The sequence below is a fragment of the Populus alba genome, chromosome 17, assembly GCF_005239225.2.
Source record: "Populus alba chromosome 17, ASM523922v2, whole genome shotgun sequence".
NCBI lineage: Eukaryota > Viridiplantae > Streptophyta > Magnoliopsida > Malpighiales > Salicaceae > Populus > Populus alba.
In genome coordinates this window covers 955,708-1,027,796 of record NC_133300.1, presented here as the reverse complement: position 1 = coordinate 1,027,796, position 72,089 = coordinate 955,708, and the positions used below count along the sequence as shown (strand labels likewise).

General features: G+C 36.4%; 3 protein-coding genes and 1 pseudogene across 4 annotated transcripts; 2 read left to right on the top strand and 2 right to left on the bottom strand.

Annotated features, from left to right (window-relative positions):
* Positions 1-18,912: 18,912 nt before the first annotated feature.
* On the bottom strand, positions 18,913-21,222 carry LOC118060470 (disease resistance protein RPV1-like). Its single transcript, XM_035073691.2, has 3 exons — positions 20,910-21,222; positions 19,345-20,416; positions 18,913-19,241 (listed from the first exon to the last, which is right to left on the bottom strand). The coding sequence occupies exons 1-3, from the start codon at positions 21,188-21,190 to the stop codon at positions 18,921-18,923; spliced, it is 1,674 nt and encodes a 557-aa protein (XP_034929582.1). The 5' UTR covers positions 21,191-21,222; the 3' UTR covers positions 18,913-18,920.
* A 19,668-nt stretch (positions 21,223-40,890) lies between these two features.
* LOC140954912 (uncharacterized) lies at positions 40,891-46,729 on the top strand. Of its 2 annotated transcripts, none has more exons than XM_073406015.1 (4): positions 40,891-41,665; positions 41,745-42,513; positions 42,731-42,801; positions 46,453-46,729. In XM_073406015.1, the coding sequence occupies exons 1-3, from the start codon at positions 41,639-41,641 to the stop codon at positions 42,745-42,747; spliced, it is 813 nt and encodes a 270-aa protein (XP_073262116.1). In that variant the 5' UTR covers positions 40,891-41,638; the 3' UTR covers positions 42,748-42,801; positions 46,453-46,729. The 2 variants fall into 2 exon arrangements, with proteins under 2 accessions (XP_073262116.1, XP_073262117.1); XM_073406016.1 differs by having other exon boundaries at positions 40,892-41,665; positions 46,463-46,729.
* On the top strand, positions 43,192-45,950 carry LOC118060473 (monofunctional riboflavin biosynthesis protein RIBA 3, chloroplastic). Its single transcript, XM_035073692.1, has 6 exons — positions 43,192-43,484; positions 43,567-43,619; positions 44,397-44,581; positions 44,682-44,987; positions 45,231-45,452; positions 45,600-45,950. Exons 4-6 carry the CDS (start codon positions 44,739-44,741, stop codon positions 45,948-45,950), a joined length of 822 nt encoding a protein of 273 aa, XP_034929583.1. The 5' UTR covers positions 43,192-43,484; positions 43,567-43,619; positions 44,397-44,581; positions 44,682-44,738.
* A 3,581-nt stretch (positions 46,730-50,310) lies between the features above and the next one.
* Positions 50,311-70,728, bottom strand: LOC118060412 (mannose/glucose-specific lectin-like; annotated as a pseudogene).
* Between the last annotated feature and the right edge of the window lie 1,361 nt (positions 70,729-72,089).

Below are 72,089 nucleotides of genomic sequence, written 5' to 3'. Positions count from 1 at the left end.
CTTGGTGTCCGGTTAAGAACACCTTCTTGATTTTAAAGGGTGAAATTGGGATTTCAATTTGGGAAATATGCAACATCACTAGCTTATCTAGTTTGAGAGAGTACTATGAAGAGGCTGTCCCCAGTTTTAAAGAGTTCTTGTATGTTGAAGGCGAGTCTTCATTGCTTAGGACTTACCTTTATTTATTCTGAGCTTTTGCTTTGATCGCACGAGAAATAAAGAATTCTGATAGAGTCTATCATGTGGCCTAATTTTTTGTTTGATTATGAATCATTCATGTCGAATCCTTATTTGTCACTAGAGTACAAATGTATTGCAAAGCCAAAATGTGATGCACGTGGGAAGCAAAAAGAGTCTCATGATATAAAAAGACATTTTGAAGATATCTCTTATCATACAAGGCACCTAAAAGGATCTACACGAATAGAAGATCCATTCACTCTCTTACACTTTGATTGGGCACCTGAAGATTGCAAGGAGTTAAAACTTGTTGCCTACTTGAGTCTTTGGCTTTGTTGATTTCTACTTCCTCAGAATGAGGATTTCATTCATGTTGGCATAATAAAGGCTGCTTCAAATATGGCGAGAGGTGTCACTTATAGTTTGGCTCCTCCTATTCTGGAATCCATATATAGAGGTCTATCTTAGACTATTAATTCGTCTAATGGCAATACAAAACTTGGGATTGTACAAACTTTATTTCTTAAGCATTTTCTCTATGTTTGGGCTGGATTACACTTTCCTCTTGGGATATAAGATATTATTGACAAATATGTTTTCTTGTCTTATGATTAGGAGATTTAGAGATACCATGAATGCATTCCAATTTTAGGAACGTAATGTTGCAGATTGTCGTAAACTTTTGTGTGGTCCCATTCAAACTAAAGACTTTTTTTGGCCAGCCTCAATTTGACTGAACCCAAACCGCCTTAAACAAAAGGCAGCCGGGAGGAGAAGGACCGAGTCATGACCCATGAGAAAATGGATTAAGATCGACCCCAAGATAACAACGAGTCGCAACTCACCCCTTAGGAATTGGGTCGAGGATGACCCAAATGGGGGTTAATTAAATGAAATTCTGCATGCAACAAACCTATTACAAGCGAGGAAGAAAAGTGGCGATCCAAAGAAAATAGCTTTGAACCTCACTATGCCAGCTCTAAAACAAGACACGGAGAAGAGCCTCACCACCATTTAATGGCTAGGATTCTATCCCTAACACAAACGGCTAGGATGAGAGTGTTAACATGAAGAATAATTACTGCAATCATAGAATAATATTTTAGTTTCTTAATTTGCTTTATTTTATTGTAAATCAACCGAGTTTATATTAGATTAGTGTAGTGAGTCTTTCCTAAAATAGAGCTATGTATAGGCTATATATATGCCTCCTTAGTTGACCTAAAGTGGGAGGGAGGGGGGAGAAGAAGAAAAAGGAGAGAGGAGAGGAAACAAGTAAATAGAGAGAAAAAAGAAAAACAGAGGGTAACAAAAAGAAAAGAGAGCAGAGACAGGAGAGAAAACAAAGGAGAGGAAGGAGGTGGAGAGCAGAAAATCAAAGGAAATAACAAAAAAGAGTAAGGTTTCTTAAGATCACCACAAGCAAGCAGGGACTGCATTTCAGTTTGAACTTCTTTTTCTGCAAGTAAGATCTGCAGGCATAGTTTCCAGCTTCTTCTTCCTTGCTATATTCAATTCAAACTTTGCATCTGTGGTTTGTTATGTTCTAGAACCTATTTCTTTCTTTGCTCTAGATGTTTGTTTTCTGTTGAGACAAAAGGTGGTATGCTTATCCACTGTCCCTTCCATGGCTCTGAGTTGGATTATTATTTATGTTAAAGCTATGTATTCTTTTCTAGTTTTTTGTTGTGAAGGATCGTGAGCTTTAAAGGTCTTCATCATCCCTTCCTCCCTTTGCTCGAGCGTCTTCTTGCAATGGAACGTTGTATAGGAATAGTTATGGCTTATAGGTGCAGAAGAGAGAGTGAAAAACATGAGGGAGGGTCCTTTTTTTAGTTAAGCTTTATTCAGGCTTTGACTCTCAGATTTGTTTAGGCTTCAAGTTTAAATTGATGTGCCAAATCTTGTTTATTTGAGATAAACTGTTTTAGGCTTCTTGCAAATTTCAGAATAGATGGGTATGGTTTTTTAATTGAGATGTTCGTGTAATCGTGTTTGTCGCACCCCAAAAAAATAATCAGCGCGCGGCATTGGCTGGCGATTTTTCTCGTTGTTGCGTTTGCTTTGAATTCGTTCGTGGGAGTCGCCACCTAGTAATTTATTGAGGGCTACTAGGAAACCTGATGTACTGGCCTTGTCAGAGATCATGGGTAAGGGACTGGTTGTGGTTAGGGAAGGTATTAGCACCCCTAACACACCCTACCTGAGATAAGCTGCTTCGTGTTCTGATGTGATTTGAAAATTTAAAATATTAATTAAATTCTTAGGCTTGAATAAATCAGTTATTAAATCCCCGAATATATGTAGAAACTTGTCCTCATATTTTCATGGAAAATACAACTTGATTTTATTTGTCCTTGAGATATTTAACCATATTTAAATTAACAAATAATTCTTTTTGTCCTTTTTGATTTTTAAAATAAAAAAACAAACATACAAGCACACACAAACATTTCTTTTTTTTTTGTTGTTATTTATCACTCTCTTTTTTTTTTCTTTTTGTACATCACATTACAAATTACAAACTAAAACAACTAAACAAAAAATTCCATTAAAATTACAAAATAAACCCCTAAAAAATAGAATCAGGGGCAGTGCAGCCACGGGAACAGTGTTCGCATGATTCTGGGGCTGAAAACAGTGGCGGCGCGTCTGCTCCACGCGCCACGCCACTGGCGGCGCGTGGGTTGACGCGCCGCCGTAAAAAATCCAGCAGCAGGGGTCTGAAAACGTGTTCCTCCCTTCTTTCTCGCCGGCGGTGACCTGCACAAACACTGAAAGAAACGCAACAAAGCAGTCGATTTTATTTTTGTTTTATTTCTTTTGTTTTCCCGATCTGCCTCTCTTCTCCTTCAAATCTGCTTCGGTTTTCTTTTTGCTTCTTCTTGTCCGATCTGGCTTCTCCTTCTCTGTTTCAGGCGGCAGTGAAGAGGAAAGACTGAGAAAGGGGGCGTCGCCGCTGGGTTCTTCAGTTGCGGGGGATCGATGGCGGTGCTGATGGTGGTCGGTTGGTTTCTGTGAGCGGTGGAAGGTCGTGCTCTCGGTGGTGCTGGAGCTACTTGTTGCAGCCGTGCGTGGTGGAGGACCGGCTGCGGGGTCGTCTTTGCTGCGGGATGCAGAAGACGGGCAGATCTGTGGTGTCGGCCAGGTGAAGGAGACCGACGAGTCGGCTGAGAGGAGAAGGATGGCGCCGCTGCTGCCGCCGCTGGGGCAGAATGGAGGAGAGCAGATCTGTGATTGGCTGAGGGAGGGGGTTCGGCGTTGATGGGTCTGTGGCCGTTGGTCTTTTTCAGGTGAGAGAGGGCAAATTTGTGGCTTGGGGAAACAGATTGGCTGCTCCGGTTTGGTTTTGAAAGAGAGGAGACTGTCGGTTTGTTGCCGGCTGAGTAAAAATCAAAGGCCAGGGGTGGCTTTGTTTCTCTGGTTTCGGCTGGAGAAGGAGTAGAAAATAAAAAATCAAAGGGGCTGGGGGGCTCCGGCGGCTGCCTTTGGGTAGAGATAAGTTTAGGGTTTTTTGTGTTTCTCCCCTCTTTACAAAATTGTCCCCCCCTCCAAAAATCAGTTTAGCATGGTATTTATAGGAAAATATTTGCTAGGTTTTTCAACTTGATCCCTCAACTTCTTTCTTTTTGTAAATTTTGATTTTTCTTATTTTTTTGTATTTTTTGAAAACGAGCAATATCAACGTCGACTCAAATGCGAAAAATCAATGATTTAAAAATGACGCGTGAAAAGTCGAACGCGTTTGAAAATATTTTAACAATTTAAATTCTTTTTTAGACGACGTTGAAAATGCTAAAATGACGAAAATATATTAAAAAACATATTTTTTGGATTTTTTTTGTTTTTCTCAATTTTTTGGATTTTTTTTGAAAATATATCAAAACATGGGTCAAAAATTGGGTAGCAACAGTGTTGTTTGTGTTTTGACAAAACAAAAAAATATTTTCTTGTCTGTTGCATACGACCAATACCCTACAATATTTTGAACATGTCTTCAAAGTTTAAAAGAAAATGTATTTTAGCATGGATTTCTTAAACATAAAAAAAAAAAAAAAATCTTGCGTTCTTGGATTTTACCACATGTTTGTAAATTCCAAAGGCTGTTGGCTAATATTCCAAAAATATAAAAATCTTATTCTTAAGAAATTCATCTATTATTCACCGTTAATATTTGGATAAAAAAATCCCAAGTGGTTAATATCCAAAATATTTTTTTAGAAATAATAAGTCATTATCCTTTAATAATACAAGGACAAAGAAACCTATAAAAGTTAAATGTTGAAAATACTGTTGAGAGTAATACAACTTGTTTATTTTAAATTATGATAGATTTATGCCCAAAATGTTATTTAGAACAATTTAATTACACATCCTTGAACGAAACCTTAATTATAATTGGGGACATTTCAATTTTTTATTCTACGGTTTACAAACCATGAAAGTATGAAATACTAAGGTAAAAATGAGTTTTTAAAGCACCTTGAATTTCCTCGGATTTCTAACTTAGTGTTTTTTTGTTGCTCTTCTTTACAATTTACGAGTCGCAAACACTTGAAATACTAAAAGAAAAATGAGTTGTTAAGCATATTGAATCTCTTTAGATTTCTATCTTAGTTGTCTCCTAATCCACGAGTTGCAGGTTTAGTTTGAATCAACCGCAGATTTTAAAAGACCTGCATTGGTTCTCCTTGGTACTTGATAGACATATCTAAAGTACGATCCACATTGGCCAAGGATTCTTTCTTTTTAGACTTTGAGCCATAGTTTGTTCGTTATAACAAACTTATCTCATGAAAATTGATAAGATTTGAAAACATCAACACCATAGCAATTATACGGCAAATCAAACACCAAACAATTTACCTTAGGTAGGGTGTATTAAGAGTGCTAAAACCTTCCTTTTACGCAACTGGTCCCTTGCCTTAGAATCTCTTAAAGACCACTTAGCGTTTCTAGTGACCATAATACTAGGTGGCGACTCCCTTTTCACAAAACAAAGACCCTAACATCATTCCTTGCTCCAGGAAGGGTCGTCGCGACATCACGCTCTTAAGAGAGTACAACAGTGTGGTACCATTCAAACTAAAAACTTTTGCTTAGCTCTAGTTTCTTAGCCTAATCATTATGGATCTCAAACAAATAATGGATAAATGAGTAATGAAACTTTAGAGTGTATGATGAGTGTTGTAACCCAATTTTGGACTCACCAAGATTTTCTTGAATGTTATTTTATTTCTATTATTATTTATAAAAATAAAAAAAAATCAATTTCTTTTTCAAAAATAAAAATAAAGGCTAACAATGTGGAGAAAGGAAATCGGGGAATCAAGCTGCAATTTTGGAGGAAGTTCAAGGCCTAATTGTACCTTATTGTGCCTAAGAAATGAAGAAAAAATACAAATTCAAGGTCAAATTAAATGATTATCGGATGAATTTGCATAAAAATTAAGTTCAATGACATAATTAAATTTTTAATGGGCCAATTTGATTTAATCATGGGCCGAATTAAATTTTAATTATGTTTAAGAATTAATTTGGGTCCAATTGAAGGATTTGATTAAGTGCAAGGACTTAATTATATTTTAAATGGGTCAAATTAATTTTATTTGGGGCTTAATTGGTGAAAAATTAAGTTTGGGAGTTTCATTTGGGCTTAATTGAGAAAATCCGAATTTTAAAAGACCAAATTTAATTTTTACCAAGTTAATTAGGGGGCGAATTGCATTAAATAAAAAGGTTTAGGGTCAATTAGGGCTAAATTGAAAGAGAAAGGACTGAAATGGACTTTGATTAAAAAATCACTGTTCATTATCTTCTTTATTTTTCTGAAAAAGCTGGTCTGGTTGACTACTTTGCAACTGCATTTAATGTACCTAACATCCACTAAATTTAACAAATCTTATACGAAAATGATCCTCTGCAGTTTTTCTACAACCCCATGTGATCAAGTTGGGCTAAATGACAATATATTAGCACTGGTGACAGCCTAAAAAGGCCTACTCAATCAGTTTTTGTCTGCAGATTTTATTTTTTTTTTTCTCTGAAAAAGCTGGTCTGGTTGACTACTTTGCAGCTGCATTCAATGTACCTAATGTCCACCGAATTTAACAAATCTTATATGCAACGGATCCTATGCATTTTTTCCACAACCCCATGTGATCAGGTTGGGCTAAATGACAATATATTAGCACTGGTGACAGCCTAAAGAGGCCTACTCAATCAGCTTTTGTCTGCAGATTTTCAACTCATGATACCTACTTTGAGCCAATGGTTGGGATCCTTCCCAACTGAATCAAGGGCTTAAATTTTTTCTCAATGTAGACAAGATTGCCCTCTTCCACCGCCTATAAATAGAGGTGGATTTCATGGCCTAAAAAAAGGAAAAATCAGGTCCAAAGTCAGCCAAAAAACCTGTTTTTCTGCCGATTTCTGCAACTTTTTCCTTCTCTCTCCGCCTCTTCTTCAGCACCACCACCACCATCACCGGCTTTACCACCATAATTTCCATCAACTCAGATCCTCTCCACTGGTGGAGCAGCCACTGTGACTTTCTCTCTCCTCTCTCTCCTCTCCTCCTTCTCCCCGCTGCAGATTTTCTTCTTCTTCTTTCTTCCTCTGCTGTCAACGTCTCCTCCTCCAACTCCACCGTTTCAACCACCAGCCGAACCACCTCATCATAGCAGCCACGACCCCTTCAGCCAGGTGAGCCTCCCTTCTTTCTTTTTCTTTCTTCTTCTTCTTCTTCTTCCTTTCCTATTGCATGAACAGTAGACGTGAATTATATATATATTTGTGTGTGTGTGTGTGTGTGTGTGTGTGTGTTATAATAATAAAAAATAAAAAAATAATAAAAACAAAACCAAGGGAGTTCTTGCAGTAGGCATTGATGTCATGTTACTTTGCACACAAAACTGTACCGTAATTTTGTAATATGGGAGAACAAATAACTGCTGCTTTTCCGAGTCCTAAAATTTCTAGCATGTCTCAATCGTTATGCTGTTTGAATGTAGCATGTTTATTGTACAATATCACACTTTAACAAAATAAAAATAAAAATAAAACAAAAATAAATATAAAAGGAAAAATAACGCGGGTCTAACACCCATCCTATCATGTTATCGTTCGTGGGTCCAAAGCCAAAATCTCAAATATGGTTATACCCATTTCTCAACGATATAAAAATAACTTTTATTTTATAAACAAATACTGTTCGTCGACATGTCTCTTTTTCATGAAAGGACCGATGTCAAAAGTTTAAATATCAAATATGGATTATGTCCATATTTTTTTTGGTAACTCCGACGTAATTCTCCTTTTTAGGATTAAACGTCAATATTTTAGACAAGTTTCCTATTTCTAGGAACTGATGTCATTTTTAACGCGTCTCCTACGAATATTTTTTGTTTTGGTCGACACGTCTCTTTTTACAGAAAAGGACCGATGTCAAGGATTTATACCAAATAAGGGTTATGTCCATTATTTTCTCTTGGTAACTAAGACGTAAATCTCCTTTTTAGGGTTAAGTATCAATATTTTAGACGAGTCTCCTATTTTTAGGGACTGATGTCATTTTTAACGTGTCTCCTATTTTTAGGGACCGACGTTAACTATTTTATAAAAAAATAAAAATTGCAAATAAGCTCAAAATATAATAGCATTTGAATCAAATATAAAAACACACGAGTAAGGGTAACCTTTCTTTTGAAAGGATGTTTTAAGGGTGGTGTCTACCTTCCCTTAATCATAACTAACCCAGTACCTGAATCTCTGGACCAGTGTCTAATTTGGGATTTCTAGTTCCCTCAAATTACTAGATGGCGACTCCAATAAAATTTTCATTTCCCCAATAAAAATAAAAAAAATCTTTTTGTTAAATAAACAAAAATGAGCGGAGCCGTCGCCCGACGTCGTGTATCGACAATGAGCATTCATCCTAAGTATCTGTCATATCGTAAAGGAAGAAAATATATTTTAGAGATGTACAATCCTCATCGTTTTGCTTGGCATCATGGGTTTAGACAAAGACTTCTAGGTACTCATGTCCTTCCATCATATTATATTGATTCATCCTCTTTGTATCAGGCTTGGCTTTCTCTTACAAGACAAGGGAGTGGTGCAACATTTCATGTCCCAAAAGTTAACAACTCGATATCCTCAAATATTGATCCCAGCTATATAGCTTGGTGGGATAAAAAAATGTTTCCTCAATTCATCAATATCCCTATAGGAGTCCTTTCTCAAAGTGAAAATAGCAATTTTTCTTGGAATTTAAGTGCAAAGACTAGATCAATATCAAGAAGGAAGGAAAAGCTTCCACCAAAGTAGTTCTACCTCCACCTTTCTCTCAAAAGCATGGTTGTCCTAAGCTACAACATCAATCCTTTACAAAACAAACTTGGGAAAATAGCTCTCCCTTTCAGACCTCTATTCAACATAAGACAAGTAGCGAAAACAAAGGTTCAAATTCCCTCCCTCCACCTTATAGTCCTAAAGAGGTGGATTATTCTTCTAATAGGACATCTATTATAAACCTTGATAACACTCCTCCTTAAATGTCTGGTCACCTTGAGCATGATATTCGGGATAAGGATTTTAAGCTACTTTCTCCACTATTTTCTCCTAAAGAGGTGATTGGATTTTCCACGGTTTTTTTGGCATTTGAGCTATAGGATTTTGAGCTACTTTCTCCACTTTAGGTCTTTCTCTTTTTGTTTTTATGTATATTTTATACATATATTAACTAATTTCAACCTCTTTTTAATTGTTTCAGAGATTCAGGATTCAAATCTTCCAAGTAGGTTGGATAATATCCATGAGGTGATTGCAACACTTGCAAAGTCTTCTACCATACCTTCAACTCTTTATGAGGGTTATCCCAACAACATTGATAGGGTGTTTTGGATTCAAATTATATTGCCAACAAAACCAACAATGATGGCGAAGAAGAGGTTACTTTTGGGCCTTATACACATGATATTGTGTCTCAAAAGCTTGCATCTACTTCTGAACTCGAGTCAATGCCTATTTTTTCCCTCATGTCTAGCCTACTTATGCCTTCTCTTATTTATGATGATGTTATGAGATCTATCATTTTAGCTAGATTATCAGAGTTTTGAAGAAAGAACTTAAACATGCTTTACTAAGTGGATTGTCCTCTCTTAGAGGTTGGTGGATCTCTAAGTCATCCAAGCTTATTGAAAACTTGAAGTACTTCCATGTTGATCCTTCTCCTTTGATGGATGACACGACCAAAAGCTTGATGTCTTCTCCTAAGTGCAGGAGTGTCGAAGTAATAAATAACCTGGCAAGACCGGGGTCGAACCACAGAGAGGTTAATTATATAAATTATAAATAACAACGCAACAATAACAATAGTAGTACTAGTAATAGTAATAATAATAATAATACTCAGTACATGGCGTTGTTATACCTGAGAATGATCTAAAAGATCGGGTCACAGGTTTCCAGCCTATATACTGAGTTTATGAACAGATAATAATAATAATAATAATAATAACAACAACAACAACAATAATAAAGAAGAGAAGGAAGAAATTAATGAGAACTTTAAGTTGAAAGATTAATGTAAGGATTAAACAACGATAAAAATAAATGTCAAGGTTAGAGGATCCACTAATGGTACTTCAAACAAGTATAGTATAAACTCTTATTACTCAATTGGAAACCACACATAAAGGAGGTTCCAATCAGATTATAAATTGTTAACTGTTAACATGATTACATTAGTTATCTTATTCAAATAAAGCTAATACTTGTAAATGTTGGCAGGCATTCATGATTATAACTTATGTTAACAACAAATCAAGTTCCTTTCATAGCTCAGGTGTCGGTTATACCATACAGTATGGGCTATGAAAGTACCAAGTATTTATTGTACCAAGTGTTATACAACATAAATTTAGATTAACCATTTAACAAGCAAAGTATTAAAAGTGAACAAGATAACAAATATAAAACATGTTAGTATCCAAGGTTAAGGTCCATGTTAAGTTTATATTATACTTATTCTTACACCATTAGTGTACCCTTTTCACCTTGACATAATTAACTTAGCTAAACATAATGAAAGAAAGAAACATAAATGAACAAGATAAGAACATAAATGAGAAAGAAGTTAACTAAGTAAAGGAAAGGAAATGAAGTGCATAAACTTGATATTAATGAAAGCAAAACATAAGCAATACAAAGAGAGAAAGCAAGAGCATGATCTTGATCTGGAAACCAAGATGCCTCAATACATGGTAAGTGCCTACTTTTATAGGCAAAAATTTGGAACTATTGATTTGTTAATTAATTGATGAGTGGGTGGCCACATCTTGACTTGGTGACAATCCTTATCTTCTTGTCTGAACAAGACGTCATTGCTAACATCATAATTTGCCCAGAATCCTTAGGAATGTTCTAGGAAATTGTCTCAGCTTTCCAACAAAAAAAAATGAGGTAATTTGGACTTCTAGAACTCAAGATATGGGCTGAACACTAAATAGTGTCTGAGCTGCCGGACAACTTCGGACTTCTTCGTTGTTCCTTCAGTTTGGACTTCAAAACGGCCTTTTTAAATCTTGGGCTCCTCATGAAAGTTGTAGGCCTTTGTCTTACCTTTCCATCCATATAAAATGGACCTAAATCCGAGATCTAGAGCTCCAGATATGATCCAATTACCGAGCAATGTTCCGGTTTGGACTGCACCGACATCTCTTTTCTAAGTTTGGCCATCTCTTTGTCCTTTCACTTTCAATACTTAAACTCATCAATCAATCCTTTTATTTATGTGATAGGCCTGCATTTAAGATGAGCATTTACTATAAATTAAGGTATCTTATAGTATCAAACTTGTTATTATAAAACATGCTTTAGTTAAGGAGTTATTGATACTTCAAGTGCAAAATGATGATATAAAACCTTGATAAACATGCACTTTTAAGTACTAATCAATGGATATGATGGTGATGTTTTTGAACGATGTGGATTCTTATTTGTCACATCGTTAAGAAGTTAGCCAAATAAAAGTGATGCATAAAAGGATGAGAAAATTACTATTTATAGAGATCATATATCCTTGTTTAAAGGTAAAGGCGATTTATTGCAACTCAAATGTCGCGGAGTTACGCCACGATGTCATTCGGCAATGGCGGAGGCTTTTGTCATGTCTTCTAATAAGGTGTGATGTGTTGGGAAATTTTTTTGGATTTAATCATAAAATTATGATTAATGTTTAGGAGTTGCCACCTAATATTATGGTCACTAGGAACCTATGGTCTGTGAGAGTCTGGGTAAGGTACTGGTTATGCAAGGGGAAGACGCATCACCCCAATGCACCCTACCTAAGGTAAGCTTCATTGTTGTTTGATATTTTATTAAGTCTGGTTTCTATTTGTTGGTCATGTTTATTGTTCAAGGTAGATCTCTCTTCATGAAAGAATCTATATCTTATTGGGTTAAATCATTACCGTTCTAAAGTCTGAATTTTAGCATCGCATTTATTTACATCTTGTATCATTAAAACTTGAGGGTGTACTTTATTATATAATTTTACACCCTACAAATATTAAAGTCTACATTTGAACCCTAAAAAAAAGATTGGAAGAAGGTTTTTAATATTTTGGCCAAACCCTAATGGATGATCATAAACTGCCTACGATATCCATTTTGCATTTTACAACATGAGAAAGATGCAATTTTTGTTTTTATGAAGATATGCTTGGGAAAATTTTAGGATTTGGCCATATGCATGAAAAAAATATTTTCTTTTCTTTTTTGAAAGGTGAAATTAATTTAAAATTTTTAAAATTTTTAAAAAAAATTGTTTTGAATTTTTTTGGAGAAAGCCGAATAGTTTAATACCGGAGTTGTTTTTTATAGTGTAAACATATAATCCGATATTATGAAAAATTGGTAGGAAAATATTTGAGAAAGTCACAATTTTTTTGAAATGATTTTTGAATTATTTATTTATTTATTTTGTGTTTTTAAATAAATATAATATATATTATATAATAATAAAAATGTGGGTTGGGTCTACCCAGCTAGGTGGGCCGAAATCGACCCAACAAAACTGACTCTTTTAGGGGGTTGGCCGGACTGACCCTACCATTTGGGCTGGTCTGGAATAGGTCCAACCCACCCCCATACCAGTGGTTCACGTTCTGCATACAACCTAAATGGTTGTAGAAAATGGAGGTTGACGAAGGAGTGACTCACTTGACAAAGGAGTCTCGACCGTGATCAGGTGATTGAGCTGGTGGTTTAGGAGCTGGAGGAGCGATGACCAGAGTCGTTCACAAGCAGAAGAGAAAGACTCCTACAGAAGTGAGAGAGAGGAACAAATGGTGGTTGTTTTAGGTGTGGGGGTGGCCAATTGGTGGTTGGGCTAGTTATATGTGGTGGAGCTGGTGGTGGCTGGAACGATGGAGAGAGAGATGGAGAGAAAAAAATTGCAGAAATGGGGAGTAGAGGGGCTGAATTTTAGCCGACTTTGAGCCAAATTTTTTTCCTACTCAAGCCATGAAATCCACCCCTATTTATAGGGGTGGAAGAGGGTAATCTTGTCTTCACAGGGGAAAAATTTTAGCTCTTGATTCAGTTGGTAAGGATCTCAACTGTTGGTCCAAAGTAAGCATCATGAACTGTCAAATCTGATAGTTCAAGGCTGCCTGAGTTAGTTACTTTAGGTCAGCATCGAGGTTGTTTTGTTATAATATGCCTGAACAGACCATACTCGGGGATAGAGGGATGTTAGATGACTATTTTGATTCATGTGTTGTCAATTTTGGTGGACATATAAGGCATTAAATGCACCTAAAAAGTAGCCTCCCTGGTAGCCTTCTCGAGCAAAATCGGGAAAGACAATGAATAATGATCAAATGACGAGTCATGTGGTCCACTCTTTTGGTTCAAATAAGGGATATTTTTCAAACTTCAATTGAGTCCTTCAGCTTTCATATTTGTTCAATTGCAGCCCTATTTAACCCTAAATTTGTGGGAACGCCGTTTACACCGCGTTCCTAAACACACCCATTATTTCTTCTTAAACCTTAGCTTTATAAAAAAACTAAAATAATCTTCTTTTTTTATTTTTTTGCATACAAAAATCTATCTCATAATAATTTAACTAAACAAATAGTTAAAACCTATTTTTTAAAAAATCGTAACTTTAAAAGTTACAATAATGCCAAACACAAACTTATTCAATGTCAACAATATATGTATAATTACTCAAGTCTTCTTCTAAGCAAATATACTCATAAAGATTGTCATAACCTAATTTTGGGTCTCCTAAAATTCTTTATGTAAATTTTTTTGAAATTTAAAAAAATATCTAAAAACATAAAAAAATTCAAAATTTAGAAAAAGAAATTATATATATATATATATATATATGTATATATATATATATATTAGGGTCAATTAAATGGCTTAATTGAAATAAAAACTTAGTTTGAAAACCTAATTTGGGTTTAAATTGCAAGAACTAGAAGTTTTGGGGACTAATTTTGAATTTTAATAAGTCAATTAGTTAATTCAAAGGTTTAATTGCCAAGAAAACAAAGTTTAAAGGTCAACTAAGGGTTTAACTGAAAAAATTTAAAACCAAAGACTAAGATACCAAAAGCATGTACATTTAGGGATTAAAATTGACTAAATCAAGAGTCAAATTGAGACAAGTTAAAAGTTTAATGGTCAATTGAAAACCAAATTGCACAATTTGAAAATTAATGACCAATTTATAAAAGGCATATGAATTAGAGGATGCCAATAAATATTGTTAGGGATGGGATTGCATGAAATGAAAAGTTTTTGAGTTAATTGAAGGTGTGTGTGAAAAAATTGGAAATTCAGGGACTAGAATGATTTCCTAAAACCCTAATTTTTAGGGATTCAATATAAGTGAATTGTCATTTGGGTTTTAATGAAGAGAAGACCGAAACATTATTTAGACATTATTCTTCTTCATCATCATCTTCTTCTTCTTCAATCTAGAGGGTTGATTGAGGGACCACTTCAGTGAATGAATGGAATGTGGTGTTTTCGACCACTTCAGGAGCTCTAATTGGCACCAAATATTTGAGAAACACTTTTATTTATAAGGATTGGTCATCTTCATCAAACATTCATATCATATTTGTATCAAAGAACTTGACAACATCTTATCCCTAATCAACCTCCCATACCTTAACAGATTTAAGTTGATTAATGGTTAATCTTTCAAACAATGAATGTGGAGTTCTAGACCTCCAAGTTGAATGTGGTTTGTACATAGTGATAGATCTATATCTCATCTACATGTTTTAGGTCTTTTGATAACATGTTTACATCTCAAGCTACATGATTAATTATTTGCATAAAAGAGTTATCTACCTAGTTAACCTTGATTGAAGAAGAGAATCACCTATAAAAGAGCCAACTTTAAGATTGTTCTCTCTTGGTAAAGTTTATAGCATAAAAGACAAAGGGAAACTGGACATCATAACTTTTGAGGAAGGCTATAGAAGAAATAGAGAGAGGGAGGGATAATCTTCCAAAAAATAACCTAACCTTGAAAATGGTGAGTGGTTTTGTAAATTCTTGAATTTGCTTTAGCCTATAAAAAGGGTATCCTATAAAAATAACCTATCCTGGAAAAACCACCATTTCTCCCCGTGTAAAAATTTTCTCTCCTTGTAAATTTCACTGTAGCTTAGTATTTATAGGAGAAGTTTGGCTAGGTTTACAAACTGGTCCCTCAACTTTATTTTTCTTTATGTTCTTTCTTTTTTTTCTGTGAATTTTGATTTTTCTTATTTTTTTTTGTATTTTAAAAAGTGAGCAATATCAACATCAACTCAACAAGAAAAATCAATGATCATAAAATTTACGCGTTAAAAGTTGAACACGTTCCAAATACTTTTGAAAATTTAAATTCTTTTGAGATGGCGTTGAAAATGCTTTTCATTAATGTTTGGATTAATCTACAAGTGTGGCAGTGATTCATTAATGTTTTGAAATCCTTTTCTTATAAGGATTCCTTATTCATCCTAGCTACACAAGGAAAGAAGGGCTAGTGGTATTTAATGACAGATTAATTATTTTTATTATTTTCTTTCATGTTTGGGCTTAATTAAAACTTTGTTTTGAGCTAGGGTCCAAGGCTTGTTTGGATCAGGTTACGGGCTTTTCAGTTTAGGGTTTTGGGCCAATTTTGAGTGGACCTCATATAAGTCCACATAAGGGGTCCATTAGGGTTAATTTTTCAAGAACTATTTAAACTCATGTAAGCCAAAATTTCGGCAGCTTTGATGGTTAATATTCTAAATTTTTTAGTTTTAACGTGTGAGAGTGATTCTTGCATTCTTCAGTTCTTGAACGAACTGAATCTGACTTATGGAAGATTAACTGGCTTCGTGGTGTCATTCTACTTATTCCAATAGTGCTGGTGCCTTGGGGCAGGTTTCCATTGTGTCACACTCCTATCAAACCTATTTCAGCTTTCCGGGATCAAATCTCAATCTTGATTGTGGGTTGCGTGACCACGTGATCACGAGGTTCGCATCAGTTGGTATCAGAGCTAGGCTCTGAAACAAGGTTATATCATTCTATTATTTTCGTTTTTTTTTCTTTAGTGTTCCCTTAAGTTTTTCAGTGTTCGCATCCATCTTCTTGTTCTTCGACTCTGCGTCATCTAAGCAAAAAAAAAATAATTATATTTCATTTGGTTACTGTCTCTAATCATATCAGTTTATTAAAAAGAAAAAAAAATAAAGAAATAGAGAAAAGAGAGATTAGTTGAAATTTGAAGGATCATTCAATTTTTGCCGCAGAAACACAAATCTTGGTGAACCATAAGCAAACCACCTCAGAATCAATTTAAACTTCATATTCAGTCTATTAGGGGTGGGATCGCATCATATATCAAAGTTGGGCTTATTCTGATATTATTTGCTTGAAGTTTTAATTCGAGTTTCAATTCTGCCGTAGAAACACTACTCTTAGTGAACCCTAGGCAAACCACCTTAGAATCAATTGAAACTTCATATTATGTGTATTGGGGATGAGATAGCGCCATATATTAAATTTGGGCTTATTTTGATATCGGCTTTTGGAGGTTTTAATTGGAGGTTCAATTCTGCCGCAAACTGATCATACAAGGAGTTTGGGTACGACCTATAAATTGAGTTTTGGTGTTTTCATAGTATTTTAATGCTACAAATTAAATTTGAGGTCATTTGGATATTGGTTTCTTTAGGTTCCTAAATGGGGTCTTGTTTTGTCGTAACGGGTCTGTTTGGTGTTATCTTTTAAAACTTGTTTTTGTTTATGTTGATTTCGTTCCTGCCATTATACTATCATCATATTTTGATATTTGGCTGTTGTTTGAGTCATTTTCATCACTTTCGCATTTGTTTGTTTTTTTCCGATAAGTTCTGGTCCAAACAAAAGTCAGATTCGTAATCTCGAATCTAAATCAGTGTTCTTCCTGTTATAAACTCTATTCTTTTCGTTGTCTTCTTGATTTTTTTTCCCTATCTGTGTCATGTATTCACTATGGGAGAGGGAACAGAGGAGGATTGTAGATCAACGATGCGAAAAACTAAGCCATGGTTTGGGGGTTCTAGAACGAGAAGTTGATAAGTGTAGAAGATTATTATATGAACTTCAAGCTTCATGAGAAAAAGAGGTACAACGCCAAAATGATGAAAGAAGAAGGAGAGTTGTTGTGTTTATCATTCAAAAGTATGTACGCAAGTGGTTAGTACGGCGTGCTTATTTGAAATTCTTGTTAGTCACTACTTCTATACAGTGTTGTTGGAGAAAGGTGTTAGCAATAAGGGGATTCTGAAGGCTTAAATAAGAGGCTACTAAAGTCACTATTAATTATATTCAAGATTCAAGGGCGAATCTTCTTGAAGAGGGAGGGAATGGTACGGTTCATCCCTGTGATACGACCCAAGTAAGATCAGATTCGGATTTTGGTGTAAAAAGCTCAGCAGTCCAGGTTTACGGCAACAATCATAATTCTCAATCTGACCGTTGGATCGGGCTAATATTTTATATGGACTCTCCAGACATATCTCACTACCTTGGGTTAAAAATTCAGGTCAATCGGAGCTTGGGAAGGAACCACAATACTGGTCAACGGAGGCTCTATGGATTTTGTTACTTACTTCCATTTGACTTGTGGACTTCCTATTTGGTTAGGATTCTTTTCCTACAAGGATATGGCAGCTCGTTTTGGGAATTTCCAAGTTCCACAAGGATCTTTAATGAGCTGCAATATAATCTACAAGTGTGGCAGTGATTCATTAATGTTTCAAAATCATTTTCTTATAAGGATTCCTTATTCATCGTAGCTACACAAGGAAAGAAGGGTTGGTGGTATTTAATAACAGATTAGTTATTTTTATTATTTTCTTTCATGTTTGGGCTTAATTAAAACTTTGTTTTGAGCTAGTGTCCAAGGCTTGTTTGGATCAGGTTACGGGCTTTTCAGTTTAGGGTTTTAGGCCAATTTTGAGTGGACCTCATATAAGTCCACATAAGGGGTCCATTAGGGTTAATTTTTCAAGAACTATTTAAACTCATGTAAGCTAAAATTTTAGCAGCTTTGATGATTAATATTCTGAATTTTTCAGTTTTAATGTGTGAGAGTGATTCTTGCATTCTTCAGTTCTTGAACGAACTGAATCTAACTTATGGAAGATTAACTGGCTTCGTGGCGTCATTCTATTCATTCCAATAGTGTTGGTGCCTTGGGGCAGGTTTCCATTGTGTCACACTCCTATCAGACCTATTTCGGCTTTCCGGGATCAGATCTCAATCTTGATTGTAGGTTGCGTGACCACGTGATCACGAGATGCTATGGAGATGAAGTCATTTGTTGTTGAGAAGATCCATACTGATGACAACGTGTTAGACATGATGACCAAACCTCTACCGAGAGAGAAGTTTGAGTTTTGTAAAAGGGAAGCAGGCTTGTTAGAGCCTCCTAAATTGAAGCTTACATGTTGATTGCCAGTATGGCGAATTCCTCACATGGTGCGTGAGGGGGAGATTTGTTGTGTGTGGTCCCGCACCATGTGATGGTGGGACCACCACATTAATTGGCAAGAGACTTGGTTGTCTCTTTAGTTTAAAAACACAACCAGTTCACTGTAGATGGCAGTAGATAAAACATAAGAGAGAAGAGAAAACCGAGAGAAAAAGAGAAGAGGCAGCAGAGCAGCCTGTGTTCTTCCTTCGATTCCCAGCTCGTTCACCGTTGGATCAGGCTGAAATTTTGATAGCATCTTCTAGACACGTTGCGCTTCATTCTGGACGGTTGGATAGAAGATCGGTGGTGTGGAAGCTGGCCGTTTTGACAGAAAACAAGGCTGTCAATATTGTGAGTTTTTCTCCAAAAATTCTCTTATAATCTTGTTGTAATCCGAGAATAAGTTATTCTTGATGATGTATATGTTGAATCCCTTAGTTGAATATGAGAAAGAATAGTTGTGAACCCATTATTGTTGATAGTGGAAGTTTTTAGGTGGACTACGGTCCCGTGGTTTTTCCTGCATCGGGTTTTCCACGTAAAAATCTTGGTGTTGATTTGTGTGATTATTTGCATTATATTTGGTCATTGTTTGATTCTGTTTTTACTGCACAAAGAGTGAAATAATTGGGACTTGTGAATTGTATTCCGCTAAATTAGTATCCGATTGTTCCTAGTTTTCCCAACATATAATCCATAGATAGAAATGTTAGCAGCATACCTGTTTTCCACTCCAAAGTTTCTCTACCTTGCTCTCAGGAAAATCAAACTGGACGAGGTTTTCAGCACTAAAATCCTGTGGCAAAGATTTGGAAGGGAATCCATCCCAGTGGAAATATCTAAGCTCATTGGAAAGATATTCAAGGCCAGCGTGAGGAAGGTGCACTTTGTTTTTTTCGACCTCGAAGTAAGAGGGATTATGGAATATGAGAAATTCAAGACAGTTCATCCCTGCAAAGGAATCAGTTTTCAAGCTCATTTTCCTTGATTTGGACATGTCAAGGCATATGCCTTTAACTCTTTTTGTCCCCTGAAATCAAAGACAAAGAATAAATAATTCATAAAACATGTGGAAGCAAGGTAAAAATATCTATCAAAAAGAGGGAAACAAAGGTCATGAGTTTAACTTTAACCTTGTTTTCCTTCAATACTTTATAGATATCCTCAGGATCAAACAGCCTGCTACGTTCACCGGGATCCTCAGATTCTTCATGAACAATACTATAAGCCATTTCTTGTAGTAAATCATGCATCCCTAGTATGTTGTCCGAAGCCAATACGAGAGATTTATCAATTAGAACACTTATATAGTAATGCACAGCAGGACACTTATTCTCTAATATTCTTGTAAAATGGAGTCGGTTGATTCCCTTGAAGAAACATGCAATGTGAAGAAAAATACTTCTTTGCTCCGTATCCAGTCCATCAAAACTGACCCTCAACACATTTAGAATTTCAACACTTTGAATCTGGCCTAACCCATTCGATGCACTGTACCAATCCTCTCTGCTTTTGTCACAGAGAGCTGAGCCCAGAACTACAAGAGCCAGTGGATTGCCTTTTGTATAGGTCACCATCCTGCCCAACAAATGTATATGATCAATTGTGGGACAGGTCTTCTTGAAGGCTTTCGTTTTAAAGAGCTGAAGAGCATCCATGTGATTCAATGCCTTGACCTCATATGTTGCGTCAACCTCTTGGTTTAGCACTTGCTGATCCCTACTTGTCACCAGAATTCTACTTCCGGGACCAAATGCATCACGTTGCTCGAGTAGCAATTCTTGCAAAACCATTGAACTATCTACATCATCAAAAACAATGAGCACCTTTTTCCGGCGAAGCCTATCTTTTATAAAAGGGCTCGCCTCCCAAATTTTCTGGTCCAGTACTCGCGAGAAAAATCTTCTTTGCAAATCAAACACTGTGCGTCTTTTTAATTCTTCCCTGACGTTCGCTATAAAGGAAAACCCTTCAAATTTGGTGCAAATTTTGTTATATACAGCTCGAGCGATAGTTGTTTTGCCTATACCACACATTCCCCATATTCCTACAATCCGAACATCCTGTGTCTCCATATCCAACAAAGATTCAATTTTCCTTACGTGTTCATCAATTCCAACAAGATTCGTGGGGTGGACGGGGAAGATTTTGCACAATTTATTCAGAATATCTTCGACAATTTCCTCGATAAATTTAGACTCGGACCTACAAATTTAAAGAACATATATTTGTATTGGAATGGACATAATAAAAGATAGAAAAGGAGAAATTAATTTATCATGTCATTATAGCTTTAATAATGATTTTCTGTCTGGGTTAGAGTGAAACTCATTTTCACTTAGTTTATAATTTAATATAAAGATAGCTCATTGACATAGCTCATTTTACTTTTCTTCACATAATATGTCGAAGCCAACCATTTTAATTTGATTTTCCTTGAATTGGTTGAAGCATCTGATTTTGTTCTTGTTGATAAAAGTCTTTCAATTTAGTCCAATTATTCATAATTGTTTTGAAGATATTTATTCTGGATAGAAACAATCTCATTTTCAGATCATTAAAAAAAAGAAGTTAATTAAACATCAAATTATCAAATCAATAGATGTCTTAGAATAGAAAACCAAAATCTACATGCAATCAAAACCCTCCATATATAAATGAATCAACCAATATTATACATTAATTAAAGAAAGCTTACTCGATCTTCCTTGAGTCATGGCCAGATATGTTGGCAGCTTCGTTCAAAGCAGCTCTGAAACATTGCTCCTCCCCCATCTCCAAAGCTTTCCTCTTTACAAGGTACGCAAATGCATCTCCAAAGCTTCCACTTTGCTTTCTTACATCAGAAGGATCAACCGCGTAGAATACTGGAATAGCAATCTGCCCTCTAACTTTTCTGCTTTCAAGAATCTTCAATAGCTCATCTAAGCACCATTTGGAAGAAGCATAGTTTTGGGAAAAAATGATCGCAGAGAGCATGGAGTCTTCAATTGCTTTTACAAGTGATGGATATTTTTTTGGATGGTTGTGTAGAAACACAAATTTTCTACCAATCAAATTTCACCATGTGTTATTTTATTCTTTAAAAGAAAGGATAAAATAAAATTGAAATAAATGACATGGAAAACAAATGAGCCTTCATATATTTCTTGGCCAATGAAAAGTTGACACTTGGGATGAGATATTCAAGATATCTTGTCATAAATACAAGATCCCGTCAATAAAGACCAACAAATAAAATTATGCCATGTGACATTGGAAAAGGACTTGAGAGCCCCTACAGAACTCTATAAATAGAGGGCCTCAACCTAAAGACAGGGAATTGGATTCCTGGAAATACAAATTTTCTTCAAGACAAACTCTTCAAGCAAGGAAGCTCTCTCTCAAAGAGTTCTCAAGCCTCCTTCATATACGCTTGAAGTCTACAAAGAACGAAGCTCTGTTGGATCAAGCCAAAACGCCCCATAAGAGTTCTTCAACAACACTCTGAAGACAAATTAAGGTACTCTTCAAAGCATCAAATCACAACATCTCGCTTCGCAATACACGTTCAAATTCACGTTCTTGCAAAGCATAAATCTTGGCTTGATTACTCAAATAAATCAAGTCACCATACACCAAATCCAAGGGAAGAATCAGAGGATTGCCATGTTTTTTTGATAGAATATATTACATAGAGATTGTACCCATTCATATATTTAATAAAATCATATATTTGTACACGTGTTCTTGTTTAATTTCAGGTGCATAAAATTGTGTCTATAGGTTGATGGTTGGTGTTGAAGAAGAAGAAGAAGCCATGAGATCAAAAAATTACACAAGGTTGTAGGGTGAAATTCTCTAGATCATATGAGCTGAAAGACAAGAAAGGACTATTAATCGGATATTCTTCACCTGATCTGCTTCCCCAACCATAAATTGCTTGAAATTGAACCTCATTTGGGCTTAGCCTCGCAGGGAAAGCAATCTAATAATTGAAGAGGTACGAACACAAGTGAATAAAAACAAGAAAAAGTCAACTGATGACAAGAGACATCGTGTGGTTTGAAGTCACTTTGATATTTATTACCGTACAGGTTAATTTACTGTAACTTCACTGGTGAGTTTGAACAAGCCTCCTCCTCCAGTAAAACTTTTTTCTTGGTTTCAAATGTAAGAAGGTTCGTGGAAATTTCACAAAAGCAATGTCTTCAGCGTTATGGAATCAAAGGCCTTGCAAATCTTCGCTTTACCATCACGTCCTTCAAATTGTACAAAGCTTTGCCGCAACGTGTGGGATGATTATTCTTTTGGATTGTATTTTTGTACCATAAAAACGATAAATAATTTTTTTTATTATTGTTTATAGGAGTTGTTGTCTAATATTTTTATTATTAAAATTTTTAACTAATTTAAAAAGTTTAGATAAAAAAATTAGTTATATACAAGAAAGACAATATTATCTTTAATACGCTATATCTAAGATAAATTGTATTTTTTTTTTATTGTTAAGATTTTTTTGTGTTTTTCTAAATATTAGTCTGTATATTGGTTAAAACAAATTCACTTTAGGAAAGTAGAATATAGCTTTATGGATCAAATTTAGCAATTCTAAAGCTTAATTTTTTTCTTTTAATATTAAGAATACATTTTATGTATAAGTTTGTAATTCTTGAAATTAAAAAAATAAATTGGTTTTTCTTGTATATTTTTTTTAAAATTTAGGTCAAGGCCACTATCAAGCTAAAAATAAATTTTTTCAAATTAAAAATTATCTTGAGGATATGTTTGCCAAACACACTTTAACAAGCCAAAAATATATTTTTTCTTTGATAGATCTTGGCTTTGCCAAACATGACCTTAGGCTTTAAAATGATCGGCCTAATCATGTGAACTAGGTTTCCTAACTTGATCCAAAACCTGAAAGCTCATCCCAATCAAGTGGATTGGGCTTCATGGCTTGGTCCAAACTCATAAACAAAAATTACAAAGATCAAACAGGGATTTTTGGTTAAACATTAAAACATGGCTAAAAACACATAAACCAAATCGAAGATAAAAGACCAAACTACATCAAACTAAAAACACATAAAAAATAAAACATGTAAAATTATTGCAGAAAGTCATATTGAATGGGATCAAATATGTCAAATATTTCTTGAATCAATCCAAACTATTTAAACCTAAACTCAAGTCTTCATAATGGTTAAATGATTAATTGATCTAAAGCAAGCCATAAAATAACTAATTTCGAGTATAAAACATTCATGTATGTGGGTTTGATCAAAGCAAACAAGACATGCCAAAAAACTTTGGTTTGTAAGGAAATCAAAGTGGTAGCATATGAACACCAACTAGGAAATGTAGAAAAAATCCATAAAAGGCTTTAAACTTGAAACTGACCAAAATTCTATAATAATAACCTCAACTCATTAAATTTAAATTAAACATACCCTTAATGACTTGCTTGAACTATATATATATATATATAAAACTAAAGAAAACAAACAAAAAAAGCAATGCAACAATTGATTTAGACAAACCATAAAACTTCAAAAATGTATAAACATCGTCACATTAATTATAACATTTGTTTTCAATCAATATTATCATAAACATGGCTTGAATAAACACAAAATCTAACTAGAAAACAACCTATTATCACAATTTTGATAAATCACTTATCAACACATGTAATCAAAACAAAATCCAATGACTAACCAAAACATCAAAACTAACTTGGCTGCCATTTAAACAAGCTCTTATTATAACCTTAACTATCATAAAACATCAAACTATGCATCCAATACCATTTTTAACATATATTTTCAAAGCATGCATATTGTTGCTATCTAATTTTTTACCCATATTTTTGATAAATTCTTAGAAAAAATAAAAAATAGTAAAAAAAACAAAGAAAACCCAAAAAATATATTTTTGATATATTTGCATCGTTTTTAGCATTTTCAACGCCATCTCAAAAGAATTAAAATTTTCAAAAGTATTTGAAACGTGTTCAACTTTTAACACGTAAATTTTATGATTGCTGATTTTTCTTGTTGAGTTGATGTTGATATTGCTCACTTTTTAAAATACAAAAAAAATAAGAAAAATCAAAATTCATAGAAAAAAAAAAGAACATAAAGAAAAAAGAAAGTTGAGGGATCAGTTTGTAAACCTAGCAAAACTAAGCAACAGTTAAATTTACAAGGGGAGAAATTTTTTACACAGGGAGAAATGGACACGGGGAAAAATTTACAAGTGGTGGGGAAAACAAAAAAACAAAAAAACCTAAACCTAAATATTTTGCCTCTCTGCAGCAGCCCCTTCTCCTCCAAGAGACAACCGGCCGCCTCCATCCAAAAAAATTGAAGGGATATCCCGGCCTTGAGGTTTTGAATCGGGAGCTTCTTCTCCCAAACTGAGGCCAGCCACAGGTCCCTCCCCCTGCCATTTTTAGTCTTCCCTATTCCCCTCCATTTCCCCCCCTCTCTCGGCTGACTTCCTCAGCAATAAAAAACCTCACCCTCTCACTCTCAGCAAAACAGACCAGCCGGCGACCCCAAGCTTTTACAAAAAAGGAAGGACATGGCTTCATCCCCCTGCTTCCTCTTCCTTCTCTCAGCCTCCCTGCTCAACAGCTGCTCTCGTCCCCACAACAAAGTCAGCTGAGCAGACGACAATAGCAGCAAGGTCATTGCTGCCGCCACCAGCAGGAGTGAAGACCATCTTCACCGTCAGCCGTAGCAGCTCCACCCTCACCAGATCTTCATCTCCTTCAACCGGCCTCATCATAAATAAAACGGATCGAGAGGGGAGAGAACAGGAGTGAAAGAAATTTGAAAAGCGAGAAGACCCGAGACAAATCTGAGAAAGAGAGAGAAAAAATAAAATCGACTGCTTGCGATTTTGGGTGTTTTTGCAGGTGGTGTCACTTCCCACCGTTGGTGTAAAAGGGGAGAGGAGGAGAGAACGACTCAGATCACGCACCGCCAGTGACGGCCGCGCGTGGGAAGACGCGCCGCCACTACTCCACAGTTCCTGAGGACCTCCTCTGCAGTTCCTGGGCTCTTCAGGGACCTTTTTGTAATTTTTACATGTTTGACTATGTATTTAAATTGCTGTTAAATTTTTTTAGTTTATGTTATGTTGTAAAAAATTATAACAGAAACACATAATAAAAAGTGACGTGGAAGTGTGTGTTTGTTTTTTTTATTTATTTATGTTATTAAATTATAAAAAATAAAAAAGAAAAAAAAAATTTAAGGGTTTAATTTGAATATGGTTAAATATTTCAATGGATAAATAAAATCAACTTGTATTTTTCATTAAAATATAAGAGCAAGTTTCTATATATATTCTGGGATTTAATAATTGATTTATTAAAGCCTTAGAATTTGATTAATATTCTAGATTTTTAAATCACATTAAACCGCAAAGCAGCTTATCTCAGGTAGGTTGTGCTAGGGATGCTAGCTGATACCTTTCCTAGTCACAACCAGTCCCTAGCCTTCGAATCTCTGACAACGATCAATAAATTTGAGTTTTCTAATAACCCTCAATGAAATACTAGGTGGTGACTCCTAAAGAACCAATTAAGCAATCGAACGAAAAATCACCAACAGCCGATCGCCGCGCGGGTGACGTGCGACAGAATGGCGACTCCACTGGTGACATGAATTGTTTTCAATATTATCGGACTAAGCTTTGTGTTTTGATATGTTCAAGTTTTTTTCGGGTTTTGTTTATTTATGTTTTATTCATACATTGTATAGAATTCTCTTATGCATCACAAGTTTTAATTTTTGAAAGAACACATAAGCTTTAGGTTAGGTGGGGGCCTAACGACTTACTTTACGACTTTTAGTCAAGGTTTAAGTTTGTGTAAACCCTAACTCTTTGTTGAGTGCTTAGACTGTTCGTGATGGGTACACATGCCATCCTACTATCTACTGAGCCCCCATATTGCCTTTACGAGGGTGATCACTGGGACAATAAGAGACTTTTTTTAGAGACCAAGTAGTAAACCTACCCTTTGTCTCACGTAAAAAGATTAGAATCTGCCTTTAGGATGTATGCTCCGTACATATTGTTTTGCATCTAAGCAAGCCCTTTTTGAAGTATCTTAAATTCAAGACTTATGGGGGATATAATTGTCATCACTCAAGAATTTCTATTGTAGAGTTTGATCAAGAAAAAAAAAATTCTTGTTTCATCATGCAAGAGTTATGACCATATGTCACCCCCCAAAGGGCGAGTTTATCATATAGATCACATGTTCATACATTTATCATGCATGTGTTTGAACAAGGCTACTACACTAGACTGAAAAATATGGAAAATGAAGAAAGGGGTCAGAATAAGGCTCATTGTCAAAAGGAAGTAGAGAACATCAAAGATGAAGTAGTTGAACTCAAATCTGCCTGAACAAGTGTAGGGCATCAAATAGGAAGGGAATGTCTGCACAGTTTTCTGTGGGAACACTGCGTGTCTATATCCTATTAAAGCTACACCTCTATTTTTCAGCCATGAACGACAACAATGCCTTCAGTCATCAACTAATGACAACCTGTTGCCTTGGCCTTCTTTGAAATCACCCCCACTGTGAGCAGTATGCATAATGACATGTAGTGGATTTTGGTAGCTATGGACTCACGAATCATTGACTCTTGCAAGTCCCAATCATTACTGTCGCACCCCAAAAAAATCATTCGGCGCGCGGCATCGGCTGGCGATTTTTCGTCTCGTTGTTGTTGCGTTACTTGAATTTGGTTCGTTGGAGTCGCCACCTAGTAATTCATTGAAGGCTACTAGAAAACCTGATGTACTGGTCTTGTCAGAGATTGCGGGTAAGGGACTGGTTGTGGTTAGGGAAGGTATTAGCACCCCTAACGCACCCTACCTGAGGTAAGCTGCTTCGTGGCTTTGACGTGTTAAAGAAGTTTTAATAATTGTCTTTTCGTCGGAAATTAGAAATATTACTTACGTATAAGTTAATAATTCTTATCCGTGATCCGATCAAAATATTAAATTCTTCTTTAATATATTTGCAATTCTATCATTAAAAAAGAAAATAAATAAATAATTCAATAAAAAAAAATAAACACACACATACACTTTCACTATTTTTTGTTTCTTTTTCTTTTTCTTTCTCCTTTTCTTTTCTTTTCTTTTACATCCATATTTACAAAATACAAATAAAATTCAAATTAAATAAATATTACATCAAACAAATAAAAAAAATACAAAATAAACCCTAAAAAATCTCAAAGCTTCTAGAACATGCAGGAACAGTGCACGGGAACAGTGCTGGGAAGGCTTCTGGTGGCAGAAAACACTGGCGGCGCGTCTCCTCCACGCGCCACCGCGTACTGGTGGCGCGTGGGTTCACGCGCCACCGCAGGAAAAGCCCAGAAACAGAGGGCGTCTGGATCGACTTCTTCTTCTCAACCTCCCTACGCCGGCGGTGACCTGCAAAGCATCCGAAAACAACACAGGCAGTTGATTTTAATTTGTTTGTTTCATTTTTAGATCTGTTTTTCTTGTTTTGCAGATCTGTTTCTCTTCCTTCGCTGGTTGCAGATCCGGTTGAGGAGTGGTCGGTGGCGGTGCTGTGGTCGGGTCTGTGGCGGCCGTCGCTGCTGCGGAGAGGAAGAAGGCGCTGTTGATGGCTTAGAGGAGCGCCGCCGAGATGGAGAGGGTCTGGTGCTGGTCGGCCGAAGAAGGAGACCGTGGGTCTGAGGGCACTGCCGGGGACGGCGCTGCTGCTGTTGGAGGCTGAACTCGTCCGGTGTTGGATGAACCACCGTGAGTGAGAGAGGGGCTGCTGTGTGTTGTGGAATGGAGGGGAGTTGGATATGTTAAGAGATCAGAGAGTGAGGTGGCCGGTGGAGGAAGAAGAGAAAACTGGAAAATCAAAGTGGTGGGGGGCTGTTGGGCCGGTTCTTTGTGAGGAAGAAAAAAATGATGGCCCCGGGGAGGATGGAGAGGCTACAGGAGAAGATGAGATCGGCTGAGAAGGTCTGTGTGGGGGAGAGAGAAAACAAAATTCAACGTGGGGGCCGGCGGCTGGTTTTCAGAGAAGAACATTAGGAAAAAAAAAATTTAAAACCAGGGGAAGGCGCCGCCGGCCCCTTTTTTTTAAGTGGGGAGAAAGAGTTGGGTTTTAGGGTTTTTGTATTTTTTTCTGAATGTGTCAAAATTGACCCCCCTCCCTTGTAAGTGTTGGAAACCAGTATTTATAGGCAAAAAATATTGCCAAGTTTTCAAAATTGGTCCCTTAACTTTCTTTTTTTGTAAAATTTGATTTTTCTTGTTTTTTTGTATTTTTTGAAAACGAGCAATATCAACGTCGACTCGATGAGGAAAATCAATGATTTTAAAAACGACGCGTGAAAAGTCGAACGCGTTTGAAAATCTTTTGAAAAATTAAATTCTTTTTAGACGACGTTGAAAATGCTAAAATGACAAAAATATATTAAAAAACATATTTTTTGAATTTTCTTTGTTTTTCTCTATTTTTGGATTTTTTTGAAAATATATCAAAACATGGGTCAAAAATTGGGTAGCAACAATTACACTGGATGAGGTCAAAATTTATTAGATTCTAACCGACCTTGCTTGAAATGAGAAAAGACCATCTTTGTTATCCTTTCATATTTTTTGAAAAATCATCCCTTGCAGTCCTATTTTGAGCCTGGTAAAATATTTTCTTTTAAAATGAAACCCTGACTAGGATCACACCCCACATTGGGGGCAAATGAGAGATATTTTGAAGACACCGATAAAATTAATGGATAAAAGAAAGGCTTAGAACAAAAGTCCAATGATTGAGAAAGGGCAAGAAGAAAAAACCCTAGATTGAGGGCCATCCAAGAAAAACTTTGAGGAAGGCTATGCAAAAAAAAAAAAGTAAAAAAAAAATGGAAAGGAAAGAAAATGCCTATCAATTCTAAGAGGGGCAAAAAGATGTTTCAATTGAAGAAAGACACAGAAAATGCCAAAAGTCAACACCAAAAAAATCAAGTTTCATGTCTTTTGGTGTGTTTAGGATAAAACCTCTAATGTCTTAAAAAAAAATAGATTGGTTATTCATCAAAGAAAAAGTTGGATTTGCATTATGACCTATGTTAAAAGAATTTTGATCTCTAAAATTAACAAGGTTGTATGTCACTTTCTCTACAATGACAACAAGAGAAAGAGAGTTGATGAATAGTTGATGTTGATCCTAGGTCTTTGAAATCCTCAAACACCTTTTGAGCCTGTGAAACTCCTTTCTTTCATAGCCATGAACCATAGCTTGCATTACATGCTTTTAAAAGCCCTTTATGATCAAGTAAACAATTTGAACTGATAAATGGCGATCTCGAAACTTAAAGAGCTTTTCCATAAGAGTCGTGGCTTTATGAATTAAGCTACTGCTTAATATGCATGCTGATAAAACTGGTGCTAAAAAAGAAAACAATTTTTCTTGATGAATCCTCAAGTTTTGACTTGAGCCTTTTGTTTTTCTTGAAATTCACAGAAGGTCACCTCATCGCAGACCATCAAAAGATATACCCAAGATCAAAGATTAAAATAGACACAAAGAACCGAGAAAAGCTATTTTAATCTCACAACAAGTCAATTTCTGTTTTCAAAATAAAAGACAATCAAGGACTACATTGAATAGTGTGTGTTGGGTCTTTGACCAGAGAAGCTTGATTTATGAAAAGACCTTCAAAAAACCAATATCTCTGATTTCATCACAACAACTAGACTTTGAATAGACATGATCTTTGAAATATGAGATTTGATTCCAGAACAAGAAAGATTTTCAAACAAGAACATCAATTGAGTTTGCAAAATCCTTGAAAAATATGACACCAACATTTCTCGACACTCCTTGAAATGTTGACCACCTGGGGACAATACAGTGGACCCTTAAAAGAAAAACAAACAACATGCAGATCAGCTGGGGGGGCAAAGAAAGAATCACATGATGAGTCGTTAAAGTCCATCAAAGTTATGTTTAGCATCTGACAATGACAAAGAAAAGCCTTCTTGAGTATAAACAAATGAACGAGCATTCATATCATTGTTGGGGCAATGTTGTTCAAAGACAATCCAAGCAACAATTGATGTTATCGTATAGTTGTATTTGAATAAGTGTGAAAGGATGCACCCATTTAAACTGACTATGGGACGATCTGTTTTGAAGCTCAAAGGTGCACTTCACCGCATGAATATGGATAATCAAATGGATCATTGATGATGCCAACGCATTTATTTTCACAATCTGATTAGACGGGATGAAAAGAACTTATTGAGAAGAACATTGAGAATACGATAATGAGCCTTTTACTGCAAGCTATAGGATCCATGCCTAGATGACTTGATAGTTTCCAAGAAGGTTGATGATAACATATACTTAAAAAGTATTGTTTCAACTGAAGGCAAGTTCATGACTGATTGAGAATTTTGATGGGCGTTGGCATAATGCACACATTCAATCAAAGAACAATCCTCAGAAAAATCCAGGAGATAAAATCCTTCTTGATGAATCAAGCAACACCACACTTGGGGGCATGGTTAAGCAAGACAAACAATGAGGGCAGTAATTGTTGAAGATAACCTAAGATAGGCGTTGCATTTACAACTGAGCGATGGATAGCACATGAATGAGCCAATGCATGAAAGAACAAAGAAAGCTTTGGAATGCAAACAAAGACACCCTATGACGATGGACATCAAAGAGGGGGGGACCTATATTTCAAATCAGTAAGGTTGCATGCATATCATCTGATGCGAACCTCGATCCATTGATATCTAACCTCAATGTGCTTTGATCGAGAGTGAAAAGTAGGATGCTTACTGAGATGGATTGCACTTTGACTATCACAGTGCAACACAAAGTTCTCTTGAACTAGGCTAAGTTCATGTAAGAACTTCTTCATCCACAACAACTCTTTGCCCCCTTCAGTAAGAGCAATATATTCAGCTTATGTAGTGGATAATGCAACACATTTTTGCAATCGTGATTGCCATGAGACTGCTCCCCCTGCAAACTTCATCAAGTATCCTGATGTGGACTTTCTAGAATCAACATCACCAGCCATATTTGCATCTGTGTATCCATGCAACACAGGTTTATTATTACCAAAACATAAGCTAAAACTAGAAGTACCTTTGAGATACCTGAGTATCCATTTCACTGCTGACCAGTGTTCTTTACCATGATTGGAGAGGAAACGACTAACCACACCAACTGCATGAGCTATATCCGGCCTTGTGCAAACCATGGCATACATCAAGCTACCAACTGCGAATGCATAAGGAACCTTTTTCATCTCATCTCTTTCTTCATCACTTGAAGGACACTGCTTAGAACTTAGTTTAAAGTGGCTTGCAAGTGGAGAACAAACCGGTTTCGAGTTGCTCATGTTGAATCTTTCAAGTACCTTTTGAACATATCTCTCCTGAGATAGCCAAAGTTTCTCCTTCTTCCTGTCACGTGTGATCTTTATGCCAAGAATCTATTTTGCCGGTCCCAAGTCTTTCATTGCAAAAGACTTGCTTAACTCTTCCTTTAACATCTGAATCTTCTTAGCATCATGGCCAACAATTAACATATCATCCACATACAATAGGAGAATAATAAAGTTTCCATCTGGAAACCTTTTCATAAATACACAATGATCAGAAGTGGTCCTGTCATAACCATGATCCACCATGAAAGAATCAAACTTCTTGTATCATTGTCTTGAAGCTTGCTTTAAACCATATAGGCTCTTTTTCAACTTGCAGACTAACTGCTCTTTACCTTTTGCTTCAAACCCTTCAAGCTGCTCCATGTAGATCTCTTCATCTAAATCACCATGGAGAAAGGCAGTTTTCACATCAAGCTGTTCAACTTCAAGATTCAAACTAGCAGCTAAGCCAAGCACAACTCGGATTGAAGACATCTTGACCACTGGTGAAAAGATTTCTTCAAAATCAATACCCTTCTTCTGACCAAAACCTTTCACAACCAATCTTGCCTTGTACCTTGGTTACGAGCAATGTTCATCAATTTTCAACCTGAACACCCATTTGTTCTTGAGTGCTCTCTTACCTTTAGGAAGCTTCACTAACTCAAAAGTATGGTTTTCATGCAAGGATTTCATCTCTTCTTGTATTGCTTTCAACCACTCACTTTTCGTCTTATGTGACATAGCTTCATCAAAGCATTTTGGCTCTCCCCCATCAGTAACCAGCATATACTCATGAGGAGAGTATTTGGTGGAAGGTTGGCGAGGTCTAGTTGACCTCCTCAATTGTGGCTCATCTAGAGCTTCTTGCATAACTTGTTTAGGAATAACATCAATTTCATCATTAGTTGATTCAGCATCACCAACTAATGGTTTATTAAGAAAACCACCATTATCATCATTTTGCAAATCTCCCCCATGATTAGCAGGCATCAAAGGTAACTGTGGAGTAGGTGTTGGATTTGAATTAGATGGAATAAAAGTAGTAGACTCTGTTTTCTCCTTATGTTCAAAGTCTTCAATGGTTTGATCTTCAAAGAAGATAACATCTCTGCTTCTCACAATTTTCTTCTCCTTTGGATCTCATAACCTATAGCCAAACTCATCATCTTTAGAGCCCAAGAAAATACACTGTTTTGTCTTGCTGTCAAGCTTAGACCTTTCATCCCTTGGAACATGTACGGATGCTCTGCATCCAAACACTCTTAAGTGTGCATAAGAGACATCCTTTCCTTTCCAAACTCTATTTGGAACATCAAAATCAAGAGGAACTGACGGAGAAAGGTTGATCATGGCAACTGCAGTCTTCATTGCCTTACCCCAAAAGGACTTAGGCAGCTTTGCATGAAAGAGCATACATCTAATTCTTTCAACAATGGTTCTGTTCATTCTCTCAACCACTCCATTATGCTGTGGAGTCTTAGGAATTGTCTTCTCCAACTTGATATCATGTTCCCTGCAATACTTCTCAAAACGACCTCTGTATTCACCACCATTGTCAGCTCGAATACATTTCAGCTTTCTACCAGTTTCTCTTTCAACTCTGGCATGGAAATCCTTAAGGACATCAAGCACCTGATCTTTGGATTTCAAACAAGTGGCCCAGATTTTCCTGGAGTGATCATCAATAAAACTAACAAAGTACAATGCACCTCCAAGAGACTTATCAATCATAGAGCAAACATCAGTATGAACTAAATCAAGAACATGTGATCTTTTATGTGAAGGTGATCTTTGAAATGCGACTCTATGTTGTTTACCAACTAAACAATGAGTACATGTGTTCAAGTTCATACCTTTTAATGGAAGGTAGTTCTTCTTGGCAAGAATGCCAAGGCCTTTCTCACTCAAATGTCCAAGCCGTTTATGCCATAAATCAGTAGAGCAATCTTCAATTGCATTCACCTCCCCTTTGATCACCTTGGCTTGTGACATGTAGAGACCCATCTTCTTCCTTTTAGCAACAATTAAGGAATTTCTAGAGAGCTTCCATTTAGCATCTCCAAAGTTGTTGTGATAGCCTTCTTCATCAAGAGTACCTGTAGAGATCAAATGTAGGCGCATATCAAGCACATACCTAACATCTTTGAGTAGCAACTTGCACCCAGTATTGGTTTCCAACCAAATATCTTCAATGCCCACAACACTAGCAATCCCTTGATTTCCCATCCTAACTTGACCAAAGTCACCAGCAATGTAGGATGTGTAAAAATCACGTCGAGGTGTAACATGGTAAGAAGCTGCTGAATTTGCAATCCAGTTGGTATCTTGACATGCAAGATTAACACAACCATCATCACAAACAATGGCAACATCACCATCAAATACAACTGCAACTGTACCATTCTCTTCATTTTTACCCTTTTGATCTCTTTTGTACTTTCTGCAATCTTTTTGCATATGCCCAGGCTTGTCACAATAATAACACTTGAAACCTTTCCTTGACTGAGATCTTCCTCTTGGCTTCCATTTGCCTTTTCTATTGCTGGATTCTCTATCTTGCTTGCTGTGAGAGAACCTGCTTGGACTTCTCCCTCGACTTTCTGTAACAAGTGCATGAGACTCGGAAGTGCTTGTCCCTTTCCTCCTCTTCTCTTCGTTGAGGATACAATCCTTCACTGTTTTCAAAGTGATCTTTCCATTCGGAGTAGAATTGATAAGTGACACCACCAAAGTCTCCCAACTATCCGGCAATGAACTCAATAGGATTAATGCTTGCATTTCATCGGCTAACTCAATATTCATCAATGATAGTTGATTCAAGAACCCTTGGAATACATTTATATGCCCCGAAGCATCTTCACCATCTCTATACTTCAAATTCACAAGGTCTCTAATTACAAAAACCTTGTTTTGTGCACTCTCCTTGGCAAAGGTTTCTTCCAACATCTTCCAAACTGTATAGCAGTCATGTTCTTGAGAAATATGATTAATGGACTTAGAAGATACCCATTTTCTAACATTAGTGGTAGCCTTTCTATTAAGCCCATTTCATTCTGCATCATCCATTTCATCAGGCTTTATTCCTTTACATTCAATCGACAAAGCCAAATCATTGCAATATAAGTGATCCTCCATCATTGTTTTCCATAGGAAATAATTTGAGGAAGTGAGCTTTATCATGCCCGAATCTTCCTTCTCCATTTTAACTGCACAAGAAATTCAATCTACACAACCAGTGCTCTGATACCACTTTATTGGGAAAACTAGGAACAATCGGACACCAATTTAGCGAAATACAATTCACAAGTCCCAATTATTTCCCTCTTTGTGCAGTAAAAACAGAATCAAACAATGACCAAATATAATGCAAATAATCACACAAATCAACACCAAGATTTTTACGTGGAAAACCCGATGCGGGAAAAACCACAGGACCGTAGTCCACCTAAAAACTTCCACTATCAACAATAATGGGTTCACAACTGTTCTTCCTCATATTCAAATAAGGATTCAACATATACATCATCAAGAATAACTTATTCTTGGATTACAACAAGATTATAAGAGAATTATTGGAGAAAAACTCACAATACTGACAGCCCCGTTTTCTGTCAAAACAGCCAGCTTTCACACCACCGATCTTCGATCCAACCGTCTAGAATGAAGAGCAACGTGTCTAGAAGCTTCTATCAAAATTTCAGCCCGATCCAACGGTGAACGAGCTCGGAATCGAAGGAAGAACACAGGATGCTCTGCTGCCTCTTCTTCTCTTTTTCTCTCGGTTTTCTCTTCTCTCTTATGTTTTATCTACTGCCATCTACAGTGAACTGGTTGTGTTTTTAAACTAAAGAGACAACCAAGTCTCTTGCCAATTAATGTGGTGGTCCCACCATCACATGGTGCGGAACCACACACAACATTATAGAGTACCAAATTCTAATCCTCTCAATTTTTTGCGACTGAATCTTCTGAATTTGAAAGGAATCAACCTCAGTTCCTCTCGGTGTTTGACTAAATTGCCAGATTTATCAAAAGCTATCAATTTAGAGTATATAAATCTTAGTGTGATAGGCCACGACGTTCAGCTCGTGGCCTCAAACCAAACCTCAAATATCTGTAAGTGTGCATGTTCCATGCACTACACTCAAACGTGCAATCGTGTGGACAGAGGGTTGCATGTCTCATGCATTCAAACGTGCAAAGAGACAATACATGCAGGAGGGCAGTTAGAAGATGTGGCTGTATGGATGGTCTCTGTCCATTATCATTTATTTGTATTTTGTAGTCGTGTGTTCTTTTTATTAGTTGACGTGTAAACGTGGGGAGTTAATTGGCTTTGCTATTTAAGCAGCCAAGTCCTGTTTAAGTGGGGGAAGAAGAATTATATATGCAAATTGCAGTTTATTTCTCACCCTAAGAGAAAGCATTATTCACAGTAAATATTGGGACCTAACATTGGTATCAGAGCCAGGTTATGGGAACCAACAAAGAACGTATTGAGCAACTAGAAATTGCACTCGGGGAAGTCCAAGATGGACTACACAGAATGGAGATCCATATGGCTGATAGACATCGCCAAATGGAGGAAACCCTCAATCGTCTCTCTGACGTGTTACTTGCTAACCAGGCACCTGCAGCTCATGGTAATCAACATCATGAGGGCCATGAAGGAGGGCGACAAATTGTATCTTCAAAATCTGCAAAGCTTGAGTTTCCTAGATTTTCAGGAGACGACCCAACTAAATGGTTTAATCGAGTAAACCAATTTTTTGAGTTTCAGAATACTGCTGAAACACAAAAAGTATCCTTGGCATCCTACCATCGGGAAGGGGAAGCAAATCAATGGTGGCAGTGGATTCGCAGGAATTTCCAAGATGAGGGACGAGCTATTGCTTGGTTGGATTTTGAAGATGAACTTTGGGCTCGCTTTGGACCATCAGAGTGTGAGAATTTTGATGAAGCTCTTTCAAGAATCAGACAAACTGGATCCTTGCATGAATACCAGCGAGAATTTGAACGATTAGGCAATCGGGTCAGAGGTTGGACACAAAAGGCTTTGGTGGGAACTTTTATGAGTGGTTTGAGGACGGATATATCAGATGGCATTCGTATGTTTAAGCCACAAACATTGAAAGATGCTATCAGCTTTGCACGAATGAAGGATGATCAGCTCATGAGACAGAGGAAGTTCATACGTCCAACACCATCGGTACGAACACCTCTAGCCCTTCCAACATCAACGTCAACAACACAAGTGACACCAATACGAGTTTGAGTTGGGATGAAATGCAACGGAGAAGACTGCAGGGGTTGTGTTTCAATTGTAATGAACGTTTCACAGCAGGGCATAAATGTCAAGGCGCAAAACTACTGATGTTAGAAAGTCATGCTGAGGACGATGAAGCTATCGATGATGACATCCACAACAAACATTATGCTGCAGAGCACCTTGAAGAATCTGTTGAACCTGAGATTACGTTACATGCATTAACAGGGTGGACTGCACCCAAAACCATACGAGTAACTGCCAGAATTGGGACTCATGCTATATTCACATTAATTGACAGTGGGTCTACACATAACTTCATCAGTGAAAGAATGGCAAACTTGTTGTGTCTACCGGTGGTATCTACTAAAGCATTCACAGTAAGGGTAGCAAATGGGGAGAATCTCAAATGTCAAGAAAAATTCAACGCGGTTCAGGTTGACCTACAAGGCTCTATTTTTTCCTTAACACTATATTCTCTACCACTCACAGGGCTAGATTTAGTGCTGGGAATTCAATGGTTGGAGTTACTCGGGTCTGTGGTTTGCAACTGGAAATAGTTAACCATGGAATTCTTTTGGGCAAATAAAGCCAGACAGTTGGAAGGGATAGATGGTCATGAGATCCAAGCTGCTACATTTAAAGAAATCTCAAAAGATGTTTGTTCCAGCGGTGCCATATATGCCTTTTGTTTACAGATTACTATGCAGGATACACATGATGGCATTTCACCTAGCATGCAAGGAGTATTGCAAGAATATTCTGATGTCTTTAAGGAGCCTTGCAGTTTACCCCCTTCCAGACAGATTGATCACAGTATTCCTTTGAAGGAAGGCGCTGAACCGGTGAATGTACGCCCATATCGATATGCTCACTATCAAAAGGAGGAGATTGAAAAGCAAGTCCAAGAAATGCTAAACTCCGGACTGGTTCAACCTAGCACTAGTCCCTTTTCATCGCCGGTCATCCTGGTCAAGAAGAAAGATGGCAACTGGCGTTTTTACACAGACTATCGTGCACTGAATGCTGCAACAATTAAGGACAGATTCCCAATTCCTACAGTTGAAGACATGTTGGATGAACTCTTTGGTGCAGCCTACTTTACCAAGTTTAATCTAAGGGCTGGGTACCATCAAGTTCGCGTAAGTCCTACTGATATACCTAAAACTGCATTCAGAACACATAATGGACATTATGAGTATTTGGTTATGCCTTTCGGCTTATGCAATGCGCCATCTACATTCCAAGCTATTATGAATTCCATCTTTCGTCCACATCTTAGAAAATTCATCTTAGTTTTCTTTGATGATATATTGGTTTATAGTCATACATGGGAACAACATTTAGAGCATGTCCAGCAAACATTGTCAATACTACGGCAGCACCAATTCTTTGTCAAAAGGAGTAAATGTGCCTTTGGGCAACAGGAGCTAGAATATTTGGGACACATAGTCACAAATCATGGCGTGAAAGTTGATGCCAGAAAGGTAGAAGCAATGGTGGCATGGCCACGCCCTACTAATATTACTGCTTTGCGTGGATTTTTGGGTTTAACAGGTTATTATCGCAAGTTTGTCAGTCAATATGGTGTTCTTGCTCGACCCCTCACCAACCTCCTCAAAAAAGGGCAATATGTGTGGGATGATAATGCGGAGTCTGCATTCATTGCACTCAAGCAAGCCATGACCACAACTCCTACACTCGCCATGCCCAATTTCAACGACTCATTTACTATAGAGACTGATGCTTCTGGTGAAGGCATTGGTGCTGTGTTGTCGCAACAGGGTAAACTAGTGGCTTTTATGAGCAAGGCCCTTGGTGTCACCAAACAGACTTGGTCTACATACGCTAAAGAAATGTTAGCTATCATTGAAGCTATCCGTTTATGGCGTCCATACATTTTGGGCAAGAAATTCTTTATTCAAACTGACCACCACAGTCTTAAGTATCTATTGGAGCAACACATTGTCACACCAGAACAACAGAAATGGGTCGCCAAACTGCTAGGCTATGACTATGAAATATTATATCATCCAGGACGTGAAAATTCTGCAGCAGATGCACTATCCAGGAGACACGGCAACCCTGTTCTTAACCATTTGTTTATTCCACAGGTCAGTCTATGGGCAGATATCAAACAGGCTGCTACAACTGATAACTATATCTAGACGAAGGGTCGTTTGGCCAATTCTCAACCTGAAGGCCATTATAAGTGGCGTCATGGGCTGCTCTTCCATAAAGGGAAAGTTGTTGTTCCTGTTGATATTCCCTTACGCACTCGTTTAATCCATGAAATGCATGATACCAAAACAGGTGAGCATTCTGGCATCTTACGCACCTTCAAGAAATTGGGCCAACAATTCTATTGGCCGGGGATGCATCGTTCGGTGGAGGAGTATGTTAAAAGCTGTGACATTTGCCAAAAGATCAAGTCTGAAACACTGGCTCCAGCAGGTCTTCTACAACCCTTACCGGTTCCTTGCCAGGTGTGGGATGATATTTCATTGGATTTTGTTGAAGGTCTACCTGCATCCCAAGGGAAAGATGCAATTATGGTGGTTGTTGACAGGTTCAGTAAATCCGCTCATTTCCTTCCGTTAACTCATCCCTTTACTGCTAAAAATGTGGCTGACAAGTTTGTAGAAGGGGTTGTCAAGCTTCACGGCATGCCCATTTCCATTATCAGTGACCGCGATCCTATTTTTGTTAGTAAATTCTGGCAAGAATTCTTCAAGTTGTCGGGCACCAAATTGAAACTTAGTTCTGCATACCATCCACAAACTGACGGCCAAACGAAGGTCGTTAATCGCTGTATGGAGCAGTATCTGCGTTGTTTCGTTCATCAATGGCCTCACAAATGGACCAGTTATCTTCTATGGGCTGAATATTGGTATAATACTACGTACCATATTTCTGCTGGCATGACCCTGTTTCAAGCATTGTATGGTTGCCTACCACCAGCCATTCCATTGTACACTGAAGGCATCTCACCTGTACATGCAGTTGATCAACAATTGTTACATCGCGATGCCTTGCTTAAACAACTCAAAACCAACTTAGAGGTTTCAGTTAATCGCATGAAGCAGATGGCAGATCGTAAACGCAGGGATGTCTCATTTGAGGTTGGCAGTTTGGTTTTACTCAAATTACATCCTTATCGCCAGCAAACAGTTTTCAAACGTGTCCATCAAAAACTAGCCAGTCGTTATTATGGTCTTACTTGGTTTTGGAAAAATGTGGGCCGGTCGCTTACAAGTTACAATTACCAGCACATTCCCGCATCCATCCAATTTTTCATGTTTCCTTGTTAAAACCTTACCACTCCTCTACAGAGCACGCTACTCCACTCCACACCGAGTTACCACCAGTCGCTGATGACGGTGTGGTCATTTTAGAACCTCAATTGATTTTGGATACACGTTGGATCAAAATTGGGGGCCACCTTGTGGAGGAGAGCTTAGTTCACTGGAAACATCTTTCAACTGATGATGCCACCTGGGAGCCAACTGAACAATTGCTCGCTAAGTTTTCGCCATCCATCCTTGAGGGCAAGGATGCTCTTCGTGGGGGGAGTAATGATAGGCCACGATGTTCAGCTCGTGGCCTCAAACCAAACCTCAAATATCTGTAAGTGTGCATGTTCCATGCACTACACTCAAACGTGCAATCGTGTGGACAGAGGGTTGCATGTCCCATGCATTCAAACGTGCAAAGAGACAAAACATGCAGGAGGGCAGTTAGAAGACGTGGTTGTATGGATGGTCTCTGTCCATTATCATTTATTTGTATTTTGTAGTCGTGTGTTCTTTTTATTAGTTGACGTGTAAACGTGGGGAGTTAATTGGCTTTGCTATTTAAGCAGCCAAGTCCTGTTTAAGTGGGGGAAGAAGAATTATATATGCAAATTGCGGTTTATTTCTCACCCTAAGAGAAAGCATTATTCACAGTAAATATTGGGACCTAACATAGTGGTTGTGAAAGTTTAAAAAGGGTTCCATCGTCCTTTCAACATCTGGAGAAACTGAATCGCCTTGATCTTACTGACTGCCATAATCTAATTACTCTTCCTAGAAGGATTGATTCAAAGTGTCTCGAGCAACTTTTTATAACAGGTTGCTCAAATATCAGGAATTGTCCAGAGACTTATGCGGATATAGGATATTTAGACTTAAGTGGGACTTCTGTAGAAAAGGTTCCCTTGTCAATCAAGTTGAGACAAATTTCTCTGATTGGTTGCAAAAATATTACCAAGTTTCCAGTGATTTCAGAAAATATAAGAGTGTTGCTTTTGGATCGAACTGCTATAGAAGAGGTGCCTTCATCAATTGAGTTTCTTACGAAACTGGTGTCGTTACATATGTTCAACTGTAAAAGGCTCTCTAAACTCCCAAGCAGCATCTGTAAATTGAAATTTCTTGAAAATTTCTATTTATCTGGTTGCTCAAAACTTGAGACCTTCCCAGAAATCAAGAGGCCTATGAAATCTTTGAAAACACTTTACTTGGGTAGAACAGCAATTAAGAAGCTACCATCATCAATTAGGCATCAGAAATCTTGATATTTCTCGAGTTAGATGGAGCATCTATCAAAGAGCTACCGGAGCTTCCATCTTCTTTGTGTATTTTATCAGCAAGGGATTGTGAATCATTAGAAACCATATCAAGCAGCACTTTAAGCCAATCGATACGTTTGAATCTTGCAAATTGCTTCAGATTTGATCAGAATGCAATCATGGAAGACACGCAATTGAAAATTCAGGTCTCTCTACATTCCCTCTCTCACACACACATAGTCGATTATATTTACTTATTCTAATAATATACTTTCTGTCTTGCAGTCTGGAAATATTGGAGACATGTTTCAGATTCTTTCACCAGGAAGTGAAATTCCACATTGGTTCTTTAATCGAAGTTGGGGATCTTCAGCTGCCATTCAGTTGCCCTCAGACTGTCATAAGCTCAAGGCAATTGCTTTCTGCCTGATTGTTCACCATACATTTCCATTAAATGATTTGCTTCAGGAAGATAAAGCCATGAACATTAAATGGCAATGCCATGCCAAAAGGAATAATTGTGAACAAGATGATATCATTTTCAGGACAGAGTGTGAGATATATAACTTCAAGGATTCAAAGATGCATGACACGGATCACGTGTTATTGTGGCACGAGAACTGGAAAGAAGATTCTTTCAGTAAATACTCTGACAAAGAAATTACATTCGAATTCTACCCGAAAGCAAAAGCGAAATCTTTCGATCGGAACACCTCAGAGATGGAGTTGCGTGAGATTGAAAAGCATTGCAAGGTGAAAAGCTGTGGGGTCTATATTCTATTTGATGAGAATCCACATCTATTCAGCATTTCTGATGGGGATTTGAGCGACCAGGAAGATGATTACTATTCTCTTTATTCCAGCAGTTCTTCTGCTGAGGATTCAGGTGATGATATTGATCATGAAAATGGTGATTCAAAATCCTGCAAGACTAGCCCAGCAACGTCTTTTTTCTCCCACCGAAAGGGTTATCTCCTTCTTCTATGCTTCTTGACATTTGCTTATCTCTTTCTCTCATGGACATCCCAATTTTGTTTTGCACCTCAATTCATTCGTAAGTTGCCTTTTCTACCTTTACTACTCTTACAACTTATGTTCTTCTTATAAAAAATGTATAGCATAAAATCATGAACAATAATTGTCTGGTCCGGAAAGTGTTTTTAGGTTCTTGTTTTTGTGGGATCATTTATTTTGCAGTTTTAGGAGAATAATCAAATGCTAAGTACTCATCAAGATTATCTTTGTTTTCTTCTCTCCCATTTTCTGTGCAGCTCCACCACCAACTTAAGCTTCGAAACAGAGTGATTTCCTATTTCCTCTCCTTCCAGATCTCGAGTTTCAGGTAATAATTTAACACTCAATTCACTACTTTCATCGTTTTTTACACACTACTAGAAAAAGGGCCAATTAGCATCTGAATTTAGCAACGGATAATTTCATTGCTAAATTCAGCAACAGATTTGCAACGGATTACATATATATTAATTTTTTAATATCAGCAACGGATTTTAGTAACGGAAAATCCGTTGCTAAATTCACCTTGAATTTAGCAACGGATTTTCCGTTGCTAATTAAAAGAATAATTATTGAAATTATAATATAGAACCGAAATTACGAGCATCGTTGATTACATTTACAAGGATGAAATCTGAGCCATTTATTTATCGCTGGCTTTGGTAAATCTCACCTGCACTCTCCCCCCACACCGAATATGTAACAGAGACCAAACAGAGACCAAATGAACAAAACCAACAGATGCAAATTAATGATCTTCCACTTTTCCAGTCTCCTTCGTCCCTAACAACACAGATCCATAATTGTAGAAAAATCACCCTCTCTTCATCGATTTGTTTTTCCTTTATCCCAAACATTTCATCTTCTTCGCGTCTTCAGCGGTGCTAATTTTTTTTCTTCATCTGAACAAATCGAACCAGACCCATCATTAATATCACCATCGAACATGCTGATTTTAGGTTTCTCCTTGTAAACGGGTTCGGTGTTTCACGGTTTTCTTCAATAGTTCAGGTAAGTAATTAAGGGTTTTTGTTTTTGTTTGTTGCAATTTAACTTGCACTAACAATTTTTCACCTAACTTTCCCAATCTCAGGTTTTTTTCTGTCCTGTAGAACAATCTCGGTCACCTGTAACTCAAGAACACAGGTAACTTTTTTTTTTCAATGCTTTGAATAATGGTTTTAGGCTATTAATTCGATAATATAGGGGTTTAGAAATGTTTTTACCATGATCTAGAACCTAATTATGCATGTGTAATTGATAATTTATCAAAACCCCCAATTCAATTTTTAGGGTTACGGTTCATAAATTTTTTGATGTCCCAGCAGTTGAGCTATAATAATTTTTGCTTCCCTTTGGTTTCTTTTTGCCAGTAGATAGTTGTTTTCCCCCATGAGATACGTTCATATCATTGTGTAAATGGGATGTTTTTTTCTCTTCAAACTACTGTTTTGTAAGATCCAATGCTCTATCTCCACATTTTCTCATCTCCTCAGGCATATAATAATTGTCTTTAAACAAAGCAAGGCTTTTATCACCTTTGCTCCCATTTTCTCTCGGGTCACAGCCTAATGTTTTATTTTCCTGAACTTTTCCAGTCAAAGTAGCTTTTGCACTCAGTTCATGAATCTTGCAAGTTTGTTGGCTAAATAATTCCTTCTTTGCCCCTCTCAAATTGGCTCTGAATATTATACCCTGTTGCTTCAACTTTTTACATTGTAATGCTCTACTTCTATAATTTTGAAGTGTTACAGCAGCGTATGGATGCTGTTAAAATGTAGAGAGTCTAGCAACTGGTTAACCTGTGATGCATTTTCTTCTTCTGTAGCAGTCCAAGTGTTTCTTTTTTTCTTTTTTTCTTGTTGTGATTTGATTATTTTTATTCTATTTTTTATTAATGACACAATTATTATACACATCCAGAACAAGAGGTGGGCTTTTCTTTGTTTTCCATACTAGTAGAATACATATCAAGTACGCAGTGGAGGAAGATTGTCGATCATTTCAGAACCAGAAGAGGGCTTTTGTTTTTGAAGCATCTCCAGTTCCATGGATTGTGCCAGCTTATACATTGACCTCTTGTTTCCCTACATGATCACGAGTTCAAGGTCTGTTCTAGCTAGCTAACTAGCTAATAGAAGTATATTTAGCTAATTATTAGCACGCTGTCATTAACATAATTTCCATTTAATGATGGTTCTGTTGCAGCTTTCGGAGACTTTTAGAGACTTCTCGTGGTATAAGAACAGGAGCAGACCTGTTCAAATGAGTCCCACATGTTGGGCTACTGGGGTTGGAAGTGTGTCTGATGAGAGTTTTTTGAAGGGAAGTGAAAATGGGTCCCTGTTGGGAGCTTTTGATGAGTCTGCTTCTGCACCATTTGTGACACTTGAAGCTAAAATTACTCTTGAAACCATTGATTTCTTTGTCAGTGATGCAGAGGGCGATCCTGACTGCCCAACCGAAGGGTACTCTTCAATTGAGCAGGCACTCCATACTTTACGTGAGGGAAAGGTAAATCTTCTCTCCGTCATTCTATATTTGCGGACTATTTTCTGCTTACTTCTGTAGAACTTCGATGATCAATCTCCTTTAGTTTTTCTACTTTGAAGTCAGCAATAATAATTATACCTGCCGTGTGTGCTCGAGAAATAATGCAGAAAAAAGACTAGAATTATGACCGCAATAAAATTTCCATTATAATCTAACCATAAATAATCATGGGTTAAATGTTAACCATGACTGCAAATCTTTCAGTTTGTAATTGTTGTAGACGATGAAAATGGGGATATTGAAGGAAACCTTATCATGGCAGCATCTCTTGCAAGTCCTCAGCAGGTGTCATTTCTGATTAAGAATGGATCAGGAATTGTTTCGGTAGGCATGAAAGAGGAGGATCTTGAAAGACTTAAGCTTCCTCTGATGTCGCCAGAGACAGAGAACGAAGATTCATCTGCCCCCACGTTCACAATCACTGTGGTATGTTTTAATTCTTAGATCTTAATAGATATCCATTTCACTCCTGTGTATATAATCCTACTAAAGAAAAGTTCTTTGTAATCCTATTAAGTCATTAAAATCTGTTAAACATGTTTGATTAATTGTCATTTCCCCCCTGCTTTTCAGGATGCAAAATCTGGAACATGTACTGGAGTATCAGCATCAGACAGGGCTAAGACTGTTCTTGCTCTTTCTTCTCCTGAGACCAAGCCTGAAGATTTTAGAAGGCCAGGCCATGTGTTTCCACTCAAGTATCGCAACGGTGGGGTTTTAAGAAGAGCTGGCCATACAGAGGCTTCTGTAGATTTGGTGATGTTGGCTGGATTGCCACCGGTTTTTGTTCTTTCGGCAATTATTGATCCAGAAGACGATTCTATAGCAAGAAAAATATATTATTTTTATTCTATTTTTTTTATTAATGACACAATTATTTTTAATATTAAATTATGTTGGTTGCATATATTCCACAACTTTTAAAATATCCATAAATAATTAAATAAATAAATTAAAATTCATTTTAATAAATAAATAATAATTAATTTAATAAAAAATAATATAATCACCAACAGAGAATCAGATTCTCTGTTGCTGATTGTGAATTAGCAACGGATTCTCCATTGCTGATTCACAAAATTAGCAACGAATTTATCCGTTGCTAAACTGAGCAACAGATAATCCGTTGCTAGTTTTGCAACGGATAATCCGTTGCTCACTCTTAGCAACGGATAATCCCTTGCTGCCAAATCAGCAACGGATAAATCCGTTGCTAAAAAATCAGCAACGACAAATCTGCATCTGATTTTTGTCGTTGCTGATTCCGTTGCTAAAACAATTTAGCAACGGATTTTAGTGTTATTTGCAACGGAGTAGTCCGTTACTAATTAATCCATTTTTTTGTAGTGACACACACAGACACATGGTTCGGAATTTGTGATATTTAGTTGTGATTTTTTGTATTTTGAGTCTTTGAAATTTGAAGTTTTGGACAGGTCCTATTCAGGTTTATTCAGAGAGCAAGGCAATGAGTGAAGCTAAAAGTTTGGCAACAGAGCTTACTAGCATCAGGTGGATTTACTTTGTCAACACCAACTGATAGACCTGTTAAAACTACTGATTGTGCTCTTTTGTTTTACGAAGGTCCTTTTTTTGTGTTCGATTTATTTGGTCTGCTATATTTCAACTTGTGCTCGGTGACTCTGACAAGAGTGCTATTATAGTTGTCTTCCCTTCATTCTTGTTGCTGATTGTTTCTGATACCTATTGCTACTAGTAATTTTGCATCTACATTTTTGTTCTTCAGATTTATGAGTTTATTCATAGTCATACACTGCAATCTTGTCTTGCAACAGTGATCAATCCTTTTCTGAAGGAGTTTCGAGTAGATATTGAAAATTGACAAGTTATAATTGAAAGTTTAGCTCTTTGCTTTTCATTATTTTTCAATACATGGTCGATACAGCTGTTGCGGGTAAAAATGCTATGACAAAGTTGGATTAAGATGTGTTTTAGCACTATGGTTAAGGTTATTTTTTTAAATGGTTTTTTATTTGAAAATATATTAAAATAATATTGTATTATTATTTTTAAAATTTTATTTTTGATATTAATACATAAAAATAATATAAAAAATACCAAAAAAAAATTAACTTGAAGCAAAAAAAAAATATTTAAGTTTTTTGGAAATCACAGTCATGCCACGATTATAAACATTATAAACAGGCTCTAAATCTGTGCTTGATTGCAATCATAGGGTGTTTATATGGTGAAGATTCAAGAATCAACCATGACTTGTTGAGAGCCAGTACATATCTCTTGGATAAAATCCTAGTCAATGTAAGAATTCTTGATGAAAGAGGATTTGTGTTAGACTTTTTTATTAGAATCATTATTGAAATAGTTAGCATTTTTGTTAGATTAGAATTTTCTTTGAGTACTTTGATTTATTCATGGTTTAAGATTTAATGTCTATAAACATACTTGTAATTAGAAGTATAATTCATAAGTATAGATAATTATGAAGAAGAGTTCATAGTGTATATCTTCTAAGAAAACACTTAATGAAAAATATCTTTCCTCTTAATTTTTATATGTTTTTAGCTTTGTTCTTTAAATTTAGTTTTTACAACACCTATCTTTTTCTCCAACAAGTGGTATTAGAGTTTATGTTTAATTATTTGAGATGGTTATTCCAAACTTCTCATTTTAATGTTCTTGTTTGAAAAAAGACAACTATAAACTTGTTGTATTGGAGTAAAAGCTTGGCAAAATTTTTAAAATATATGGGAAACAGTTGAAAAAAGCTTTGAAGAGCCTATAGGAGTAACTTTGATTTAAGCTCAAAGGGAGGTCAGGATCGAGAAAAGTTTTATTTTTACACCTCTTACATGGATATTTAATACTTCCTCCATTGATATTTCTCGAATTAGATAGTACATAATTAATAAAAAAAATTACTCCAATACAATAACTCATCATCTGCAACCCTTGGGATGAAGATCTATATATCTATGAACGATCATTCATTACTTATATCACACATATATAAAATAATAATGAAAACATGTATTATTTAACTATGTTAATTAAATAATTTGCCAAAATATTGATTTAGCTCAAATTTAGTCAGTCTATTTTAATAGTACTATTAATTCATCATCAATTATTTACATAAAACTCAAATTTCTACACCTTTATAAAAAATTTCAACTTAACAATAAATTTACCAAAATATAAAATAGAACCTTTAAATAAGTCATTATTTATTTCATCACAAAACACCTAAGTCACTAATTCGACATAAATTTCATCAATTTACAAATAAATATAATTTTATAAAATCTTAAACAAACCCTAACATGTACAAGTCATAAATTTATACAATAAATTTGTATGAGAAAAGACTATAAAATAAATAAATACCCAATCAAAATATATACATATACTATAAAAATTTGTAAAAAAAAAAAAAACATTTTAAAATTGAGTTCAAACAAAAAAAAGTAAATGTGCTTAATTAAAGTACAAAATCCTCAAAAACATTTGAATCAAAACTCGAATGCTGATAAACTGAGTGTTGTGGTGACTGGATTTGTTATGCGGGTTAAATTGTGTTGAGGTTGGGAGGGAGGGGCTCTTTGTTATTGAAAAAAATGCATAAGAAAAAAAAAGAAATGAAGAAGAGAGAAAAGAGAATCAATCATCAGATCATAAATTAAATATCACTAAACCAACATAATTATTTTATCGGTTATTCTGTTATTAAAAACATCATATCATTATATGATTTATCTTTTTAAATCCCACAATAATTCTTGTGGTATATATATAAAAAAAATTTGTTAGCTTATTTCCATACATATATAATTTATTGTAAGGTTAATTCATTTAGTAACATTATCTCTAAAAGTTTCATGTTATCTTGTTGTTTGATTTTATTTTCATTCTTTATTTACTCCTTGTGATTCTCTTAATATATATATCAAGAAAAAATTTTCAATTAATATTTACTAATAAATCTAAAAATAAAAAATTACATCAATAAAAACCGTCACAATATACCATTAAAAGTTTCTTCTTTTATAATTATCAATCTTCCGACAGTAGGTAATCAAGTGACATGGATACAAGGGAAATTCAAAAATCAAAATTAAGAGAGGTACCGTAGTTTCCGTACTTCTTGGATTTCTTGCCTTGGTACACCCCGTAGGGCACCGTCCCGATTGGACCTCTTGGTAATATTATCTCCATCTCCTCTCTTGGCATTGCGGTCAAACCGGCTTTTTAAAAAAATTCAAAATTTTTTTTTTTTTTGCTAAAATTGAATGCGGTTTGTATTTTTTAAATCGTTTTGATGTGTTGATGTCAAAAATGATTTTTAAAAAATAAAAAAACATTATTGGCATGCTTTTTGGCACGAAAAGCTATTTGAAAAGCAACCGCTACCACACTCCCAGACACCCTCTAATAACATAGAAATACAGGAAGACATAACCTCAAAAAACACCGAGTTGACAACCAGAAACAGCAGTTGGAAGCTACGTTGTTCCATCATTCTGTAACTTCAAACGGTTCTTTAGAGCATTAGCTTCAGGGTTATCTCTAAAGCACTGATGGAAGCCAGATTTCAGTTAAAAAACAAAGACTCCTGTCACGTCTAAGTGAGGAAAGGAGTGAAAAATAGCAATAATACGACTAGCCATCTAATCGCCGACCAGCTAAGCACTCCACCCACAGCAGACGACGCATATCTCCTGACAAAATAATTACTCGCTTGTGTTGTCTTTTGCTTTGTCGTGTGGTTGAGGCAACTGTGTAAAAACATAATTTCTTTAATTTCTTTTTGTTACAGGCTTGGATCATAGTTTGTTAATTATCTGTGGAACATTCATGTTGGGGTAGTTGATTCCCCGGTAAAGATGTGTTTGGTACAAGAGATGGTGACTGGAAAAATTATAATTAAAAATTAAAAAAAATAAAAATTAATTTGAAATAAAAAAAATAACAAAACTGTTCGATCTCAAGTCAAACAGGAACTATATAAATAACTCCCGAACAAGAATTAGAACCTTCCAAGAGATTTCAACCACTGATAGGGCTTACATTATTCCTACTTTAATTCAAAGTCGCAATATTTATTAATACATGATATAACGAAGCATCAAGAAACCTAGCACATCACAGAGCTATGAAAGCCCTCGTAAACAACACTAAGAAACAACAGAAGCAGATTTATTTCCGTACATTATTAGAGCATATAAGAACAACATCATGAACAAAAGCATCGACGCAGTGACATTGTATTGTATCCATGGATACTTTAGAGATAAGACAACTTATTTCTTCCAATAAGAAGTTAGATTGTCGTCTCTGGTTTGACAAAGATGCCAATGGCGTCGAGGTAGTGTTCAGCTGTTCCATGGAATCCAACGACCGTATTATTATTTATCGGGATGGAGAAAGGAGTGCCAGAACCGGTTCCAAAAGGTCCATAAGTAGCCCTATTTGTAGTAAATGACAGCGATGTGATCGTTGATAAAGTGCTGAAATAGTCATATGTCCCACCTATGGATGTCAGGTGTTCAGAAGGCCAGTTAATAAGAACCTGCAAATAATGCAAAGCAAAATACGTGAACTACTTTATGCTTTGTTTGCTTCAAGGAAAATGAATTCCCGGATTTTATTTTCCTCACTTTTCCATGTTTGGTGACTATCAGAAAAATAAATCAAAGGAAAACCAATTCCTTTCAATTCCAGTCAACTTAAACTTTCCCTTTCCTCGTAGGAAAGTGTTTTCCTTTCCTTATCAAAAGGAAAACACTTTTCTATTTTGAGCTCCGTTAAAACAATCCTTGATCTTGTTTGTCTGTTCCAACAAAACTTTTATTTCTGTTAATTTATCTTCTGCCTGTCAATTTTTTTTCTCATACCCAACCCAGTTTTCTTCTTTCTCGTCACATTCAACCCAGAAAAACCCAACCAACTGAAGCATCACAATCAAGCCATAAAACACACATTTTTTCTTCCACATTCGGCACATTCAACATCTGCACAGAGAAACAGAAAAACCCAACCAATTGAAGCATCACAATCAAGCCATTTTTTCTTCACACATTCGGCAGCTTCTTGAGAGAAATCAAAATCCCCAACAAAACCCAACTAGCCCCTACCCTGTGACAGATCCAGCACAAAGAGAGACGCAAACATGAGGGTAAACTGTCGGGTGAGAGAGGGATGAGAACTGGGGATGATGAGCAGACCTTGAGGTCTAGCTCTCCTGCTCCTTGCCCCTTCAATATGTGATGGTGTCCTGCTTCTTCAGAGAACAGGGGATTGGTGAGACAGAGCCGAGAGAGAACAGGGGAAGAGAGACAACCGAGAGAGAATGATCTGTGATAGGCGAGAGAGAACGAATAGTGATAGGCAATAAAATTATTAGGGGGAATGAGGGGAATTAGGGGAATCAGAGGGGAATGAAAGGCGAGCCTGAGAAACCGAAGTGTAAGTGACCGATTGAGAGGGGAACGACAAACCGATTGCCAGGGGAACGACAAACCGAATGAGATGGGAATGACAGTGGAATGAAATGGGAGCAGAAACCGAACGAATGAAACCGAATGAGGAGAATGAATGAAATTGTCTTTAATTTTATGGGAGAGAGTTAGAGATAGGCAGAACAGAGAAAATTACACGGGGAAGGGGAATGAAACCGAAATACGGGGAAGGAATGAAACTGTCTTTAATTTTATGTTAATTTATTCATATTGTTGTAGTAGAACCAATTATAATATATATTCGATCATTTGGTCCAAAATGAAATGTTGGCAAAAGCATTTATGGTAAAAAATGCTAATTTGAGAAAAATTTGGGTTCAGAATTTTGTGAACCAACACTGCTACTAAGATGGTTGCTAAGATGGTTTTAATATGTCGAAAATTTGGGTTCAGACTATGTTTGTTATTTGACAAGTATGACATCGAAACGTAATATTTATGCATGATTGTGTTTGATGTTAGGTATTTATATTTATTTCTTAATGATTATTTGATATATATTCAAGGGGTAATTGCCTTTACCCGTAAAAAAAAATATTTATCCAAAAAACCAATCAAAAATATTTTTGTATGTATTTATCTTTTAAAAAAATTCTTCATACCAAAAAAAAAAAACTAATTTGGCTTTCTTCATATGAAAAAAAAAAAACTTATTTTAAGCTTTTTAAAATTGAAAAAAATATATTACTAGGTTTTGCTTCAAAAATATTTCACAAGCTTATTTCTATATAATATGATATGATATATATAGTTATATTTTATAAAATAAGCTATGTATGAATATAGGATATAATAATAATAAAAAAAAATTATCATTATACTTTTTAGATTTTATTTTTTTATTGTAAGTGATTAAATATTTATATTAAATATTTTATATATATATAGATAAACTTGAAAAAAAAAATTCATTAATAAATTATTTTCCAGTTCATTTTCCATAACACAAACAAACACCGGAAAGTGTTTTCCAGTTCATTTTCCATAACACTACCAAACATCGGAATTCATTTTCCCAGGAATTCACTTTCCTGCAAACAAACGGAGCCTTAATTAGTAGTTTATGAACCATAAATGCCTTGTTGTTTCAATAATTGTTTTCCATACATGAAACAATAGTCCTAAATAAAATTAGACGGGACTGGGACAATCAAAAATCTCAGCTCGTCCCATGTATATACTAGTGAAACCAAGCTCGAACAAATTTTTTAAAAAATTTTGACAATACAAACGGAAAAAAAAATTTCTAGAATAATTTTGTTCTTTTGAAATATTTTCTATCGAAAAAACTTAACACGCCACTGTTAAGATTTTAGCGTTTCTTATAATTCAATAAATTCCTATCAGTTAGGAAGACTATTAATTTATTTTCTTATTTATTAGGAAATCCCTAATTATTAAATGCTGTTAATTGTGAAAATAGATGTCGCTTTATTTTCTAGTTTGCAGTTACTTACATTATATATTTAACTGGAGTTCGAGTCAATGGATTTACAACAATTTCCCTTTTTGTCATTCTGCAAACTTAATTTTACGACAGCAAAAAAAAACATGCAATTTCAAAAAAGGTTTTGTTCTAAGAAATACAGCCAGGAAGAGCTCTAAGAAGGGGGGAAAAGCTCTCTTTCAAAAAACCCAGCCACCGTTCCAGACAAACATAATTCCTTCTCACAAACACAAAAAATGACTTGATCTTGCATACAAGCCATATTACCCCCAGCCTCAGCTACCATCCATCACCTTAAACACTCAGACTTTAACAAACTACCGTGGTTTTCACCTACAATGTTACTTTGAAAACTTCCCAAGTTGGGTCGATTACCATAAGCTCAAAGACCGTTTCAGAAAACAGGGCAAAGTTATTAAGCTGTTTGTTTCTTGGAAAACAAATCAAGCAGGAAAGCGTTTTGGCTTCATCACCATCCTCTCAAATCTGTCAGACAAAACTCTGCTAGAATGTTTAAATGAAATATGGTTTGATTCCTACAAACTGAGAGTTAATGTGGCTAAACACAGAAGAAAAGATGAAGTGATGAAATAGAAAACAGTGGGAACAGGGAAACAAATATCCAAGCTCAACAACAAAGCCAAGGCCCCCGTCCGTGTAAGAGACAACCGAAGCTATCTTGAGGCAGTAAGATCAGGGAGTCAAGTGCATCAAGTGTCTGATAATGCCACACCACGTCCTCATAACTTCATTACTTTCAACACTACAGATGAGGAAATTCTATGGTTAAGAAATAGTCTTATAGGCAAGATATCTCAAGGAGTAGATTATGCACAAATCAGACATGGATTAATTCAGCTAGGCATTTGCTTCTCTGCTGTCCGTTTCCTGGGGGGTTCCCAGGCAATCATAAGCTTTGATGGTGAGAAATTTATGCAAAAAGCCATGCAGAAAGGTATGGAATGTTGGAAGCTCTACTTTGATGAAGTTCGCCCGTAGACGAAAGAAGATGTGGCAGAGAGTCGTCTAGCATGGATCTCCATCTCTCATATGCCTATCTCTGGCTGGAGTTTGAGATGTATCTCAAACCTCCTCATAAACCATGGACGGGTGATAGGTTTTGACAAGACCAGCCTAAAAATCTCTGAACTTCACAGCGTGAAAATCCTTATAGGTACTCACTTGCCGGAGATCCACGACTCTATAGATCTCATGCTAAACTCCAAGTTAGTACACATACAGTTGGATGAGATTGACCCTTTAAGATATCCAGAGGCAAAAGGAATTTCATACTCGATGGCAGAATTTCAAACCACATTACTTCAGGGAGAAGATGCTGACAGTGACTCAGATGATGAAGTGTACACTGATCTGGCTTTTGACTTGGCAGGAGATAACAACATTTGCAGGCTGGCTATGGCTATCGTTTATAAGAATTGTGGAGCTGATGACAAGGCACACACGCTGGAGGCAAGGAAGCACAACCCACATGGGACATATGAGGTCTACGACCATAGCTTTGCGGCCACAATAAATGCCACTGACAACACAGAACGGCTACATATCGTTGTTGAAGATCTTTTTCCAGAAATAGCGGCTCCTAGGACTCCCCACCACTGTTTCTCTACCAACAAGCTTTCCCAAAATCAACTCCAAGTAGAACGGGGCCTTGTCTTATACGATGTGAATTCAGCAAGCCCACTAGAGCATCCAAGCATGGCTTTCAAAAGACTCTTTCTCGCCACAACCTTATACCCCTGTCAGCAGTGATGATTCTTTAGAATCCCACTACAAAATCCAAAGCCTGCCTCTTACATCCAACCAACACCGGACCCCAACAGCCAAACAACCAAGACTAAAGAAAATATCCTCTACTGGGAGTCTCCTCTCCTTGCACTCTTCAGCAAGCATATCTTCTATAGACTCTTACATCTGGGTGAATAATACCCGTAACCTGAAAGAATTTGCAGCGGAGTCGTCTCACAATGAAGTCAACAAAATGATCCATTTGGGAGAAGCTTTGGGTCTAGGTAATTCAGCTGTCTTGAAAAACTTTTTTGGGCTTATCATAAGACAGCTAGAAAAGGAGAGGGAAGATTGGCAGTAACAACAATGAATAGTAAGTTTTCATCCCTGCAGATAGATCTTTTAATTCTGTCATGAATATTCTTTCTTGGAATTCCTATGGCTTGGGCATGATGAGGAAACGAAGAAGAATCACAAAATTAATAACAAAATATAAGATTGATATATGTTTCATGCTGGAAACTAAGCTAGCTAATTTTTCCATTGGTTTTGTATCTCGTATTTGGAATGAAAATCATGTGAGTTGGTTTAGTAATGGTGCTCAAGGATCAAAAGGAGGTCTGCTTGCTATGTGGAAAAACACTTACTTTGAAGTCTCTAATATTGAATATGGTCCTGGTTGGATCGGTTTATATGGTAAACATGTTCATAGTGATTTTCATTACTTTGTTATTGGCATCTATGCTTCTTGTAACTATCAAGGCAGACAAAAACTTTGGGATGATCTCATTCTTCTGAAGCATGTTTTTGAAGTTCCATGGATAATAGCAGGAGATTTTAATGAAACACTCTCTTAGAAGGACATAAACGGTGGAATTTGTCATCCTGCAGGCTCAAATTCTTTTAGCAGATTTCTACAGTCTTGTGAGCTCACTGAATACCCTTTAGCAGAAGGTTATTTTACCTGGTTCAGAGGAAGGTCCAAGAGCAAATTAGACCGTATGTTCGCAAGCTCATCCTACCATCTTCACTTCCCCAGTTTATCTCTTCGATGACTTTCAAGAGAGAGTTCTCGAATCATTGCCCTTTAATTCTATCTAGCTTCGTGCAAGACCATGGATGGCGTCCTTTTCGTTTCTTGGACTGTTGGACTCAATACCCAAATTTAAAGCATATTATTGAAAAATAAACTTCTGGAATGATGCATGCTCCCTTCACCCTGGCCGCTTTAAATTTCTCAAAAAGCTTAATCATATTGCAATCAGATTGAGGCAATGGAATAAGCTTGAATTTGGAAATCAAGAAGCTGCTCTTCAATGAACCCTTTCGGCTATCAACATACTAGAGGAAAAATGTGAAGAAGAAGGTTTAACCAACCTAGAGCAAGAGCATTTAGACTTTTTGTTGAAAGACCGCTGGGTTCGCAACAATCACATTGAATCTATTTGGAGGCAGAAATCAAGACAGATGTGGTGCAAAATGGGTGACAGAAATAACAAGTTTTTTCACTTGATTGCCAATTTCAGGAAGGCTAAATCATCAATCCTTAAAATCCACCATAATGGCAGCACTTTTGATTCTCAGCAGGGTATTAAGCAGGCTACTTTGGATTATTTCTCTGAGCTGTATGACCCCCCCTCTGAAAAAAAGCCGCAGTTAAATCCTTGGGGTTTCAAATGTCTCTAAAGAATCCTCTGAATGGCTGGAGCAGGAAATCACAATGGAAGAAGTGAAGCGCAGTGTATGGGGTTGTGATGGGTCAAAATGTCCTAGACCAGATGGTTTCAACTTCAAATTCTACAGATTAGCATGGGATTTTATTGCTCAAGACATTCTCGATATAGTCTTAAGCTTCTTCAGAACAGGAAGGCTACCAAAAGGAATCAATACAACCTATGTAACTCTCCTCTCCAAGACAGTAGAACCCATTGAGTTTAAAGATTTTCGGCCCATCAGCATGATTCATGGTATCTATAAGATCATTGCTAAAATCCTTGCATCTAGACTGAAAACTGTTATGCAAGATATCATTAGCATTAACCAATCAGCGTTTATAGCAGATCGCAACATTATAGATGTCTTTATGATTGCAAATGAGCTGGTGAGTGATCTAAAAAAGCGAAACGCAGCATGTCTGATTTTCAAGATTGATTTCTATAAAGCCTTCGACTCAGTCTCCTGGGATTACCTAGATGATATCATGGGTTATATGAGGTTTGGCAGAAAATGAAGAACCATGATTTATGAATGTCTTTCTTCATCAAAAATCTCGGTCCTCATCAATGGATCTCCTTAAAAAGAATTCTCTATTCGGTGAGGATTGCGTCAAGGAGACCCGATTTCCCCTTTTCTGTTTGACATAGCTGCTGAGGGCCTCTCGGTCCTCTTTTAAAGGGCATCTAGTGAGAATATTATCAAAGGGCTGCAATTTGCATCAGGAATTTTTGTCAGCCATCTACAATATGTAAATGACACGTTAATATTCATCCCGAAAGATATTGATCAGTTAATTCAAGTCAAAAGAATTTTAAGATGGTTTGCTTTGACTTCAGGCCTTCATATAAACTTCCATAAAAGCTCCATTATTGGTATCAATGTCGATGATCACTTGTGCTTGCGCTTGGCTACATCTATTTTCTGCAGATCAGACTCCCTCCCAAGCAAATATCTTGGCATGCCACTAGGAGCCAATCCATCTCGTATCTCTACATGGAAGCCAATGATAGAGAAGTTTCGTAAAAGGCTTCATATGTGGAAAGGGAGACTTCTAAGCATGGCTGGTCGTCTATGTCTCATTAAAAGTGTCCTTAATTCCCTGCCTATATATTTTATGTCTATATTCAAGATGCCAAAAGGGGTAAGCAGGCTTCTTTCATCCATCCAAAGACGTTTCTTGTGATGTGGATGTACCAAGCAAAGATCTTTCTGCAAGATCCAATGAAGACTAGTGATGCGCGATAAGAAACAAGGAGGCCTCGGTGTAGGCTCTCTTATATCAAAAAACAAAGCCCTGCTGCTAAAATGGATTTAGAGACTCTTTTCCCCAGGTACAAGTTTATGGAAAATGATTATCTCTTCAATGTACAATCCAACCTATGAGAATGGGATCCTAATTTTCTACAGCCAACCCTCTAAGATATGGAAGGATATTATGTCCATTGTTCAAACCGACGTTCACCACGTCTTCACGAATCATTGCAAATTCATAATGGGGAATGGCAGTTTAACATCCTTTTGGCTAGACAACTGGATTGGTGACTACCCTTTCAAAACAGCCTTCCCTAGGCTATATCTTTTTTCTTCCTCTAAATCTGCTCTGGTGGCTGATATGGGTAGATGGAGCAATGGAATCTGGCTCTGGTCCCTACAATGGCGCAGACCTCTATCTCATTTTGAACAAGAACAACTATCACTTTTATCATCCTTGTTGGAATCCAAGCCAATGTTCTGCCACAAGATGGATAAGAAAATCTGGACCCTCAACAACGATGGCTTCTTCAGTGTAAAATCTTGCTCCAAAATGATGGACCAGTTGCTCTACGGTGGTGCCAAATCATTCCAATCTTCTGTTTGGATAAAACTAACCCCACTAAAAGTGCAACTTTTCCTTTGGCTCCTTGTCCAAGACAAAGTAACTACAAGAGATTTTCTATTTCAGCATGACTACCTCACCCTTCAGGAGTCAAGATGCACTTTTTCCAATAAAAGCTTGGAATCTTCAAGTCACCTCTTCATTCACTGCCACTTCTCTTGGAATATATGGATGAAACTGCTTTTTAATCGGGGCATTTGTAGTGTTTTTCCAAAATCTGTTGATGATATGTGCTACCAATGGTCTTCTATGGTTAAAGGCAAGCAACAAAATCTCTCATGTCAACTTCTTTTCTCATGCGTTGTTTGGAATCTTTGGCTTCATCGAAATGATGTTATTTTTAATGACGCTGCCCCTAACCTTCATATTTGTTTCCCCATGGTGCGCCAAAGTATTGCTTTATGGCTGAGGCTTGATTCCAACTCTTTAGAGCTTAATATAGAGAATGTTTAGTCGGGAGGAGTTGGTTTCTTATGATTTGTTTGTTCCCTTTTTGTTGCTCTCCCCTGTTTCTTGCAACAGTTTTTGTGCTTTCATTTCCTCTGCTTGTTTGTCTGATGTAAGTTAGGCTATTATCTTTGTAGCCTTTTTCTTAATAAAATTTCGACTATTAACAAAAAAAAAAAAAAATTACGACAACCACAAGGAGGGATACTTACAGTTTTCCTTTCACCAATGTCATTGGGGTTGATGCCTCCGAATGTTGCAGAATCCAAGTCAGTCGTGTCCTGGAAAGATATAGACTTAATGTTTGATCCTACATTGATGACTATCTGGTTTATACCTCGATTTGTAATGTAACTCCATGGATTCCCACCTCGGCCTCCCCATGGACCTATTTAAATAGTTCCTTCTATGTCCCTCTGCATCATTACCAATACCCATTGTTACTGAGTTTTTTTTTTTTTGTTCTAACTGCAAATTTAAAACCTCTTTTTTTTTCAAGAAAGAAAAAAGAATTACAGGTTGCATCAAGGTAGTGGCCTCCTCTTCCTTGAAATCCAATCACGACCAAACCTTCAATTGGTATGGAGAAAGAAGTGCCGGTAGCAGTTCCAAAAGGTCCATATGTAGTGAGATTAGTTATGAACGATAGTGATGTGATCACCACCATTCCAGCATAATTTCCATATGTCCCAGTTATGGATGTTAGATGCTCTGAAAGCCCATCGATCTCGATCTACACAGAAGTTGCATCATAGAATATAGTATTTTGGCCAAGTTTATGCCCATTATGACAATTAGGAGGATCCTAAGACGACATGTTTGCTGTTCAGTTAGGAAGACTGTTGGTTTTTTTTCTTATTCGTTTGGAAACCCCAATTATTAAATGTTGTTAATTGTGGGAATAGATGTCGCTTTATTTTCTAGTTTACAGTTACTTACATTGTGTATTTAACTGGACTTCAAGTCAATGGATTTACAACAATTTCCCTTTTTTTCATTTTGCAAACTTAATTTTACGACAAGTAGTATCAGAGCCTCCCACTAGGGCTTGATTTGAAAAGGCAGTAGCTTTCATTCTTGCTGCAGCAAGTTAATCGATGGCTTCTGAAAACAACTTTGTACAACCTGCGATTCCACGCTTCAATGGTCATTATGATCATTGGAGTATGTTGATGGAAAATTTTATGCGATCTAAGGAATACTGGACTCTCGTGGAAACCGGCATTGTTGAGCCTCCTAGTGAGATTGTTTTGACAAAAGCATAGAGACAAACGTTAGAGGATCAGAGATTGAAGGATTTGAAGACTGAATTATTTGTTTCAAGCAATAGATCGTGCCATTCTCGAAACCATCCTAAAGAAGGACACTGCTAAAGACATATGGGATTCGATGAAGAAAAAGTACCAAGGCACTGCACGAGTGAAATGTGCACAACTCCAAGCTTTTTGCAAAGAGTTTGAAATTCTTCATATGAAGGAAGGAGAGTTAGTTAATGATTACTTTGCAAGAACATTGTTAATTGCAAACAAAATGCACATTCATGGAGAGAGTTTGGAAGATGCAGTCACTGAAAAAATTCTTCGCTCAATGACACACAAATTTGATTGTGGTGTGTGCAATTGAAGAATCAAATGACATTGATAGTCTTTCAATTGATGTGTTGCAAAGCTCACTGTTAGTTCATGAGTAGAGGATGATCAAATATGATGTGGAGGAGCAAGCCTTGAAGCTCACTACTTATGAAGGAACTACTTCTCTAGGAAAAAGTAGAGGAATTGGGGGATTTCAAGGAAGAGGCAGAGGCAGAGGCAGAGGACGTCAACTTCCCTACAATCAAGGAGTATAATTTGATAAGGCGAGAGTGGAATGTTACCATTGTCACAAGCTTAGCCACTATCAGTACGAATGCCCTGATAAAGAGAAGGAAACCAAGGTATATTTTGCTGAGATTGAAGGAGAAATGCTCTTGATGGCTTACATTGACAAGAAGGAGAATTCATCAGGTGATACTTGGTATTTAGATTCGGGTTGCAGCAACCACATGTGTGGAAACAAGTCTCTGTTTTATGACTTGGATGAAACATTTAGAGAAACTGTGAAACTTGGGAACAACTCCTACATGTCTATCATGGGGAAAGGGGATATCAAATTCCACATGAAAAACAACATTGTGCAAACAATTACTAGTGTGTTTTATGTCCCAGATTTGAAAAGTAATCTCATCAATATGGGCCAACTGCAAGAGAGGGGTTATATCATCATCATCTAACAAAGCTGGTGTCAAATTCATCATCCAGAGAAGGGCCTAATAGCTGAAGCAAAAATGACAACCAATTGTATGTTCCCTCTGCACATTCAGGATGACGTCTAGAAGTGTTTCTCAACTCAAGTGCAAGATTCAACATGGCTGTGGCATCTTCGGTACGGTCATTTGAGTTTCAAAGGCTTGAAAACCTTACATGAGAAAAACATGGTGGAAGGACTGCCTAAAATTAATTGTCCCACAAAAATGTGTGAAGATTGTATTGTTTGTAAACAACATTGTGATTCTTTCCCGCAAGGAAAAGCATGGAGAGCTGAGCAAATCTTATAGCTGGTTCATTCAGATATTTGTGGACCAATCAATCCAACATCGAATGGAAACAAAAGGTACTTCATTACCTTTATTGATGATTATAGTAAAAAAACATGGGTTTATTTCCTGCAAGATAAATCTGAGCTTTTATTGTTTTTAAAAGCTTTAAGGCTCGTGTCGAAAAGGAATTTGGCAAGTATATTCAGACCCTTCGTACGGATCGTGGTGGTGAATTTAACTCACATAATTTTGCAAGTTTTTGTAAATCACATGAAATACGCAGGCAACTTACTGCAACATACACAACACAACAAAATGGCATGGCAGAAAGAAAGAATCAAACTATTATGAACATGGTACGAAGCATGTTGGTGAAAAAAGTATTCCAAAGACTTTTTGGCCAGAAGCAGTCAATTGGAGTGTTCATGTGCTCAACCAAAGTCCTACCCTTGTTGTAAAAAACATAACACCACAAGAAGCTTGGAGTAAAGTCAGGCCATCAGTTAATCACTTCAGAATCTTCAGGTGTATAGCATATGCACATGTCCCAAATAAAAGGAGAACAAAGCTTGATGATAAAAGTGTGAAGTGTGTCTTTATTGGGGTTAATGAAGAATCCAAGGCGTACAAGTTATGTAATCCCATTACCAAGAAGATAATCATCAGCCGAGACGTTCTGTTTGATGAAGAAAACACATGGGACTGGAGCAGTACAGAACAACAACAAAGTTTGATTGATCTAGAGGAAGTTGGCGGAGAAATTAAACAGCTTTTGCAATCTCCTCTTAAAATTCAGGAGCCTGAATCACAATTGCAGCTTCCTAGTCAGTCCCTTGAAGAAGTCTCACCAACGTTCTCAACAAGTGCTTCAATTCCAAATAAAAATCAGGCGTCTAACTCAGAACCACAACGGCAAAGGAAAAGACCATCTTGGATGACAGATTATGTGAGTGGAGATGAATTATCTGATGAATATACTACTGCTCATTTTGCTTTATTTGCAGGCTCCGATCCTATGTTGTTTACAGAAGCAGTGAAAGAAGAAAAGTGGAAAAGAGCCATGGATGCAGAGATCCAAGCTATAGAGAAGAATGAGACTTGGGAGTTAACCGATCTTCCTGAAGAGCAAAAAATCATTGGTGTAAGGTGGATTTATAAGACAAAGTTGAATGAAAAAGGAGAAATTGACAAGTTCAAAGCAAGGTTGGTTGTGAAAGGCTACAATCAAGAGTATGGAGTTGATTATCAAGACATTTTTGCACCTGTTGCAAGACAAGATATAATTCGGCTGGTTGTTTCATTAGCTGCACAAAACTCATGGCCTATTTTCCAACTTGATGTGAAATCGACCTTCCTTAATGGTGAACTAATTGAGCAAGTTTACATTGAGCAACCCCCCGGTTATGTGATAAAAGGTGATGAACATAAAGTTTATAAATTGAAAAAGGCTTTATATGGACTGAAATAGGCACCTCGAGCTTGGTACAGTTGTATAGAAGCATACTTTGAAAAGGCAGGTTTCAACAAATGTCCATATGAGCATACTCTATTCATCAAGATTAAAGGAAGATGTAAAATTCTGATAGTTTGCTTATATGTTGATGATCTTATCTTCACAGACAATGATAAGACTATGTGTATTGCTTTTAAGAATTCTATGATGGCTGATTTTGACATGACTGATCTGGAAAGATGAAATAGTTTCTTGGTATAGAAGTAGCACAAACAACCACCAGATTCTTTATTGGGCAAAAAAAATATGCTCAAGAGGTTTTGGAAAGGTTTCACATGGAGAATTGCAATCTAGTTGGGACTCCAACTGAACTAGGATTGAAGCTCTCAAGAGATCTTGATGGAGAGAGGGTTGATAGTACTTACTTCAAACAAATTGTTGGAAGTTTAATGTATTTGACAGCCACCCGACCTGATATTATGTATGCAGTGTGTCTGATTAGCAGGTATATGGAAAAGCCAACAGAGCTGCATCTCAAAGCTGCTAAAAGAGTGTTTCGTTACTTGAAAGGAACCATAGATTTCGATATTTTCTACAAGAAAATGAAGGATCTATTCTATATGGTTTCACTAACAGTGATTATGTTAGTGATTTAGACGATAGGCGAAGTACATCAGGCCATGTGTTTATGATGGGTTCAGGTGCCATATCATGGGCATCAAAGAAGCAACAAGTTGTTACACTGTCTACAACTGAAGCAGAGTTCGTAGTTGTAGCAACTTCTGTATGTCAAGCAATTTGGTTGAGAAGGATTCTTAAAGAATTACAATTTTATCAACATGAGCCTACTGTGATTCATTGTGATAATAGTTCAACTATCAAACTCTCCAGGAATCCAGTTTTACATGGAAGAAGTAAACATATAGATATGAGGTACCATTTTCTTCGTAATCTTGTAACTGAAAAAATCATTGATTTGGTTTATTGTCGAAGTGAAGATCAAGTTGCAGATATGCTGACTAAATCTCTAAAGTTGAAAGCATTTGAGAAGTTGCATGGATTGCTTGGAGTATGCTCAAATCCTTTCTTTAAACTGACTGTATAGATAGCATTCAGTTTAAGGGAGGGTGTTAAGATTTTAGCCATTTCTTATAATTCAACAAATTCCTATCAGTTAGGAAGACTGTTGGTTTTTTTTTTTTCTTATTCATTAGGAAACCCCCAATTATTAAATGCTATTAATTGTGGGAATAGATGTTGCTTTATTTTCTAGTTTGCAGTTACTTGCATTGTGTATTTAACTGGACTTCAAGTCAATGGATTTACAACAATTTCCCTTTTTGTCATTCTGCAAACTTAATTTTACGACAGCCACAAGGGGGAATATTGACAGTTTTGCTTCCACCAATGTCATTGGGGTTGTTGCCTCCGAATGTTGCAGAATCCAAGTCAGTCGTGTCCTGGAAAGATATAGACTTAATGTTTGATCCTACATTGATGACTATCTGGTTTATACCTCGATTTGTAATGTAACTCCATGGATTCCCACCTCGGCCTCCCCATGGACCTATTGAAATAGTTCCTTCTATGTCCCTTTGCATCGTTACCAATACCCACTGTTACTGAGTTTTTTTTTTTTTGGTTCTAATTGCAAATTTAAAACCTCTTTTTTTTTTTCAAGAAAGAAAAAAGAATTACAGGTTGCATCAAGGTAGTGGCCTCCTATTCCTTGAAATCCAATCACGACCGAACCTTCAATTGGTATGGAGAAAGAAGTGCCGGTAGGAGTTCCAAAAGGTCCATGTGTAGTGAGATTAGTTATGAACGATAGTGATGTGATCACACCATTCCAGCATAATTTCCATATGTCCCAGTTATGGATGTTAGATGCTCTGAAAGCCCATCAATCTCGATCTACACAGAAGTTGCATCATAGAATATAGTATTTTGGCCAAGTTTATGCCCATTATGACAATTGGGAGGATCCTAAGATGATATGTTTGCTGTTCAACAGATCATCTGATGACTACGTTGATGTAAGGCGTTGGCAGGCCATTCCATTGTTAAGATCTGCTGTTGCGGTGCCACTGAACGGATCTCCAATTTGATGCGTTTTATAGTTATTTGCTTCTATTTTAGAGCCTTAATATTTCGTTTTACTTCCTAAGTAAATCGATGTGATATGTTTTTTAAGGTTTCTACAGTAATGTCACGTCAGTTGTGAAGTATGAAATAATTAAATAATATTATTATCATCTTTTACCCAGTAATTTTAGTTAGCTAAGAGCTCATTTTCCAACTGGGAACTAACGATTCCTTAGTAATTTTAGTTAGATAAAAATAATATGGTCATATTAAACTAACAAACTTTCATGGAAGGTCGAAACAAATTCCCCAGGGATTTGAATAAATTTAACGCAAAGAAAAGGGAGTCAATGTAGAATTTTTTGGAAAGTACATTGATACAAGGGATGGATTTGATTTTTATACAGAAGTTTGGAAAGAGGCAACCACACGCTAACCGCATTTATGACGAGAAACATCACAACTTTCCCATCTATTTATGTTTATTTTTTTTATATTTATTATTTAAAATAGATAAACTTTATATCATTAGCCAATAATTTTTTTTTAATTACATTACTTTATTATATAATATATCAAAAATTCATAAAACAACAAAGATATCTTTTTCTTTTTATCTCTTCATCTTTATTTTTTGTTCGAACCCTTTGTTTAAAGAGAGAAAAAAAAAGAGAGAAATTAAAGAAAAAAAAAGACAAAGTAAAAACAAAATTCTTAAAGAAAGGTATTTAAATAGTTATTAAATGACCGTTTTACACCACATGTCCATGTGTTAGCTTTTCGCTAGACCTGAAGAGGGTCCGCATCTCGACCCGTACCCAACTACCTTATTTCATTTATTTATAAAATTGCCACTTGACCTTTTTATTTTATTTTATTTTTTAATTTAAAAATAGAAAATATATATAGAAATAATTTTTTTAAAAAATAAAATCAAGAAAAAAAGGAAAGGGAAAAAAATAGTGAAGGGAAAATGCAACTTACCTGGTGCTGAGCGCCTTCTCCTTCGCCCTTCTTCGTTCTTGGTATTCTGCGAATTCGTTCTTCCCTTTTTGTGGTGTCTGTATTTGCTTGTTCCTCTGGTCTTCTGTTTCTTTATTATCTTCTCTGTATAGTCTCTCTGTCTATTTTTTTCTGTTCTCTTGACTCTCTCACCTCCGTTTTTTTCTCCTCTCGTTCCCTCTCTCTCGGTCCAGTCCTCTGTCTTTCTCGGTTCTTTTCTCTCTGTATGTCCTCCTTTTTAGTCTCCCTTTTCTCTTGGCCTCCTCTGTTTCTTTGAGAAGAAACAGAGGAATGAAAGTCTGTTTCTCGTCTTCTCCCTCTTTTCTCCTCAGTTTCTCTTCCTCTTTTTCGTGTCTCTGTCCAGTCTTCTCCGTTCAAGACGAAGACAACGGTGGTCCAAGCATGAGGATTTGCTGCTGGTTGATGAACCAAAATTTTCCCTGGTTCTATTTCTCTCTGTCGCTCCCTTGGTTCTGTCCTCCCTGCTCCAGTTTTTTTCTTTGGTTTTAGTCTCTCTCCCTGTCGTGCATGGCTTTCTTTCCTTTCCGCGGTTCTGTGATTCCCTCTCCTTTTATAAGGCCAGAACCGGTGGTAATGGTCGCCTTCAATAAGTAAACGTTCCTGCCAACGGATGAAACGTCTCTGCCTTTAATGGCAGAGCCGTTGCAGAGGAAGAAGACGGTGAACAGTCGCTGCAAAACGACCCCGTTTTCTATATCTAAGGTTGCTTTCAATTTGGCCTTGGGATTTTTATAATTTTGTAATCAAGCCCCTGGTTAAAACGTAATTGGATCCTTGCATTTCCGTTCCATTTTCAAGCTGGTCCTTGGATTTTAATGTTTGCAATTTGGACCCCAATTAAACCCCAAACTTTGATATTTCTTCAATTAAGTCCCCGGGTTTCATTAATTAAATTAATTCCAAGCCAATTAAGTCCAAAAACTTATCAATTCTCCAATTAAACCCTTGATTGGATTAATTAAATTAATTTTCAAACTTAATTAAGTCTCAAAACTTATCAATTCTCCAATTAAACCCTTAATTGGATTAATTAAATTAATTCCAAGCTCAATTAAGTCTCAAAACTTATCAATTCTTCCATTAAGCCCTTGATTGGATTAATTTCAAAGTTTGATTAAACCCCAAAACTTCCAACCATGATGCCCTTAACCCAAATTTTAATTCATTCTTCATTTATTTCATTTTACTTTTTTTCATCCATATTTTTATTTTATCATCATTTTTTTATCTTTTTCATTAAATAAAATAATAATAATAATAATAAAAATAAGAATGTTTAAAAAATTGGGTTATGACACATGTAATAGAGAGGAATGGCAATTAACATATTTTTAATTAAATATTGAGAAATAAAATTGTTTTTGAGGGGAGAACTATAAGCTTATTTGATTGTTTCTCCAACATCCTTTATCGAGTTGTTATTTTGGTTGCATACTCTGGATTCAAGTTTCACTTATACGAGAAATGACCTTTTAAAATCTTCTGATGGCATCAAATTGTGGTGTAATAAAAAATATTAGGTAGTCTCTTTGTTGTTTGATGTAGTAGATCAATTTTTTTTTCTTTTTTTTTCTAAGTCTGTTGTTTTTCTTTCTTTTTTTCTTTTTTTTTTATATATATCCTTGTATTTCATTTTGGCTATTGGCTTTTATGACCTTTTCAATATATTCATGATGATTATCCAAAAAAAAATACATTTTTAATTAAAGCAGCTCAAGTCAAACTGTTCGATCACAAGTCAAGCAGGAACTATATAAATAACTCCCGAGTTACAAGAATTAGAACCTCCCAGGGGATTTCAACCACTGATAGGGTTTACATTATCCCTGCTTTTATTCAAAGTCGGAATATTTATTGATACAAGATACAACAAAGCATCAAGAAACCTAGCACATCAGAGAGCTATTTATGAAAGCCCTCGTTTATTTCCGTACATTATTAGAGCATATAATTAAGAACAACATCATGAACATAGCATCGACGCCTTGACATTGTATCCATGGATATTTTAGAGAGAGGACAACTTATTAATTTCTTCCAAAAAGAAGTTAGATTGTCGTCTCTGGTTTAACAAAGATGCCAATGGCGTCAAGGTAGTATCCAGCTCTTCCATGAAATCCATTCACGACCGAACCTTCAATTGGTATGGAGAAAGAAGTGCCGGTAGCGGTTCCGAAAGGTCCATGTGTAGTGAGATTAGTTATGAATGATAGTGATCTGATCACCAGAAGTCCATTATAATTTCCATATGTCCCAGTTATGGATGTTAGATGCTCTGAAGGCCCATCAATCTCAATCTACACGTGAGTTGCATCATAGAATATTGTATTTAGTATTAGCTTAGCTAAAGAAGGAAGAGAAAAGGAAATGCTTCATTTGATTGGCTATCCTATGCAAGCCATAAATGCCATACTCACTCTTCTTTCTGCACCAGTGTCATTAGGGTTTTTGCCGCCAAATTTTCCGTGCTCTTGGCCATTGCCGTCTTTGAAAGAGAGGGACTTGATATTGACTCGTTCATGAACAATTATCTCTTTTATCCAGCTTCCCACCGTAAAACTAAAAGGATCTCCACCTGGACCACCCCATGGCCCAACTGAAATGCTTCCATTTGAATTTGCCTGCACGGAAAGCAATAGTCATAGCAATTATTTCTGTTGTTACTAGCCATATGGCTTGACTCACCTTCAATCCTGCATTGCGACACTTGGGAGAATGTCTAAAAAGGATACATGTCTAAGAAATACTAGACGAGGCTGTAAAATGTCACAGAAAAATGGCGTACTGATATATAGAAGAGGACGCTAGCTTAAAAGAAAACAATATTAATAAAACCCATCTATATATATTCATCCAAAGAGAAGTGAAACTTTGAGACTCAGACGAGGACGCATGCTTAAAAAGACAACAAGCATCAATAATAACCATATTTAGTGATATAATATAGTTGAATGAACTTACCGGTGTCACAAAAATACCGAGTGCATCAAGGTAGTATCCAGCTCTTCCATGAAATCCATTCACGACCCAACCTTCATCAATTGGTATGGAGAAAGAAGTGCCGGTAGCGGTTCCGAAAGGTCCATGTGTAGTGAGATTAGTTATGAATGATAGTGATCTGATCACCAGAAGTCCATTATAATTTCCATATGTCCCAGTTATGGATGTTAGATGCTCTGAAGGCCCATCAATCTCAATCTACACGTGAGTTGCATCATAGAATATTGTATTTAGTATTAGCTTAGCTAAAGAAGGAAGAGAAAAGGAAATGCTTCATTTGATTGGCTATCCTATGCAAGCCATAAATGCCATACTCACTCTTCTTTCTGCACCAGTGTCATTAGGGTTTTTGCCGCCAAATTTTCCGTACTCTTGGCCATTGCCGTCTTTGAAAGAGAGGGACTTGATATTGACTCGTTCATGAACAATTATCTCTTTTATCCAGCTTCCCACCGTAAAATTAAAAGGATCTCCACCTGGACCACCCCATGGCCCAACTGAAGTGCTTCCATTTGAATTTGCCTGCACGGAAAGCAATAGTCATAGCAATTATTTCTGTTGTTACTAGCCATATGGCTTGACTCACCTTCAATCCTGCATTGCGACACTTGGGCGAATGTCTAAAAAGGATACATGTCTAAGAAATACTAGACGAGGCTGTAAAATGTCACAGAAAAATGGCGTACTGATATATAGAAGAGGACGCTAGCTTAAAAGAAAACAATATTCATAAAATCCATCTATATATATTCATCCAAAGAGAAGTGAAACTTTGAGACTCAGACGAGGACGCATGCTTAAAAAGAAAAAAAAGCATCAATAATAACCATATTTAGTGATATAATATAGTTGAATGAACTTACCGGTGTCACAAAAATACCGAGTGCATCAAGGTAGGAAGCACATCTCCCATGGAATCCAACCACGGCGCTATCTGCTATAGGGATGGAGAAAGTTTCACCAGGAGCTGTTCCAAAAGGTCCATATGTGGTGAGATTTGTAATGAACGATAGGGAAGTGATCACTAATTGTCCTTCGTAGCTTCCATAAGTTCCGCTTATAGATTTCAAATGCTCTGAAGGCCATTGGATCTCAATCTATACAAAACACAACGCGGGCATAAAATAAAAGGTAAGTGCTGCTGATCTATTAATATTTTTATTTATTTTTTTAAAGGCATAACGTATTAAATTTATAAAGGGAAATGAAGTACAAAAACATTCAGCAAGAAACAGAGATAAAAGGGATAAAAGAACCCAAAAAGAAAAACATAACAGACAGATTATAAAGGATCTAGAAAAATGGTACGAAGTCAGTAATACGATTTTGCCAATCCATCAGCTATGGAATTAGCCTCCCTGTAAATGTATTAATATATGAATAGCTAAGTCACCTTTTTCTCTTCACCCCTGTCATTAGGGTCGTTGCCCCTGCCACCGAATGTCCCAGAAACCAGGCCACTGGCATCTTTGAAGGAAATGGACTTGATATTTCCTTCTACACGGAGGACTATCTCAGTTATCCCACCGCTTGCCCTGTAAATCCAGCGGTCGCCACCTAAACCTCCCCATGGTCCCAATGAAACGATTCCTTCCAAGGATGCCTGAGCACAAACCAGTAGTCATCATCAAAACACAAGTATCTATTAGCATGGGAAGAAAATATACCTTAGATAGTTTCATACCATTTGCTTAGACGAATATGTTGAATGTTGGAATGTATCTGTTGTTTATGTGGTGGTTAGTGTAATTGTGTGGGCGGTATATATAGACGGATTAGAAACGGAGGGAGGTACATATAGACAGATCAAGAAAAAACATTATCACTCCCTCAAAAACATTCAATTTGTGCAAAACATTTCCCTTGTTTATTTCAAATATCGAGAAGAAAAAGTTATCTATCATACTGGAAGAAAAAACGTGCAAATATATATATATATATATATATATATATATATATATATATATATATATATATCATGTTCAAGCCATGGAGTTGCTCATATGATGGCCACTGTAGATTTACATGGTCGTTAACTTCAGGGCCCGTGGAATTAGTTGAGGTGCGCGCAAGTTGGCCCAGACACCCAAACTAAAAAAAACGTGTAAAATATTGCAATCCGATAAAGACAAGAAACTTTTTTGTTATTGATAAAAAATTACATCACATCTATTATTGTAGGAAAACGTGCAATATAAAGTTTAATAATGCAATCCAAAAATTTATTTGTCATGGACCACTACAGTATATATAAGACAATTAGCATTGTCTAACATAAAGAAGGATTTCCTACGTGGTTGCAAACAAAATTTATCATCTATTGAATTGTTCATTGAATGGAATATATTCCCTGTTCGCATATAGTACGTGTGAGTTTTTCTAAGATTTATCGCCACAAAAAAAGATTTCTTACGTGTTACTAGATGATAAATTAAAACTTGAGTGGTGGATATATTATTGAATAAAGAGACTTGCAAGAGTGTTAAATATAGTGATAGATGGAACACAATTTGGATTAATTGGATATTAAAAACGATAAGAAAAACTTAGATTATTATGGTAATAAGAGAATTTTACAAGGCGTTTGAGTGTGTCATCACTCATCACTGATATTGGTGTCTTTAGTCAATTTGATAAAATGATGAATGGAAAAAATTCCATATGAAACCTTGACTCGTAAGGGAAGTGAGCGTGTTTTCGAACGAAGAAAGATTTCTTCAGAGGTGGAATATAGGCTTTAGAAATATAGGACTCCATATAGTGGCTGTGAAATTTTCTATTTCAATATATTTTCTTGATAAAGGTAGAAAAATCTATCATACAGGAAGAAAAACGTGCAATAATGCAATACATTAAGGACAAGAAACTTTGTTTATTGACCCAATACATTGAAGTGTTCATTGAATGGAATAAAACGTGCAATTCGCATATAGCCTTGTATTTATCATTATCATAGACGTACGTTCCTGCATGTGAAGGATAGATCATTGTATGAGAAATTACTCCACAAGCTTTTTGTAAAATCATTAAACTTTAAGTTCGGTAATGCTCCAATCATGTCGCCGGCCACACTCTTTATTTTTATTTATTTTTTATGTTTTAAAAGTATTTTAAAAAAAAAATTAAATTTTATTTTATTTAAATTAATATTTAAATTTTGGACCGCAAACATGGACCGCATTTATGATGAAAGTTTAG

Coding starts and splice junctions, on each gene's coding strand:
- LOC118060470 (XM_035073691.2), bottom strand. CDS start 21,190: ATGCTCTCTGCGATCATTTTTTCCCAAAACTATGCTTCTTCCAAATGG. Junction 20,417..20,909: donor CATGACTCAAGGAAGATCGA/GTAAGCTTTCTT, acceptor TTAAATTTGTAG/GTCCGAGTCTAAATTTATCG. Junction 19,242..19,344: donor AAGTATTGAAGGAAAACAAG/GTTAAAGTTAAA, acceptor CTTTGATTTCAG/GGGACAAAAAGAGTTAAAGG.
- LOC140954912 (XM_073406015.1), top strand. CDS start 41,639: ATGGAAGACACGCAATTGAAAATTCAG. Junction 41,666..41,744: donor ACACGCAATTGAAAATTCAG/GTCTCTCTACAT, acceptor TCTGTCTTGCAG/TCTGGAAATATTGGAGACAT.
- LOC118060473 (XM_035073692.1), top strand. CDS start 44,739: ATGAGTCCCACATGTTGGGCTACTGGGGTTGGAAGTGTGTCTGATGAG. Junction 44,988..45,230: donor ATACTTTACGTGAGGGAAAG/GTAAATCTTCTC, acceptor CAAATCTTTCAG/TTTGTAATTGTTGTAGACGA. Junction 45,453..45,599: donor CCACGTTCACAATCACTGTG/GTATGTTTTAAT, acceptor CCTGCTTTTCAG/GATGCAAAATCTGGAACATG.